A 72,089-nucleotide genomic window follows, 5' to 3' on the forward strand; every position below is an offset into this window, starting at 1 on the left:
AAGTGTTCCGGGTAAAATCGGCATTTTACCGGAGTACCGGGAGGTTACCGGAACCCCCCGGTAACCTAATGGGCCTAGTGGAGGAAGAGGAGAGGAGGCCTAGGGGCTGCCGCGCGCCCCTCCCCCCCCCCAAGTCCGAATTGGACAAGGAGGGGGGCGGCGCCCCCCCTTTCCTTTCTTCCTTCTCCTCCTTCCCCCAAGTCCTAATCCAACTAGGGAAAGGTGGGGAGTCCTACTCCCGGTAGGAGTAGGACTCCTCCGGCGCGCCTCCTCCTAGGGCCGGCCACACCCCCCCTTTTCTCCTTTATATACGGGGCAGGGGGCACCTCTAGACACACAAGTTGATCCTCGTGATCGTTTTCTTAGCCGTGTGCGGTGCCCCCTTCCACACATGTAACGCCCTCGATGCGGCTATAGCTCCCACGTGTCGAGGCACGACTTAGAGACATAACCGCATTGAAAGCAATATCGCAAGTTAGGCAATCATCACAACATCCCATGTAATATATAGAATAAAAGGGGAGATACATAGTTGGCTTACACTCGCCACGTCACATCAAAGTACATAAATAACATACATCATCCAAACACTCATGGCCCGACTACGGCGCCAAAATAGAAGAAAACCCAACATGCGACACGGTCCCGATCAAACCCCAACTGGGCACCACTATTGATCATTAGGAAAAGACACATAGTAACGCTGAGAGTCCTCATCGAACTCCCACTTGAGCTCGTACTCGTCACCTGGAGCGGAAACACCTGGACCTGCATTTGGAGTAATAGTATCTGTGAGCCACAGGGACTCAGCAATCTCGCACCCTCGCGATCAAGACTATTTAAGCTTATAGAAAGGGGTAAGGAAAATATATGTGGAGCTGCAGCAAGCGACTAGCATATATGGTGGCTAACTTATACGCAAAAGAGACCGAGAAGAGAAGGCAAAGCGCGAGCGAGAATCTAGAGGAACAACCTGCGCAAGCATTACTCCAACACCGTATCCACTTCCCGGACTCCGCCGGGAAGGGGCCATCACGGTAACACACACGGATGATTCATTTAATTAAGTTTATGTTTAAGTTATCTACAACCGGACATTAACAAATTCCCATCTGCCCATAACCGCGGGCACGGCTTTCGAAAGTTCAATCCCTGCAGGGGGGTCCCAACTTAGCCCATGACAAGCTCTCACGGTCAACAAAGGAATAGACCTCCACCCGAGACGTTCCGATCAGACTCGGTATCCCGGTACAACAAGACATTTCGACAGGTTAAAACAAGACCAGCAACACCGCCCGAATGTGCCGACAAATCCCGATAGGAGCTGCACATATCTCTTTCTCAGGGCACACTCAGATTGTCCTAGGTACGGGTACGCCAGCCCAGAGTTGCCCCTGGTGGCCACCGGCAGCTGACAGGTGGACCAACACTCAGAGGAGCACTGGCCCGGGGGGGTTTAGATAAGATGACCCTCGGGCTCCGGAAACCCAAGGGAAAAAGAGGCTAGGTGGCAAATGGTAAAACCAATGTTAGGCATTGCTGGAAAAGCTTTAATCAAGTCGAACTATCAAGGGGTTCCCATTATAGCCCAACCGTGTAAGGAACGCAAAAATCCGGGAACATAACACCGATATGACGAAAACTAGGGCGGCAAGAGTGGAACAAAACACTAGGCGAGAGGCCGAGCCTTCCACCCTTTACCAAGTATATAGATGCATTAAGATAACATAGCAATATAATGATATCCCAACAAGAAAAAAAATGGTTCCAACAAGGAACGGCTCCAATCTTCACCTGCAACTAGCAACGCTATAAGAGGGGCTGAGCAAAGCGGTAACATAGGCAATCAACAGTTTGCTAGGACATGGTGGGTTAGAGGTTTGACATGGCAATTGGGAGGCTGACAAGCAAAAGGTAGGCATCGTAGAATTGGCATAGCAAGAGCGAGCAAACTAGCATAGCAAAGATAGTAGTGATTTCAAGGGTATGATCATCTTGCCTGCACAGTTGTCAGAGTTGACTGGATCCTCAAAAGCAAACTCAACGGGCTCCTCGTTAGCGAACTCGTCTCCCGGCTCTACCCAAACAAGACAAACAAGCAACAAGGATACAATCAACCACGTGCAAGCTCAAACAATAAGATGCAATGACGATATGCTATGCGGGATGCGTTGCGGGATGCAAAATGCAAGATATGACAGGAAATGCATGAACCTGGCCTCAACTTGGAAAACCAAGTGTGCCACTGGAAAGATGGGATGAAATCGCTTGAAAACGATAGAAAGAACGCCGGAATCGGAGTTACGGTTTGGAAATGGCAAGCGATTCAAATATGACACCGGTCTGTGATTTACAGCAAGTAGGCATCTAAATGCAATGAGATGAACATGCTACAGCCACCAAACATGACAACAAAATACATGGCAGGGAAGCATTGAAGATGCTTATAAAAATACTAGCACTGAGCCACGGCCAATTCATCCATTAAGAGGTTCAAACAAGCATGGCAAAAACGTAAATGCAAAACAGATTTCAGACTTAGTGAAATTAACACTTGTCTGAAATTTCAGATCATGAAGCCCTCTTCTGAGCAGCAAAATAACATGCTACAGGACCTGATTAGGACAAAGAAGAACATGGCATGGAGCTACTCAACAATCTTAACACAAGACCCTAAGTGACCTGGGGCCAAAAGGGATCACAAAATATACTAACAAGCACACGAACATAGCTAAACCACAATCAGTTTTCAGACTTAGTGAAAACTGAGACATGCTGAAATATAACTCATGAAGGCATGTAAACGAGCTCAATGCACTCACTACGGTGCAAGTCATGGCAAGGCAAGCATACATCCATTAAGAAGGCACAAAATGCTAGCTAGACATGGCAAGAACAATGGCATAGCATGCACGGATCAACTACAATAGCATTGGCAAAATCGCAAACGAGTTGACGATCTGCCCAGATTCACAACGAAGCAAAAGTAGAGCTCGATTGAATCAAGCTAGGGTGCTCCATAATTGCAAACAAAGGCATGGATGGATAGAGCATAACAATATTAACAAAACTCCTTTACTGATCATCCTCAAAAGAGGCACGGATCACTAGGAAACAGCTTGGACATATGGTATCATGAACTAAATAATCCCAGACTTAGTGAAAACTACTAAGTCCCTGAAAACAGATTTACCGGGTGCCTCACTTTGCAAGCTTGCACAAGTCACCACACACATCACAAAAATGCATGGGTTGCACCTCTGGAAAGATAACAAAACCCTTAACAAAACATGTGAAGAACTCACGGGCATAGCATGCACACATTAATCATGGCAAAAAAGACAAAAGTCTAAGATGAACTAGCAGATCTGACAATTAACTCACGAAGCCTCCTTCTAACAGCATTTCGGGCATCAAGATGAACTCAAATGAAAATGATGCAATGGAATGAAATGATGTACTCATCGAGACGAACATTTTGATATACTATATGTCCAAAACGGAGCTACGGATGCGGAGATATCACCGGTCAAAGTTAGCACAAAAATTAGGGTTTCGGGGATAAAAGTCAACCGTCGAATTTTCCAGATCTGGATCTGCACGGTTATCGGAGTTCGCCGGAGGGAGCACTGTTCACCACCGGAGATGGCGTCGGCCGGAGTTTGATGGCGAGGCGGCCGGAGAGAGGGAGGCCGGCTCGGGCGACGAGGGTGCCGCGGTGGTCGGCGGGGCGGCGGCGTCCTCGGGCGGCGAGAGGAGGCGCGGGCGGCGGCGTGGTGGCCCGCGGCGGCGGCGGCGGTGGCCCGCGGCGGCGGCGCCCACCGGAGCCGAGGGAGGCGGCGTCGATCGAGGCGGGGAGGCGCGGGGGCGGCTCGGGCTCGCGGGGGCCCGATCTGGGCCTCCCGGGCCGCGGCGGCGGCGAGGTAGCGAGTGCCACATGGCGCGACGGGATAGGGCGAGGGGGCGGTGGCGGACGTGTCCGGCGCCGGGCGGACGTGTCCGGCGCACGGAGATGAAATTAGGGTTTCGGGGAGAGGAGGAGATCCGAAAACGGTGGGGGGGGGGTCTATTTATAGGCATAAGTGGAGCTAGGAGAGTCCAAATGAGGTGCGGTTTTCGGCCACGCGATCGTGATCGAACGCTCTAGGAGATGGAGCAGAGTTTGGTGGGTTTTGGGCCAAATTGGAGGGGTGTTGGGCTGCAACACACACGAGGCCTTTTCGGTCCCTTGGTTAACCGTTGGAGTATCAAACGAAGTCCAAATGGTACAAAACTTGACAGGCGGTCTACCGGTAGTAAACCAAGGCCGCTTGGCAAGTCTCGGTCCAATCCGGAAATGTTTAATCCCCACACATGAAAGAAAGCTAGAAATGACCACCGGAGGAGAACGAAGCGCCGGAATGCAAAACGGACAACGGGGAAAATGCTCGAATGCATGAGATGAACACGTATGAGAATGCAATGCACATGATGACATGATATGAGATGCATGACAACAAAAATAACACACGGAGACAAAGACCCGGACCCGAGAAATAAATATAACTTAATGCCGGAAATGGCAAGAGTTGGAGTACAAATTGGGAAAGTTATATCTGGGGTGTTACAACCATACTCCTCGATAATATTGTAGCGGTGCTTAGGCGAAGCCCTGCGACGGTAGAACATCAAGATCGTCACCACGCCGTCGTGCTGACGGAACTCTTCCCCGACACTTTGCTGGATCGGAGTCCGGGGATCGTCATCGAGCTAAATGTGTGCTAAAACTTGGAGGTGCCGTAGTTTCGGTGCTTGATCGGTCGGGGCGTGAAGACGTACGACTACATCAACCGCGTTGTCATAACGCTTCCTCTGTCGGTCTAGGAGGGTACGTAGACAACACTCTCCCCTCTCGTTGCTATGCATCACCATGATCTTGCGTGTGCGTAGGAATTTTTTTGAAATTACTACGTTCCCCAAAAGTGGCATCCGAGCCTAGGTTTTATGTGTTGATGTTATATGCACGAGTAGAACACAAGTGAGTTGTGGGCGATATAAGTCATACTGCTTAGCAGCATGTCATACTTTGGTTCGACGGTATTGTTGGATGAAGCGGCCCGGACCGACATTACGTGTACGCTTACGCGAGACTGGTTCTACTGACGTGCTTTGCACACAGGTGGCTGGCGGGTGTCAGTTCCTCCAACTTTAGTTGAACCGAGTGTGGCTACGCCCGGTCTTTGCGAAGGTTAAAACAGCACCAACTTGACAAACTATCGTTGTGGTTTTGATGCATAGGTAAGTTTGGTTCTTGCTTAAGCCCGTAGCAGCCACGTAAAACTTGCAACAAACAAAGTAGAGGACGTCTAACTTGTTTTTGCAGGGCATGTTGTGATGTGATATGGTCAAGACATGATGCTAAATTTTATTGTATGAGATGATCATGTTTTGTAACTGAGTTATCGGCAACTGGCAAGAGCCATATGGTTGTCACTTTATTGTATGCAATGCAATTGCGCTGTAATGCTTTACTTTATCACTAAGCGGTAGCGATAGTTGTGGAAGCATAAGATTGGCGAGACGACAACGATGCTACGATGGTGATCAAGGTGTCGCACCGGTGACGATAGTGATCATGACGGTGCTTCAAAGATGGAGATCGCAAGCACAAGATGATGATGGCCATATCATATCACTTATATTGATTGCATGTGATGTTTATCTTTTATGCATCTTATCTTGCTTTGATTGACGGTAGCATTTTAAGATGATCTCTCACTAATTATCAAGAAGTGTTCTCCCTGAGTATGCACCGTTGCAAAAGTTCTTCGTGCTGAGACACCACGTGATGATCGAGTGTGATAGGCTCTACGTTCAAATACAACGGGTGCAAAACAGTTGCACACGCGGAATACTCAGGTTATACTTGACGAGCCAAGCATATACAGATATGGCCTCGGAGCACGGAGACCGAAAGGTCGAGCGTGAATCATATAGTAGATATGATCAACATAGTGATGTTCACCAATGAAACTACTCCATCTCACGTGATGATCGGACATGGTTTAGTTGATTTGGATCACGTGATCACTTAGAGGATTAGAGGGATGTCTATCTAAGTGGGAGTTCTTTAGTAATATGATTAATTGAACTTAAATTTATCATGAACTTAGTACCTGATAGTATCTTGCTTGTTTATGTTTGATTGTAGATAGATGGCCCGTGCTGTTGTTCCGTTGAATTTTAATGCGTTCCTTGAGAAAGCAAAGTTGAAAGATGATGGTAGCAATTACACGGACTGGGTCCGTAACTTGAGGATTATCCTCATTGCTGCACAGAAGAATTACGTCCTGGAAGCACCGCTAGGTGCCAGGCCTGCTGCTGGAGCAACACCAGATGTTATGAATGTTTGGTAGAGCAAAGCTGATGACTACTCGATAGTTCAGTGTGCCATGCTTTACGGCTTAGAATCGGGACTTCAACGACGTTTTGAACGTCATGGAGCATATGAGATGTTCTAGGAGTTGAAGTTAATATTTCAAGCAAATGCCCGGATTGAGAGATATGAAGTCTCCAATAAGTTCTATAGCTGCAAGATGGAGGAGAACAGTTCTGTCAGTGAGCATATACTCAAAATGTCTGGGGTATAATAATCACTTGATTCAATTGGGAGTTAATCTTCCAGATGATTGCGTCATTGACAGAATTCTCCAATCACTTCCACCTAGCTACAAGAGCTTCGTGATGAACTATAATATGCAAGGGATGAATAAGACAATTCCCGAGCTCTTCGCAATGCTGAAAGCTGCAGAGGTAGAAATCAAAAAGGAGCATCAAGTGTTGATGGTCAACAAGACCACTAGTTTCAAGAAAAAGGGCAAAGGGAAGAAGAAGGGGAACTTCAAAAAGAACAACAAGCAAGTTGCTGCTCAGGAGAAGAAACCCAAATCTGGACCTAAGCCTGAAACTGAGTGCTTCTACTGCAAGCAGACTGGTCACTGGAAGCGGAACTGCCCCAAGTATTTGGCGGATAAGAAGGATGGCAAGGTGAACAAAGGTATATGTGATATACATGTTATTGATGTGTACCTTACTAATGCTCGCAGTAGCACCTGGGTATTTGATACTGGTTCTGTTGCTAATATTTGCAACTCGAAACAGGGACTACGGATTAAGCGAAGATTGGCTAAGGACGAGGTGACGATGCGCGTGGGAAATGGTTCCAAAGTCGATGTGATCGCGGTCGGCACGCTACCTCTACATCTACCTTCGGGATTAGTATTATACCTAAATAATTGTTATTTGGTGCCAGCGTTGAGCATGAACATTATATCTGGATCTTGTTTAATGCGAGACGGTTATTCATTTAAATCAGAGAATAATGGTTGTTCTATTTATATGAGTAATATCTTTTATGGTCATGCACCCTTGAAGAGTGGTCTATTCTTATTAAATCTCGATAGTAGTGACACACATATTCATAATGTTGAAACCAAAAGATGCAGAGTTGATAATGATAGTGCAACTTATTTGTGGCACTGCCGTTTAGGTCATATCGGTATAAAGCGCATGAAGAAACTCCATACTGATGGACTTTTGGAACCACTTGATTATGAATCACTTGGTACTTGCGAACCGTGCCTTATGGGCAAGATGACAAAAACACCGTTCTCCGGTACTATGGAGAGAGCAATAGATTTGTTGGAAATCATACATACAGATGTATGTGGTCCGATGAATGTTGAGGCTCGTGGCGGATATAGTTATTTTCTCACCTTCACAGATGACTTAAGCAGATATGGGTATATCTACTTAATGAAACATAAGTCTGAAACATTTGAAAAGTTCAAAGAATTTCAGAGTGAAGTTGAAAATCATCGTAACAAGAAAATAAAATTCCTACGATCTGATCGTGGAGGAGAATATTTGAGTTATGAATTTGGTGTACATTTGAAACAATGCAGAATAGTTTCGCAACTCACGCCACCCGGAACACCACAGCGTAATGGTGTGTCCGAACGTCATAATCGTACTTTACTAGATATGGTGCGATCTATGATGTCTCTTACTGATTTACCGCTATCGTTTTGGGGTTATGCTTTAGAGACGGCCGCATTCACATTAAATAGGGCACCATCAAAATTAGTTGAGACGACGCCTTATGAACTGTGGTTTGGCAAGAAACCAAAGTTGTCGTTTCTGAAAGTTTGGGGCTGCGATGCTTATGTGAAAAAGCTTCAACCTGATAAACTCGAACCCAAATCGGAGAAATGTGTCTTCATAGGATATCCAAAGGAAACTATTGGATACACCTTCTATCATAGATCCAAAGGCAAGACTTTTGTTGCTAAATTCGGAAACTTTCTGGAGAAGGAGTTTCTCTCGAAAGAAGTGAGTGGGAGGAAAGTAGAACTTGATGAGGTAACTGTACCTACTCCCTTATTGGAAAGTAGTACATCACAGAAACCGGTTTCTGTGACACCTACACCAATTAGTAAGGAAGCTAATGATGATGATCATGAAACTTCGGAACAAGATACTACTGAACCTCGTAGATCAACCAGAGTAAGATCCGCACCAGAGTGGTACGGTAATCCTGTTCTGGAAGTCATGCTACTAGATCATGATGAACCTACGAACTATGGAGAAGCGATGGTGAGCCCAGATTCCGCAAAATGGCTTGAAGCCATGAAATTTGAGATGGGATTCATGTATGAGAACAAAGTGTGGACTTTGGTTGACTTGCCCAATGATCGGCAAGCAATTGAGAATAAATGGATCTTCAAGAAGAAGACTGACGCTGACGGTAATGTTACTGTCTACAAAGCTTGACTTGTCGCAAAAGGTTTTCGACAAGTTCAAGGGATTGACTACGATGAGACCTTCTCACCCGTAGCGATTCTTAAGTCTGTCCGAATCATGTTAGCAATTGCCGCATTTTATGATTATGAAATTTGGCAGATGGATGTCAAAACTGCATTCCTGAATGGATTTCTGGAAGAAGAGTTGTATATGATGCAACCAGAAGGTTTTGTCGATCCAAAGGGAGCTAACAAAGTGTGCAAGCTCCAGCGATCCATTTATGGACTGGTGCAAGCCTCTCGGAGTTGGAATAAACGCTTTGATAGTGTGATCAAAGCATTTGGTTTTGTACAGACTTTTGGAGAAGCCTGTATTTACAAGAAAGTGAGTGGGAGCTCTGTAGCATTTCTGATATTATATGTAGATGACATATTACTAATCGGAAATGATATAGAATTTCTGGATAGCATAAAGGGATACTTGAATAAGAGTTTTTCAATGAAAGACCTCGGTGAAGCTGCTTACATATTGGGCATTAAGATCTATAGAGATAGACCAAGACGCTTAATTGGACTTTCACAAAGCACATACCTTGACAAAGTTTTGAAGAAGTTCAAAATGGATCAAGCAAAGAAAGGATTCTTGCCTGTGTTACAAGGTGTGAAATTGAGTAAGACTCAATGCCCGACCACTGCAGAAGATAAAGAGAAAATGAAAGATGTTCCCTATGCTTCAGCCATAGGCTCTATCATGTATGCAATGCTGTGTACCAGACCTGATGTGTGTCTTTCTATAAGTCTAGCAGGGAGGTACCAAAGTAATCCAGGAGTGGATCACTGGACAACGGTCAAGAACATCCTAAAATACCTGAAAAGGACTAAGGATATGTTTCTCATATATGGAGGTGACAAAGAGCTCATCGTAAATGGTTACGTTGATGCAAGCTTTGACACTGATCCGGACGATTCTAAATCGCAAACCGGATACGTGTTTACATTAAACGGTGGAGCTGTCAGTTGGTGCAGTTCTAAACAAAGCGTTGTGGCGGGATCTACATGTGAAGCGGAGTACATAGCTGCTTCAGAAGCAGCAAACGAAGGAGTCTGGATGAAGGAGTTCATATCCGATCTAGGTGTCATACCTAGTGCATCGGGTCCAATGAAAATCTTTTGTGACAATACTGGTGCAATTGCCTTGGCAAAGCAATCCAGATTTCACAAGAGAACCAAGCACATCAAGAGACGCTTCAATTCCATCCGGGATCTAGTCCAGGTGGGAGACATAGAGATTTGCAAGATACATACGGATCTGAATGTAGCAGACCCGTTGACTAAGCCTCTTCCACGAGCAAAACATGATCAACACCAAAGCTCCATGGGTGTTAGAATCATTACTGTGTAATCTAGATTATTGACTCTAGTGCAAGTGGGAGACTGAAGGAAATATGCCCTAGAGGCAATAATAAAGTTATTATTTTATTTCCTTATATCATGATAAATGTTTATTATTCATGCTAGAATTGTATTATCCGGAAACATAATACTTGTGTGAATACATAGACAAACTAAACGTCACTAGTGTGCCTCTACTTGACTAGCTCGTTAATCAAAGATGGTTATGTTTCCTAACCATAGACATGTGTTGTCATTTGATTAACGGGATCACATCATTAGGAGAATGATGTGGTTGACATGACCCATTCCATTAGCTTAGCACCCGATCGTTTAGTATGTTGCTATTGCTTTCTGCATGACTTATACATGTTCCTATGACTATGAGATTATGCAACTCCCGTTTGCCGGAGGAACACTTTGTGTGCTACCAAACGTCACAACGTAACTGGGTGATTATAAAGGAGCTCTACAGGTGTCTCCAAAGGTACATGTTGGGTTGGCGTATTTCGAGATTAGGATTTGTCACTCCGATTGTCGGAGAGGTATCTCTGGGCCCTCTCGGTAATACACATCACATAAGCCTTGCTTAGTTGCGAGATGATGTATTACGAAACGAGTAAAGAGACTTGCCGGTAACGAGATTGAACTAGGTATTGAGATACCGACGATCGAATCTCGGGCAAGTAACATACCGATGACAAAGGGAACAAAGTATGTTGTTATGCGGTCTGACCGATAAAGATCTTCGTAGAATATGTGGGAGCCAATATGAGCATCCAGGTTCCGCTATTGGTTATTGACCGGAGACATGTCTCGGTCATGTCTACATTGTTCTCGAACCCGTAGGGTCCACACGCTTAACGTTACGGTGACAGTTTCATTATGAGTTTATATATTTTGATGTACCGAAGTTTGTTAGGAGTCCCGGATGTGATCACAGACATGACGAGGAGTCTCGAAATGGTCGAGACATAAAGATTGATATATTGGAAGCCTATGTTTGGACATCAGAAGTGTTCCGGGTAAAATCGGCATTTTACCGGAGTACCGGGAGGTTACCGGAACCCCCCGGTAACCTAATGGGCCTAGTGGAGGAAGAGGAGAGGAGGCCTAGGGGCTGCCGCGCGCCCCTCCCCCCCAAGTCCGAATTGGACAAGGAGGGGGGGGCGGCGCCCCCCTTTCCTTTCTTCCCTCTCCTCCTTCCCCCAAGTCCTAATCCAACTAGGAAAAGGTGGGGAGTCCTACTCCCGGTAGGAGTAGGACTCCTCCGGCGCGCCTCCTCCTAGGGCCGGCCACACCCCCCCTTTGCTCCTTTATATACGGGGGCAGGGGGCACCTCTAGACACTAAGTTGATCCTCGTGATCGTTTTCTTAGCCGTGTGCGGTGCCCCCTTCCACCATACTCCTCGATAATATTGTAGCGGTGCTTAGGCGAAGCCCTGCGACGGTAGAACATCAAGATCGTCACCACGCCGTCGTGCTGACGGAACTCTTCCCCGACACTTTGCTGGATCGGAGTCCGGGGATCGTCATCGAGCTGAACGTGTGCTAAAACTCGGAGGTGCCGTAGTTTCGGTGCTTGATCGGTCGGGCCGTGAAGATGTACGACTACATTAACCGCGTTGTCATAACGCTTCCGCTGTCGGTCTATGAGGGTACGTAGACAACACTCTCCCCTCTCGTTGCTATGCATCACCATGATCTTGCGTGTGCGTAGGAATTTTTTTGAAATTACTACGTTCCCCAAGAGATCTCTGCTTTGAGAAGACGTGTCGAAAAACTGCCTCGCGTTATGTGCGGGGCTGGTTAAAAGAAACGGTTCGAATAATCACTGGGCCATGACGCAACGTCATGCTGTCAAAACAAGCCAGCAAATTAGATCTGCGAAAATATTATTCTCTCTACGGTGGAATGTGGAACTTATTTTGCAGGGTCGGACACTATCCTCGTATTCAAATTCTTCTGCGGTGTATTTGGAGAAGGAACCCGCCTTTGCAATGCCGAAGACAATACTGCGCGCCGGACTCATCGTCATTGAAGCTTGGTTCAGGGGCTACTGAGGGAGTCCTGGATTAGGGGGTCTCCGAACAGCCGGACTATCTCCGTTGGCCGGACTATTAGACTATGAAGATACAAGATTGAAGACTTCGTCTCGTGTCCGGATGGGACTCTACTTGGCGTGGAAGGCAAGCTAGCTAGGTAGTACGGATATGGATATCTCCTCCTTTGTAACCGCCTTGTGTAACCCTAACCCTCTCCGGTGTCTATATAAACCGAAGGGTTTTAGTCCGTAGGACAACAACCATAACATACAATCATACCATAGGCTAGCTTCTAGGGTTTAGCCTCTCTGATCTCGTGGTAGATCTACTCTTGTACTACCCATATCATCAATATTAATCAAGCAGGACGTAGGGTTTTACCTCCATCAAGAGGGCCCGAACCTGGGTAAAACATCGTGTCCCCTGCCTCCTGTTACCATCCGGCCTAGACGCACAGTTCGGGACCCCCTACCCGAGATCCGCCGGTTTTGACACCGACAATGGCACTTGGTGTCTCTGTATTGACTACAGATATCTCAATGCTCTCACCATCGTGGGGAAGTACCCGGTTCCGGTCATTGAAGAATTGCTGGACGAACTTTATGGACTCCGTGGTTCTCTAAGCTTGATCTCCGAGCGGGATATCATCAGATACGATTGGCAGAAGGCGAAGAATTTAAAACAGCATTCTAGACTCACTTTGGGCATTTCGAGTTCAAGGTGATGGGCGCTGGACTGGCTGGTGGACCAGGAACATTTAATGGCGCAATGAACACTACCTTGCATCCCCTGCTCAGAAAATGTGTCTTGGTGTTCTTTGACTACATTCTGGTTTTCAGCAAGACCTTGGAAGATCACAAGCAACATCTGAAAGAGGTTCTTCAGCTGCTGAGGCGTGATCACTGGAAAGTTAAGCGATCCAAGTGTGCGTTTGGTCAAGAACAGCTCACATATTTGGGGCATGTGGTCAGTGCTCAAGGGGTGGCTACAGAACCAACCAAGATCCAAGCAGTTCAACGCTGGACAACACCTGCCAATGTCAAGGAAGTGCGTAGCTTCTTGGGGCTTGCAGGGTACTACCACCGATTCGTGCGCAACTTTGGCATCATCGCGAGGCCCCTGTTCCAATTACTGAAGAAAGGGGTCCCATTTGTTTGGACACACGACACCGACACAGCCTTCCAACTTCTCAAGCAGCAGTTGATATCGGCCCCCGTGCTCGCCCTGCCTGATTTCTCTATGCCGTTCTCTATTGAGACCGATGCAAGTGATAAAGGAGTGGGAGCAGTCCTCCATCAGAATGGGCACCCTATCGCATTCATGAGTAAAGCTCTATCCCCTCGTTACCAAGGCCTATCGACATATGAGAAAGAATATCTCGCGATCATCGTAGCGGCTGACCAATGGAGGCCATAGTTGCAGCACTCGGAGTTCACAATTCATACAGATCAACGCAGCCTTATTCACTTGGAAACACAACGGCTCACGACTCCCTGGCAGCAACGAGCTTTTACTAAGCTCTTGGGACTGAACTACACTATCCGTTACAAGAAGGGGAAAGAAAACTCACCCGCAGACGCCCTGTCACGAGCCAACTTCTCTGAATCACTAGCAACCATATCCTATTGTAGACCAGCGTGGCTCGAGGATATTGCAAGCAGTTACAACAGTAATCCCCAAGCCCAATGGCTACTTGAACAATTGGCGGTCCGCGACGATCCCAAAGGAAGATTCTCATTGCACCAGGGGCTCCTTCGATTCCGCGGCCGCATTTGGCTCGGAGGAAGCACTGTCATACAACAGCGTATATTGGCGGCGTTTCACGACAGCCCTATGGGGGGTCATTCAGGGTTTTCGGCCACATATCGTCGGATACGCCAACTGTTTGCATGGCCCAAGATGAAGCTGCAAGTGCAACACTATGTCAAATGCAGTCAGACATGTCAACAAGCAAAACCAGACCGTGCAGCATCACCTGGACTACTCATACCTTTACCTATTCCGCGGCAACCTTGGAAGATGATCACAATGGACTTTGTGACTGGACTTCCCCAATCAGGCAAGTACAATTGCTTGTGGGTCCTCGTGGACAAACGGACAAGGTTTGCATACTTCCTGCCTCTGTCACACCCATACACGGCTGCGAAGGTGGCGCAGCTCTATATGCAGCAAATCTACAGAGTTCATGGATTTCTAGGAGCTATTGTATCAGATCTCAGATCGCGATCCGGTTTTCACCAATCATTTTTGGCAAGAGCTATTCTAGTATGCAGGAACCGAGTTGAGATTGAGCACGGCGAATCACCCACAGACCGATGGCCAAACGGAGCGCGTCAACCAATGCATCGAGACCTTCTTGCGCTGCTTCACGCATGCTTGCCCGAAAAGATGGAGTTTCTGGATACCATTGGCTCAATTCTGGTATAACTCCTCCCACCACTCTGCCATTGGAATGACTCCTTTCAAAGCTTTATTTGGCCACGAACCTCGCCATTGGGGCCTCTCCTCTGCAAATGCCTGCTCCGTCCCGGCCCTGCACACTTGGTTGGAGGAGAGGGCAGTGATTCAAAATCTGCTGCAACAACATCTAAATCGAGCGAGGCAATACATGAAGTACCAGGCAGACAAGAAGCGCTCACCGCGAACCTTTGAAGTAGGTGATCAAGTGTTCTTGAAGCTCCAGCCGTTCATTCAAACGTCGGTGGCCCCAAGGGCAAACCACAAGTTTTCGTTCAAGTTCTATGGCCCCTTTCCAATCATCGCCAAGGTGAACGACGCGGCCTACCGACTTCAGCTCCCGGCGCACGCGACAGTGCACCCCGTCTTCCATGTATCCCAGCTACGTCAGGCGATCCTCCCTGGTATGCAAGTGCACTCCGATCTCCCTATCTGTGCTGATGAACTTGCTGTTCCCATGGCAATTCTGGAGACGAGGTGGCGCAACAGAAGCAACGGCACTATGCTGGAGCAAGTGAAGGTGCGCTGGTCTGATCCATCATCCATGGGGGACACCTGGGAAGACAAATTGGCGCTTCAAGCTCGCTTCCCAAAAGCGGAGGCTTGGGGTCAAGCCTCATCACAAGGAGAAGGGGATGTTAGCGCCCCTGCCAGGAAAGGCACCCACCACAGCGCCAACGACACGCGCGGTACACGGGCCAAGCGTGTACCGCGGACCAACCCCCGCTTCACTGGGCCGGACTGGGCCAACCAGCTACACCCGAAGGGCCACGCTATTTAAGCAAGGCGAGTACCAGAGGCGAGTCATCCAGAGGATCACGGTGAACAGTACCTACTTTCCCTTCCACTTGTTCTTGTGTTCATCCTGCACCGAAGAACTCCTACCAATTCTTGTAATCTTCTGTACCTAAGCTACTACTTCAAAGAGCTAAACCAAGAGAGGATCAGTGTAATCATAACATGAATACTGTCGGCCAGAGTCTTCCTTCACATCTCCTGTAGAAAAAAACAGCGCGAGCTGTAGACATGAACCAAAAGCTGTTATGTATCCAAGCTCCACACAATTGTGCGGCAGCAGATCAGATCAGATCAGATCAGAGTGGAACGGTGAACTGGTAATACAGACACAAAGAAGAAAAAGCAATAGTTTTGCAGGTTATTCTTTTATTTTTTGCGGTGAGTTTAGCAGGTTATTCTCTGCCGTAGTAGTTCAAACTTCAAACAACACATCACCCAACAGACTGCCAGGCATCAAACTGGACTAGTGCTTTGCTCAGATAATTATTATTCAGCTGGAAGTATATCTTGACGCCGAGATGTATATGCGCGGGCAGCAGCAGCTTCATGAGGCCGTGGATCTTGTTCGCTCTGAGATGTCGACTGACAGATCACAAATTCACATAGTTAATTTTTTTTTTTAAACGAGGCAAAAGACTTGCCGTTTCATTGATAAGAGTAAGAATTGCCAGGTTAATTTGCGGAAAACCGGGCTAAAACCGGTACAACTCAGCCCAGAAAATGGACACCACCAGCCAACCTGGCCACATGCCAACAGATGGCCACACGCGCCAGCGAACGACAGCTTCGACTTTGACGACAATCTTTGCAAGGGAAATATGCAGGGCTTGCGCCGGCCAAGACCTCCGCGAACGACCGCCGAGTGCCGTCACCACCTAGACACAATCCACCGCAGCTTCGACTCCACAACAACCAAGCAACCATGGAAGAGCGCATCGGACACGCCAGATAGACCGACTACCAGAGCCCGAGCCATGACCCCAACTCATCTTGGCGCCATCATCATTGCCAAACAGACATTGACACCCCCTGGCCTCGACGAACCAGCCACCAACAACCATCGGTCTCCTAGTTGCAGTCCGCTTCAAGACGATGCCCCCAAGGAGGAGAAAGGCGCTAGGACGCCTCCATCACCCGATCCAGATGATCAGAGGTTTCCCTCCGGAGCCAAGGCCGCGGGGAGAGGGGTGACCACACCTCCACAATGATGATTTCAGGAAAGATCGCGACACCCACGGGCGCTACCGTCGCCGGTTCCGAAGAAGAGGAACAGCGACAAATGGAACACCACAATGTATGAACTACAAAAAGCTTCCAAAAATAAGCAAATGCAGAATAGAAAAACATCAATTTTCAAAAACGGCTTCGCGGTACTGGCCTGGGAAGTTGATGGAGCAGCGCCGGCATTTCCTTGTCCACTCGAAAGCTCTGTCATCTGCAGCCTCTCGGGCAAGGTTTCCATCCCCATGAGCGACAGGAGCCAAATAGGAGTATATGTGAGCAGCTCCCCTCCATGGTGCCCAAACTCTTGCCGTGTAGGTACCCTCGACACCTACTGCTACTGGCCGAGGAGAAGCAGAACATATCCACCCACAGGCCTCAATCACCTTCCATGGATTGTCTTATCATCCTTAAGGATCTACTGTGGTGAGGAGATCTTCCGCACCAGACAGCACACCCACGGCCTTCACCAGAGGCATCGTGAACACACCGAACAGTGGTACATCGGCGATCTGCTGATGTGCCCATGTAATGTAGTAGAAGCAGAAATCCATGGTGGTGTGCCAGAGAAGAACACTCATCGAATGGCCTCCTTAAGCTGCAACCCAGATCTTGGTCGCACTTGTTCGTATGAAGCATCCACTGCCCCCCTGCGATCGTTGAACTTCCAGTAACTGCCCGGGTCCTTGATTTGATCTTCCCACCCTTTCTTCACATACCTAAGAATCAGCTCTGTAATGGCAAAATATGAGTTGCAGGGCTTCATGGACCAAATTTGATCAACAAAGTTTTTGCAATTGAAGAAAATCAAGACGCATGTCTTCCGGTTGTGCCAATTATCGCGGGCAAAGAATCCCACCAGGTAAACAGACCAAATACGCTCTCAGTAGGCTTCCAGCATGGCCAGTCAATTCCAGCCAGAAGCTAGCGCACCCAACAGACCGGCAGTTGGCGAGGGAAGCTGGTATGGCCAAAAAAACTACAGTACTAAAGACACTAAAGACAAGGCGCGGGCAATTGACCGATATAGCCAAAAAAAATTAAAAACTCCTTACATATGCCACCAAAACATCCTTGTGCAATTCTTAATTGAATTTGGTGCTTGAGATTTGCAAATAGATTGATGATATAGATGGTAAAAGTATTTTCAGAGTAACAAATATATAATTAAAAGAAAAACTATAGTACTAAAAAATACATGGAGAGAGGCATACGCTGAAAAATATATGTCTGTGTGCCTGGCAAGAAAAACAAACAGTTCAGCTTGCTACAACAAATATTTTTTTTCTCAATAAGGAGGCATCGTCTCGGCCTCTGCATCATACGATGCACACACCCATTCACTACCAAAAATATATGTACTGAATTCCTTAAATTTTCGGTCATTTACTTGGATAATCTTACATTATTATCATGATGTTCCGGTATTTTTTTTTTCTACATGATTTCCAAGAACATTTGCACCATCCAAGCCATAGCTGATTTCTCAGGCAATTATTCATAAAAAAAATCCACCCGTTGCCGTGAATAAAGTTGTCCGACATGAAAGCGAAAATATGTATATGGACACACACGTACACCACACACGCATTCTAAGACAATTGTGGCACACATGCTGGGAAATCCCAAACCCTGGTCAACAAAAGAAAGTTTGTGTTACGCTTCTCGTTTCTTCAGCTTCATCATGAGCCCATTTTTCATCTGCAGTAAACAAGATAGCTTTGGTTGGATGCTCTGGCTCTCCACCAGCTCCAGGTCAAAGTTCCACACGACTGCGGCAATGATGGTCTTCATCTGCACAACTGCGATTTCCTTGCCTGGGCACATCCTTGGGCCCGAGTTGAAGGCCAGGAACTTGTTAGATGGCACGTACTTGATCTTGTTGCTATCCTCCAAGAGCCATCTGTTTGGGTTGAAGTCAAGGCAGTCTTTACCCCACAAGCTCTCCATTCTTCCCATGGAGTAGAGAGAGATGTAGATGGCATCACCGGCGTACACCTCATGTCCACTTGGCATGGTATCATCGGCAACCACCGTCTTGCGCTCCATATGCGCTGGTGGGTATAGCCTGAGAGTCTCATACAAGGTGGCTCTCAGATAGACCAGAGATTTGGTCTCCTCCGGCTCAAAGATGACCGTGGCACCCATGCCATGGGCTACTTTGTGCGCTGCAATAGGTGAGAGTTCATTACGGATGATTGACACGACATTAGGGTTCTGGGCGAGGCTGTAGAATATCCATGGCAGAGTTGTGCCGATTGTGTCCCTCCCAGCGAGCATGAAGCTAATGAGTGTCCCACAGAGCAAGTCATCGTCAGCATAGTCTGGGTCATTGATGTAGAGAGATAAAATATCCCCCACAACCTCTTCATCCTCATATTGGCCTCCGTTGGTCTTCCCCCTCTCCATCGTATCCACGACAAACCTGCGGAGCACTCTGTTCGCTTCGTGGAGCCTTCTCTCGGGACCAATATTTAGCCACCTCAATGTCTTCCACAAAGAGGCCGGCATGGTGTGTCGGAGAAATCCCACCTCCATGACTGTGTCCATGGCAAGGGAGGCGTCAATCGGAGGCATGTCCAAGGACAGGAAGCCAGGGTCAACGCCAAAGACTGTCATGGCGGTGATGTCAAACATTAACCTCGCCATTACTTCTTGCATGTCGAATGAAGTGCTGGTGCTCGCCATGCGGGCAAGCAACGGGAGGAGGTGGTTCTTCACCTTGTCATGGCAATGAGCTGCCACACGGTCAGCAAACCGTGGGCTGCTGATCACGCCCACGAACTTCATGCGGCGCAAGCGCCACAGCTCGCCATCGATGGTGAAGAAGCCACCAGCCATGATGTCGAATATGGCGGCGAATTTGGCGCCCTTGGGGAAGTTGGAGTAGTTGGTTGTGAAGATGTGCTGGATGTTGGCAGGGTCGCAGGTGATGAAGAACCGCATCCCGGCCCCAGGCGGGCCGTCCCCATTGAAGTTGAGGCCTGATCCGGCGAGGAGCGCATAGCTGTACTCATGGAAGTTGTAGATGTTGGCCACGAGACCAGGGAGCATGCCTACTATTGGCCATTTTGTGGGGAGCACTGATGCTGGGTCATTTGATCTACTACGAGTACTAGACCACATGTACAAGTAAAGACCTAGGGGAACAAGTAGCACAAGTGCTGTGGAGATGAGTGACATTATTATCGCTAGTGCGGTTTGGGGAGGACTACTTGGATGTAAGGTGCAAATGCAAGGACATGGCGATGGCTTCATTTATATATAGACAAGTTGTTCCCTCTGAGTCCATTGGTACCATACTAGCAGCAGCCACTACACATAAGTTTTTTTTGCGGGTCAGTACACATACGTTTTGGTGCACGATATAGCATGCGTTCTGTGCACGAATATCATGCGTTCTGTATCGTCATGAAATAGTATAAAACTTGTAAGTATATACCTCAATTAATCGATGCAATATGAACAAGGTATTTAAAATCGTCATGCGTATGGTACCTCCATTATTTTCGGGCTGCTGCTGCACTGGAGTAGTGGACAACAACGTATGAACGTTGCTGCTGGAACAGACGACAGACCACGGAATGCTCATTGTGTTCAGGAGACTCGTGCACTGCACGGGCATCCAGCTCAACTCTGAAGCGGAAAAACCATGGCCATCCCTGGCCTGTGATTGAGGGCCGACCTGACATATATGTATGAAACCTGATAGCATTATTTGTATTTCATTTTCACCAGATAATACTAGGTTGAATGAATGAATAAAGCCGACGGTTCCACTAAAATGCAGACAAAAACAAAGCTAGCATCGTTTCCTTTGCAAAAAACTCAAAACTAAAAATAGATGTTGGTCCAATCGACTAACCAGATGCAGAATCCCAACTTCAACCCCAGGTTCCAGCAGAGGAAGCAAAGTAATGATTTGAATCAAGTAGGTAGCTACGTCCATCCTGCTAGATCGAGGAGCAGATCCAGCCATCTGTAAACTGAAAATATACAAGCAAAATTTGTGTTCAGGCTATCTTTTAAGATCCAACAGATGCACAAAATGCATGTACACACCTGAGAACTTACCATAGGCCAGGATATACGCTAGCCTGCCACCACCAATTATGCATCTATTACAGTTTACAGAAGAAGAAGAAAAAAATCATGGTCAGTAGGTGACTGTCAACAGTTCTGCGCAAAAGCTCAGCACAACTATCTGATGCAGAGAATCCCCAAACTTGGCATCACTGAACACTCTGTTTTCAGTTAGAGCGACATTGCAATAGTAGTTACAGACATTCTTATATTTGGGTAGTAATATATTAACAGGGCAATCAAATGCCCCACACCATCCTTACACACATTGTAACAAGAAATGTATCCCCACAAAAGAGGAACAAAATAGAAAAGTACAAACATTGCGTGGCTCTCATGTCTCAAGCTTATTCAGACTTACAGACACTAGGAAACATACATACATCACAGTGAAACATAATGGCAAATCTTCCACAGATAAAGCAAATAAGCACCGATTAAGATGGAATACGGGGGAGAAATCGACTCCATATGTAAGCATCGTTTGTCAAACAATGTCTTCTCCCGTGGTGGTGCTGACCTGGGAAGTCAATGGAGCAGAGCAGGCATTTCCTTATCCGCTTGGAAGCTCCGTCCTCAGCAGTCTCTCTGGCAAGGTCTCCATCCCCATGTTGGACAGAAGGAGCCAGACATAGGTCAGTAACTCCCCACAGGTCTTAACTTGATTTGCATCGAATGACCTAGTTGCATCGAATATGGTTCATGTACCTAGGCAGCAACGCTCTAGCCGTATTTACAGAAGCACGTCTTAATTTGATTTGCATCGAATGACCTAGTTGTCTATGTTGTTTACATGTGCATATATACCGATTGAAAGTAGGCCCGCTGGGCAGGACTTGGTCAGATTTTACATGCTTTGGACAAAAACACAGCTGGACTGTTGCTTAAACTCTTATGTGAATCCCATTCCCATAGTATGTTGAAGGTAAGCAAGGGTGGATGCAGCTCTTACTAGTTACCACCCTACCTCTTCTCTTCTTCTTCTTCTTCTTCTTCTTCTTCTTCTTCTTCTTGGATCACAATCCATACCCCAAAACACAACTTGGTCAGCTTTAATTCAACAGAAAATGCCAAGGAAAAGGATCACAATCCAATCTACTCCAGCCATCCCTACCATGGGAATGCACCGTCATCCAGCGTCCACTACGCCTACCAGTCGGGATCAGCATGGCAATGCTGACGCGCTAAACTCGGCATGACTCGCTTACACATGCATACGGTGAGCTCACACACACTAACTTGATTTTGTGTGTAAAAAGTAACACTAAAACAAAGGGCAGGTTTGGGTAACAATGTTTGCATTGAGGGAGCACGCAGGGGAGCCGAGCAAGCGTGAGGGGGCGTCCACGCTCGGTCATTCAATGGTCACTAGGTTGCTACTCCAGCTAGAAACGGATGGGAATAAACACAAGCACCTGGCGTGCAAGCAGGCGGGCAGAAGCTGACCTGGTGGCACTTCCAGTGGACGGAGGAGAGGTCGCCAGCCATGCCGTGGGCGTAGTTTACCCGGTCATATGTTAATGAGGCCAGCTCCACGGTACCACAAGCCGCCGCCGCCGTCGCCGCCGCCTTGAGTTTCGCGCCATCCGGCTGGCGCGCCGGGGCGTCCGGTTCTGCTGTTCGGGTGTTTGACTCGTCAGGAACAGCAGGGGGGAAGAGAGAGGGTTGTTGGGCTGATTGACTCATCAGTTCATTGGGCTACTCCGGTAATGTGGCTGGTGTAGATGGATGGGCCTGCAGGCCGCCTTTGACGGCCCACTGAGCTGCTCGTCAAAGGTGTGAGAAACATGCAGGGGCGTTTTGGAGCTCGGCCTCCATGAATGGCCGGATTTTTTGAAAAATTCAAAATTCGCACTTTTCAGTTTTTAAAAAATCTGAAAAAAAATCATACAAGTAAACAAGCATGTTATGTGTATGTATGTAAAATTTTAGGATGAAATACCGTAAAATGCGATCTGTGCAAAAAAGAAAAATTCATGGACTTTGAGAATGAATAGTGCATCTACTAAAAAGCCTCAGATTTGTTCTTTTTGTGTAGCACTCATTTTAAGGTGTTTCGTCCTGAAAATTTACACACATATGCTTTATGTCTCTAAGTATGTGTGTATTTTTTTTCAAAAAATTTTGAAACATGAAAATTTGAATTTTGATCAAGTCAAACTCGGACTCCATGGAGCCCGAGCTCTAAAGAGCATTTTCGCATTGCAGTCCTTTTTATTAAGGCGAAGAACAAAAACGCTAGAGAACCACATCGACAAACACCACGTGCAAACATGACATATCTTCCAAATATAAGCAAAAGCAAACAACAACTAACGTTGAAACAGAAAACACGGGAAACACAAACGTCAAACATGACAGATCCACCATTGAAGCACCATCACCATTGGTACTTACAGGACCACCATTGCTGTTGCGAGCCCCCCCAACCCCGCCGCTATGTTGCAAGCTAGCACGACCAGAGCCATCGCTATGAAACCATGGCGATGCTGCAAGGGGGTGCCACCGCGAGAGGTCGCTAGTGTGCTGCCAACCGCGTGGCACTACAGCGAGTGGCGATGAGGATGTCGCCGGTGGAGGGCTCGCGGTAGAGTCATTGTTGTGAAAGCGGAGGCGATGCTGGGACTTGCGGTGATACAGATCGTGGAGCCATACCAATCTCCGAGTTAGGGGTGCGTGCTGAATAATTGTTGGTGTTGCAGGCTGTGCGTTGACTGGTTCACGCAGGAGACGGGTGCAACAACGGTTCCACCGATGTTGTAGGACGGTTCGCCAATGCTACAAGGACTGGCCAGTGCAGGGGAGCCCGACCGCCGGTGCTCAGTGTTGCATGTCTATGATGTTGCAACCGGTGCTGCTGCGAGTGGTGTGTGGTGGTCGACATCCGTTGCAAGTGGTGCTACAAGACATGCCGTGGGGACGACGAAAAAGTGTTGCTAGCTAGCGTTGTTGTGAATCGTCGCCGGGGACTCACGGAGGTGCTGAGGGGTGCTTTGCAACATGGATCATGTTGCAATGAGGTTTGCAACATGGGTCGTGTTGAAATAGGATTTCCAATACAAGTTGTGTTGCAACGAGAGATGGACAGAGGTAGGGACGATCGCACAGTGGGCATCACACGCATCAAACGGCTCGCGACCCGGTCGATGTTTTCCAAAGATCAGCCGACCGACGCATACCGTGGGGCCTTAAAGAAAATCGCTCGCGATAAAGGTGTGCCATGCATGTTGAACAATCTGTATTAGTCCCATCTACTGCATCAATCACCACTAAATCTAGCCTCTGTCGCTCTAGGGACTGGTGTTAGCTGACACCAGTCACATTTTGCAAATCCTTCACCAAATAAGTGCTAACTACTATTACAGTATACATAGGCTGACCCCACTACAACAAAAGCTAACACCATAGACATTTGTATCTAGCTTCGTCCTGTCCGTTCCGTTCCCGTGTACCCGGTCCGGTAGATCAAATACTCACATAGTATATCATCTCCAACATTGGCAACATCGAATGCTCCGTTCTGCATGAGATAGAAGAGCAGGGGTAGGACCAAGATTAAAGAAGAAAAGCATAGTGTTAATCGACAAGATAATCGCTTGAGATTGGTCGTTGGGTACTAGTAACGCGTTACATCACCATGCTAATCAAACATTCACATGACTGTCTCACAACCCCACTCTTAAAAACATACATGGTGGTCTACTGGTAGTAACTATAATAGTAAGAAGCATGCAGACATTGCATGCCTTTTTATTCAGACAAGAACAACGAACAACAACACTAGAGAACCACATCGACAAACAACACATACAAACAAGACATAACTTCCACAGATAAGCAAGCAAACAACAACTGAGGTTGAAACTGAAAACACGGGAGAAATGGCATGCATACATCAGCATCATCCGTCAAACACAATGGAAGAGATCCCCAACCTAGAGAGTGCAAGACAATCCTTCTACTGGTAGTGAGTGTCGGTGTCAAAACCGGCGGATCTCGGGTAGGGGGTCCCGAACTGTGTGTCTAGAATCGATGGTAATAGGAGGCAGGGGACACGATGTTTACCCAGGTTCGGGCCCTCTTGATGGAGGTAATACCCTACGTCCTGCTTGATTGATATTGATGATATGAGTATTACAAGAGTTGATCTACCACGAGATCATAGAGGCTAAAACCCTAGAAGCTGGCCTATGGTATGATTGTTGTATATCTTCTATCGACTAGCCTGGCCTCGGTTTATATAATGCACCAGAGGCCTAGGATAACAAGAGTCCTAGCCGAATACGCCGGTGGGGGAGGAGTCCTTGTCTTGACCACCAAGTCTTGTGGAATCTTCCTTGTATGCGGCAGCTGTCCGAACTGGCCCATGAGTATACGGCCATGGGGGTCCTCGGCCCAATCTAACTGACCGGGAGACGACGTGGTGAGTACCCCCTAGTCCAGGACACCGTCAGTAGCCCCCTTGAACCGGTCTTCAAGTTGGGGACACTCCTCGATTCTTCCGAATTGTTCTTCATCTTCGGTTGTCGGTCTTGAAAACTGGTTCAACAAATCTTCTCATCTTCGATCTTGAGGATCGCCGAAATGCATTCGACGAGTTTACACGTCGGGTATCCGAGGAGCCCCTTTAAGTTTCCGGCCTTTATCAATGCCTTGTTATTTTTATGCCACACCTCGGGTTCGAAGTTGTTCCCAGGAGGCAGTGTCCTCTTGCGTCCAAGCTCTAACGCCGGACTGCATTCGAGGTATCTTTTGCAGCCGAGCACCAATGCCGGACCGCTTCCGAGCTCCAACGCCGGAATGTATCCGAGCTCCAACGCCGGACTATGTCCAGCTCCAACGCCGGACTGTATCCGAGCTCCAACGCCGGACTATGTCCAAGCTCCAACGCCAGACTGTATCCGAGCTCCAATGCCGGACTATATCCGAGGTGTCATAAATCACCTTGGTTCAAAAAAGTTGAAGGAGCTCCAATGCCAGAAATGCCCTCTATGGAGCCAGCCACTAGCGCCCGAGCTTTATGCCGGACTGCTTCCGAGGTGGTGCACCACCCCGACTGTGGGCCGATTTTTGTCAATATTTTTTATTGGTGCAATTTATTCTCTGCCGAGATATATAGCTAGTAGCCCTCAAGGTGTGTATCGGTCTAAAACCCAAGATGCACCTGAAGGATGACATAAGACCGCTGATCCCAGTAGCCGCTGAGACTCAGGTTGATTTGCAAAATCGGTCTGAGGATCAACTCCTAGCTCGGCAGAATACTTCGGGACACAAAAAGCGGTGTGCAGAGTCCTTGAGACTTAGGTTGGGTGCGGCTGTAACGCCCCGGACACACCCGCCGGTGGTCGTTACTCCTGGCGGGATCTAGACTGACCCCACAGATCAATACTAGTCTTTTCTGCGCACTTTGTCCTCACTCGTGCGCACCCAAGAGCAACTTCCCGGTCGGTCACCCATCCTGACACTACTCCAAGCTGAGCACGCTTAACTCCAAGCTGAGCACGCTTAACTTTGGAGTTCTGTCCGAATGGGCTCCCGGAAAAGAAGGAATTCCTTATTGATATGAGTAGTCTATCATCCCTAATAAGCCAGGCTATCACATACACCCCCACTCAGAGGAACCGACGTCCTCGTCGGGCCACAGGAACGTTCCCTCTTGGCACAAACGTCTGTGCTTCCAGTCCGGTACGTGTGCCATGCCGGGTGCCATAACGGGTCACAAACGTCATGAACAACATGACCACGCACCTGTCCGCAACCATCCGTGTAACCGCGAGGGTCGGCTCTGATACCAACTTGGAACGCCCTGGACACACCCGCCGGTGGTCGGTACTCCTGGCGAGATCTAGACTGGCCCCATAGATCAATACTAGTCTTTTCTGCGCACTTTGTCCTCACTCGTGCGCACCCGGGAGCAACTTCCCGGTCGGTCACCCATCCTGACACTACTCCAAGCTGAGCACGCTTAACTTTGGAGTTCTGTCTGAATGGGCTCCCGGAAAAGAAGGAATTCCTTATTGATATGAGTAGTCTATCATCCCTAATAAGCCAGGCTATCACAGCGGCCGACCAACCTGAGGATCATAATCTCCTCGAAAACTATATTGCACTTAAATTTTCTGCACCGGATTGCCAACGCAGTAGCCCCCGAGACACTGGTCGGGTGGCAACACCAGATCATAGGATCGATGTGCCCTTTAATATTTATAAATAATGAGCGGGAAGCCCAGTAGCCCCCGAGCCTTAATGCGGGCACGGGTGGCCGAATTAAGGATCGATATCCATAGTAAAATCACAAATTATGTGTAATGACTCTATGTATCTAAGTACTTTACGTCATTAATGCTCGGATCCGCATTGTACAAAACTTTGCTGATCGACCATCGGCTTCCACCTCCTCGGCCACTAGCCGAGGAGTGTTTGTACTACTTTATAAAGCCTTTATGAGGGCAAAGATTTACGACAAACAAGGCAATCTGGCCATACGGTTTTATAAACAAAGGTTCGCAGAGATATATGTTATATTACTGTTTAACATAAGAAATGTCTTCCAAAGAAAATAGTCCCGCTATCGGTTCCTTTCTTTGGGTTTTCATGCTAAGCATGATCATGAAACCTCGACTCTAATGTAAGAGCAAAATATTGAGGATTTAGTTTGGGAGGCCAGTTACTAGCCTCCGGTAGTGTTCGGCGACAGTCGAGGTCAAGCCGTAAACACTTCGGCCAATGTTATGAATGGCCCATCATTTAACATAGTCATCGGATCGCTGACCAGTTTACGCTTATTGTGACAGTCAGTTTTCGGCTTTCTCCACTGAGGTGCTTAACCCTGTGAGCTGGAAGCAAAATCGCAGTGGTTCTCCCTTTGCACACCTAGCCGAACAAAGCGGAACGTAGGAGGCAAACGCAGGAGCCGGGCAACCCAACTATTGACTGAAGACACAATTCGAAACCGATGCATATTTAGCAATATCCGAGAATGTTTTTGCTGAATCTCTAAAGGTGTTCGGCGTTGCACTGCGAGACTTGTGCTGAAAACACACAAATAGTTTAAAAGTGCCAGAAGCTTGGAAAACCAAAAAACGTCAGTAAAAACTTGACATCCGAACAAGATCAAGTGTTCGGTGCCAATCCGAAAATTGGTCTTACTTTTTGCTTATGTCGTGCATTAATATGACACATCCGATCTCAAGACTTCAAGCGGGCCAGCCTACGGCTGCAGCCTCCTATCCCGTAGGCGGAGTGTTGCTCGTTAGACCAGCTTAGCAAACTAAACTCTAGCGGCTTTGAGAGAGAAATTAGGCTCCCGGCTAGTGACCACACACTCGTGTCGAAAAAAGGAGTGATAAATAATAATAATAATAATAATAATAATAATAATAAAAACTTTGCAACGACTAAGAAGAAGAACACTTATTATAAAACGGCTCATATAAATTTAAGAGCCCCCAAGTGACTTGGGTAAAAGAATTTTATGTATAATGAATGTATGTACCAAAGTACTTATATCATATATGTGTTCACCCTAACTTTATACACGTCTTAACCGACCGTCGGCTTCTTCCTCTTCGGTCAAGGGCCAAAGAGTGTTATGTACTCCACCTGTCGAGAATATCGACGGTGTTTCCGATAACCAGGCAATCAGGCCATAAGGCTGTAACAGACAAAGCACGCTCAGGGAACTTATGATATATTACTGACGAAGTGTAAGAAGCATCTTCGAAGAAAATAGTACCCCCACCGATACCTTTCTTCGGTGCTCATTATTACTATGAGACTTGTGCAATAGATTTTTTGTACTCATTAGTTCCGTTGTGTGCCGATCATAATTGAAAACAATAAGAGCGCTAGCTTTTGGCTTCACCCGGTCTAAGGTCCGGCTCAGATGACCCGATCGTGACAATCGCAGAGGTGCTCCCTTTACTCCCTAGCCGAACAATCGGGAATGTAGGGGTAAACATAGGAGCGAGGCAACCCAGCTTGCAAATCGCTTAAGTCAATATGGTGCATATTGTGGCGTAATACACGAACAAGGAACGAAGCCGTACAAGTATAATCATATGCAAGAGGGAAAGCTCCATGAAGGAAGCCCCCAAGTAAACGAGGTATTTGAATATGCGAGTCACAAACAAAGTTATGACAAGGAACTTTGTCCCAAACAACTTTGTGCCGAAAAGTATAATGCTTGGTCGAACCGAACAAAATTTAAAACTGAAAGTTTTTGAGCATGAAAGCGACTTAGCTGGTTAATGTGCTCGATGTTGATGACGCATGCCGAGATTGTGGCGGGACGAGATCCCAGCCCCCAAGCCAGTCCCGAGATGTCCGAGTAGAGAACTCGGCTTGATGAAGTGGTGACACAGCATAGTCGATGGGCGAGGTGAAAACCCAGCCCGACCATGGCGACGGAGCAGGCCGATAGTGTGATGCCGAAGCCCCCAGCGTGTGTTAATGAAGTGATGACGAAGCCCCCGGTCAGCCGAGGTGACGTGGTACATCGGTACGCCGCGGTGACAGCGCTGCCCGGATTATCTACCTGTGCACAGAAAATAGTGCAAGCCGGAGATAATAGGAATAATAAAAAAAATTGTTGCATAATCAATAATTTATGCAAAGTGAGTAATAAAAGAAATATGGCCTGTGCGCCGAACACTCGATGAGGTAGAGCTCTCTCGGCGATGCCGAAGTCCCCGAGGCAACCGAACACGTCGGTATGGCAACACGACCAACAAGGTGATCGCGCGAGCCGATTTACGCCAATTAGGACGACGGCATCGGCTTGCCGAAGAGACCACGTGACACAGTCAAAGTCGATCACCTACACACATAAAATAGTGCGGTCCAAAAAGGATAATTGCTTTTTGCAAAAATAATTTACTGAAAGAGATGTGGCCTGGCGCCGAAGTCATGTCGATGCAGGGCATCAGCATGACGCGGTGAAGGTGTGGCCAAGCCCGAATTCGCAGGCCGGTCTGAGTTCCAGATGCGGCATGCGTCGAACTGTATATGGAAACTGACCAAACCGTTATGCCACCGTTGTTAATGCGGCCACCATTTGATAGACCTGTGTATAGATGATGAAACAAACCGGAGTAATAATTCCTTGGGAAAAATAAACCTAGGCAAGAAAAAAACTAGGATTAATAACACCTGATTTGTCTGTTGTAGCAATCTGAAGAAAAGTTACTCCCAGACATGGGACTCGATCCGAACACCCATTGCCTGATGGGTGATGAAGCGGTGGCATGGCGATGCTGGCAAAGGTTGGCTCGCCGAGGAAAAGCCCGTGGTCCAGCTAATGTGATGAAGCTGGTCGGCTGGTGACGCCGAAGTCTCCGAAGTAAGTTGTTGAAGAGATGGTGAAGCCCTCGGTCTAGCCGAGGAGACGGAGCAGGTCGGTAAGGAGACGTTGCAGCTGCCATGTTAGTCGAGGTGTTGAAGCAGTTCGGCGTGATGGACATCGGCTTGAAGAAGCAACAGTGCAGCCATGCCGACGCAGGTCGTAACTTGTGACGCGGTCAATGCCAGTTTGATGAAGTGACCATACGGCGATGCCTGTGTTCCCACTCCATGTATTCCATGGGGCGGCGATGTTGGTGATGATTTATCCTTGGTGATGCTGAACTCCTGTTCGGCTCACCGAGATGATGATCTGAAGAAGTTGAGCTCGGCTCAACAAAGTGACGACGTGTCTAGTGCAGGTCGGTAGCCATGGAGTAATATTGCCGGACTGGTTTGATACCAGCATGATGGTGGAGATCATGTTTAAAAGATTTTAAAGTTAGTGGGATGTGTTCGGGAACAAAACACAATATCCCATACAAAATTTCCTTCAAAAAGGATGTCCGAAATCTCGTTCATAAAAAAGACGAACTCGGGTCGGATTCGTTTTCGCGTAGAAAACAGATCTGAAAAGTGATGCACTAATCGGAAGGTTCCCGAAGTTTGGACGGTCGGATTGAGCTGAAATTTGGAGGGGTGGTAGATATGGGAATTCCGCAGTAGATGAATGGTTGGATCTTCCAAAGGACCTCCGAGCTGGGCTCTAGAGACTACGCCCTAAACTCGTCCAGATTCCTGTCCAGATTTGACAGGGCTCCGATATATCGTAGATTGTCGGTGATTCCTCCATCGGAACTCGATGAAATTTTGCATGGCTGTTGTAGACGTAATTCCGTACTATTCCATTGAAGCAATCGTCAAACCGACGCTCGAGGAGGTGGTGACGGCGAATACAAGTTCGCTGTCCATAAAAACAGCACGGCCGCGCGAGGGCAATGTTGACATTGAGCCCTCGAGCTCCATGGTCTATGATCATGATAGAGATCGGAGTTGATGTTGAAGAAGGCCCCGTCCGAACATGACGATCGGAGATGGAGCACGGTCCTCGGTCGAGCCAAGGTGACCAGTCGAGCCGGTGACGGAGATGCCGACGTCGCATTTGACCTGCGGGCGAGCCATTGATCCTTTTGCCGATCACACAGCGGAAATCTCAATGAAAGCACCAATGTCGGTGTCAAAACCGGCGGATCTCGGGTAGGGGGTCCCGAACTGTGCGTATAGGATCGATGGTAACAGGAGGCAGGGGACACGATGTTTACCCAGGTTCGGGCCCTCTTGATGGAGGTAATACCCTACGTCCTGCTTGATTGATATTGATGATATGAGTATTACAAGAGTTGATCTACCACGAGATCATAGAGGCTAAAACCCTAAAAGCTAGCCTATGGTATGATTGTTGTATATCTTCTATCGACTAGCCTGACCTCGATTTATATAATGCACCAGAGGCCTAGGATAACAAGAGTCCTAGCCGAATACGCCGGTGGGGGAGGAGTCCTTATCTTGACCACCAAGTCTTGTGGAATCTTCCTTGTATGTGGCAGCTGTCTGAACTGGCCCATGAGTATACGGTCATGGGGGTCCTTGGCCCAATCTAACTGACCGGGAGACAACGTGGTGAGTACCCCCTAGTCCAGGACACCGCCAGTGAGCATCAAGTATTAGTGGATGCATGCGTCACACTAATTAGACTTGAGTCACGTGACACATGTTACTAGGATGCCTTGGGTGACAGCCCCGATGCTTGTTGGTGTGAAAAACAGGCAAAACAGACAAAGGAAAACAAAGAAACTAGCCTAAAACCGAGCCTCAAAAGGGAAGAATTGGTGAAACCTGCTTAAATCCTGCCTTGTAACAGCCGGATCGAGGATTTCTGAGATGGTAGTAGCTTGTTTAACTAGCAAAGGCAGGATGGTTGGCACCCTTGTTAGTGTTTTTTGGGGCACAAGTGAAGTTTTATTTGTATTTAATACCTTGGTTTTTCACTAAGGGGAAAGCTTACTGCTTGCCGCAACTCCTGCACTTTTGCGAGCCAAACTAGTTGCTAGGCTATAACCTAGTAATTATCAAGCAACAACTGATACGTCTCTAACATATCTATAATTTTTGATTGTTCCATGCTATTATATTATCTGTTTTGGATGTTTTATATGCATTTATATGCTATTTTATATTATTTTTGGGACTAACTTATTAACCTCGTGCCTGGTGCCAGTTTATGTTTTTCCTTGTTTTTGACTTTTATAGAAAAGGAATACCAAACGGAGTCCAAATGGAATAAAAATTTACGGTGATTTTTCTTGGACCAGAAGAAACCCACAAGACTCGGAGAGGAGGCCAGAAGACCTACGAGGCGGCCACAAGCCGTGGGGGCGTGCCCCTAGGGCTTGTGGGCCCCTCGTAGCCCTTCCAACCCTAATCTTCGCACTATAAATCCTCAAATATTCCCCCTATGCCAGAGGGCACACAAAAAATACTTTTCCGCCGCCGCAAGCTTCTATTCCCGTGAGATCCCATCTTGGGGCCTTTTCCGGCACTCCGCCGGAGGGGGATTCGATCACGGAGGGCCTCTACACCAACCTTGCTGCCCTTCCGATGAAGCGTGAGTAGTTTACCATAGACCTACGGGTCCATAGCTAGTAGCTAGATGTCTTCTTCTCTCTCTTTGATCTTCAATACAATGTTCTCCTCGATGTTCTTGGAGATCTATTCGATGTAATCTTCTTTGCGGTGCGTTTGTTGAGATCCGATGAATTATGGATTTATGATCAGATTATCTATGCATATTATTTGAGTCTTCTCTGAACTCTTTTATGCATGATTAGATAGCTTTTTATTTCTTTCCGATCTATTGATTTGGTTTGGCCAACTAGATTGGTTTTCTTGCAATGGGAGAGGTGCTTTGTGATGGGATCAATCTTGCAGTGTCCTCACCCAGTGACAGAAGGGGCAGCGAGGCACGTATTGTATTGTTGCCATTAAGGATAAAAAGATGGGGTTTATATAATATTTCTTGAGTTTATCCCTCTACATCATGCCATCTTGCTTAAGGCGTTACTCTGTTCTTATGAACTTAATACTCTAGATGCAGGCAGGAGTCGGTCGATGTGTGGAGTAATAGTAGTAGATGCAGATAGGAGTCGGTCTACTTGTCACGGACGTGATGCCTATATTCATGATCATTGCCTTAGATATCTTCATAATTATGCGTTTCCTATCAATTGCTCAACAGTCATTTGTTTACCCACCGTATGCTTTATTCAAGAGAGAAGCCTCTAGTGAAACATATGGCCCCAAGTCTATTTTCCATCATATATTTTCATATCTATAAACCAAAAAAACCAAAAATACCTTGCTGCAATTTATTTATATTTACTTTATTTTGTATTTTATTTATCTTTTATACCTATCTCTATTAGATCTCACTCTTGTTCGTGACCGTGAAGGGATTGACAACCCCTTTTTCGCATTGTGTGCAAGTGTTTGTTAGTTTGTGCAGGTGCATATACTGGAGACTTGCTTGTATTTCCTACTGGATTGATACCTTGGTTCTTAACCGAGGGAAATACTTATCTCTACTTTGCTGCATCACCCTTTCCTCTTCAAGAGAAAAATTAACGCAAGCTCAAGAAGTAGCAACAACATGCACGACAAAGACTGTATCAAAGATATAGCCCTTATATAGTTTAATATAATGCAGATGGTTTTGGAGTATTTAGTCTGCCCTTGCCGCTCCTATTTTCATCAACTTGACAATAGTTCTAAGGTATGTGATCAGATTACATTCAGTTTGCCGTTATCTTCTTATATGGGCATCCTAGATGTTGTTGTTTATCATTGTTTATAACGAATAGGTATGCCCATGGTTTGAAAGGGCTTTATTGTTTCAATATGCGCCAAGTTATTTGTGGGTTACCGAAGCTTATCTTGTTCCCCAATGGATCTAGATATTAAATATTCTAAACTTCCTTTTTGTCAGCAGAGAAGTGAACAAAGAAAAGAAGACTTGTTCCTAAATAGTAGTGGCATTTACTATGTAGATGATTCTGACAACTTCCCAAACAAGTCACCATTATCAATCACTGGGTAGGTTATTGAAGATATGGCTAGAGACCGCGCGGAGCACAAATGACACGCTCAAGAAGATGCAACAAAGCAACATGATGAATGCCCCTGTGTTTTGTCATTGGAATCTTTGCTCGAATTTCTCGACCATTCAATCTAGTTTGTTGTTATAGTACAATGATTTTGTATTTTTGTTGCGGTGCAATCATCGTTGATTTTATAAAGACGGGAGCTTTCTGTTAAGCTAATTCAATTTGCCATGAACCACGAGAAGTTTTTGCTTTCTTGTCTCTTTTTTCGCGGATTCCTTTCCAGATTGGATTGGGTCCTTATGTCTCGCTAGCCTGGAAAGGGATTCTAACATGGCCGGCACATGTGTCTTGCGGGAGGAGGAGGAGGAAGAGGAAGATCGGAGATAGAAGCTGCACGTGTGTGCCATTGACCGACTATCGTTGGATCTGAACGAGCTAGTAGAAGCGGAAGTCGACAACTCTAAGAAAATGTGAATTGTCATGGCACAGTGGTGCCACTGAGGGCACCATCATTAGCAACTTTAAAGTAATAGTGAGTTGCACGTGCTTTGCATGTAAGTTGTGGTATATCATTACAACACAATGTTGACAAACTGTTAACACTTACATATTACATAGAGAAAAGTATACTTTTCGTCCCTCAACTCTTCGTTGAGTCTTTTTTTCGTCCCCCAACTCTAATACTGGACAAAGTGCATCCCAAACTTACGAAATGAGACAAAATCTGTCCCTTCTCTCGGCGGACCCGGTCTGGGTGCAGACTAGGCGCGGTTTTGACCAGTCCACGACAACGTGGCAATATGACCCCACAAAATAGGCGGCCCACTCCCTCTCTCTCTCTCACGCGCATTCTCCCCACTCCCCCTCTCTCATGCGGCGACGACGGGCAAGGATAGCAGGCGGCAGATGCACCAGAGGCTCGTCGGTGGTAGCTGAGGTTAGGGATCCGATGCAGCTGCGTACCTAGTGCGTACTTCTCACAAATCCCCCTCATTTTGTCTCTACCGTGCAGCTATCCGATGCGGCGGCGCACCATGGACGCGATGCACACGCAACCCATGCGTTCTGATGATGAGGCAGCATGTCCCCCACCCCTCCCGTGCGCCGAGGACGACCAATGATTCTGAATTTTGACAGCCTAGTTGACATCTAATCTACATCAAGTACCACCAGTGGAGTTGGGGAAATTGTGAACTTTCCAGGTCAATGCGCCTGCCTCCGAGCACCTCTATCTTGCTGAAGGAAATATGCCCTAGAGGCAATAATAAAGTTGTTATTTTATATTTCCTTATATCATGATAAATGTTTATTATTCATGCTAGAATTTATTAACTGGAAACTTGATACATGTGTGGATACATAGACAAAAAACTATGTCCCTAGTAAGCCTCTACTAGACTAGCTCGTTGATCAAAGATGGTTAAGTTTCCTAACCATAGACATGTGTTGTCATTTGATTAACGGGATCACATCATTAGAGAATGATGTGATGGACAAGACCCATCCGTTAGTTTACCATAATGATCGTTAAGTTTTGTTGCTATTGCTTTCTTCATGACTTATACATATTCCTTTGACTATGAGATTATGCAACTCCCGGATACCGGAGGAATACCTTGTGTGCTATCAAATGTCACAACGTAACTAGGTGATTATAAAGATGCTCTATAGGTATCTCCGAAGGTGTTTGTTGGGTTAGCATATATCGAGATTAGGATTTGTCACTCCGAGTATCGGAGAGGTATCTTTGGGCCCTCTCGGTAATGCACATCATAATAAGCCTTGCAAGCAATGCGACTAATGAGTTAGTTGCGGGATGATGCATTATGGAACGAGTAAAGAGACTTGCTGATAGCAAGATTGAACTAGGTATGGAGATACCAACGATCGAATCTCGGGAAAGTAACATACCGATGACAAAGGGAATGACGTATGATGTCATTACTGTTTGACCGATAAAGATCTTCGCAGAATATGTGGGAACCAATATGAACATCTAGGTTCCGCTATTGGTTATTGACCGGAGAGGTGTCTCGGTCATGTCTACATAGTTCTTGAACCCGTAGGGTCCGCACGCTTAACGTTCGATGACGATTTGTATTATATGAGTTATGTGATTTGGTGTCTGAATGTTGTTCGGAGTCCCAGATGAGATCACTGACATGACGAGGAGTCTCGAAATGGTCGGGATGTAAAGATTGATATATTGGATGATAGTATTCGGACACCGGAAGTGTTCCAGAATGTATCGGGTACATATCGGAGTACCGGGAGGGGGGGGTTATCGAAACCCCCCGGGGGAAGATATGGGCCATAGGAGGGAGGCACACCAGCCCACAAAGGGGTGGCGCGCCGCCCACAGGGAAGGAGGCCGAATAGGACTAGGAGAGGGGGAGGTGCCCCCCTTTCCTTCTCCCCCCCTCTCTCCCCTTCCCCCCCTCCGGTAAAAGGAAAGGGCGGGGACCGAATCCAACTAGGAGCCCAAGTAGGATTCCTCCTACTTGGGTGCGCCTAGGGCTGGCATCCTCCCCCTCCCTCCTTTATATACATGGGGGAGGGGCGCCTACGACACACATCAATTGTTCCAAGCCGTGTGCGGCGCCCCCTCCATAATTTACGCCTCCGTTCATATTCATGTAGTTCTTAGGCGAAGCCTTGCACGGATCACTTCACCATCACCGTCACCATGCTGTTGTGTTGACGGAGCTCTCCCTCGACACTTTGCTGGATCAAGAGTTCGAGGGACGTCATCGAGCTGAACGTGTGCAGAACTCGGAGGTGTCGTACATTCGGTGCTTGATCGGTCGGAATGTGAAGAAGTTCAACTATATCAACCGCGTTAACAAATGCTTCCGCTTTCGGTCTACAAGGGTACGTGGACACACTCTTCCCCTCTCGTTGATATGCATCTCCTAGATAGATCTTGCGTGAGCGTAGGAATTTTTTTGAAATTGCATGCTACGTTCCCCAACAGTGGCATCCGAGCCAGGTCTATGCGTAAATGATATGCACGAGTAGAACACAAAGGGTTGTGGGCGGTGATAGTCATACTGCTGACCACCAATGTCTTATTTTGATTCGACGGTATTGTTGGATGAAGCGGCCTAGAGCAACCTTACATGACCACGTTCATGAGACCGGTTCCACCGATAGATGATAACCCACAAGTATAGGGGATCGCAACAGTTTTCGAGGGTAGAGTATTCAACCCAAATTTATTGATTCGACACAAGGGGAGCCAAAGAATATTCTCAAGTATTAAAAGTTGAGTTGTCAATTCAATCGCACCTGAAAGACTTAATATCTGCAGCAAAGTATTTAGTAGCAAAGTAATATGGAAGTAACGGTAGCAGTGGCAAAAGTAATAGTATTGGTTTCGTAGTGATTGTAACAGTAGCAATGGTAAAGTAACTAAGCAAAGATCAATATGTGAAAAGCTCGTAGGCATTTGATCAGTGATGGATAATTATGTCGGATGCGATTCCTCATGCAATAGTTATAACATAGGGTGACACAGAACTAGCTCGAGTTCATCAATGTAATGTAGGCATGTATTCTGAATATAGTCATACGTGCTTATGGAAAAGAACTTGCATGACATCTTTTGTCCTACCCTCCCGTGGCATCGGGGTCCTATTGGAAACTAAGGGATATTAAGGCCTCCTTTTAATAGAGTACCGGAACAAAGCATTAACACTTAGTGAATACATGAACTCCTCGAACTATAGTCATCACCGGCAGGGACGGAGCCAGAAAATTGAGATGGGGGGGGGCAAGAACCAAAAGCTTCAAAATCATAGGATATATTTGCCGTAAAAGAATCATAGGATATATGAAAAGATAACATAGTCAGTAATAGGATTTAGGACATCTAGATAGTAAATATATCTCTGTTGTTCAATAGTAAGAATAAATTACATTTCTATCAATTTGAATTCTGCTTTACGAGCACCCGTATCGAAGATATCAATTATTTCTTCAGAGCTAAACTTGGCTACAAGTTCCTTCTCAATGTAAACTAGCTGCAATGACAAATAAGATCATCTCCCATTTTGCTTGGAAGCCGCGTCTTGACTAGTTTCATTGCAGAAAAGGCTCGCCCTGCTATTGCAGTTGACACCGGAAGAGTTATCACCAATCGTAACAACCTCTCAACCATTGGATAGTCAGAAGACTTGCCAGTCTTAACTATCCCTTTTGTTAGATCAGCAAGTGATTTGCAGTTCTTGATCTCTAGATGGTTGAATGTATCAAGCTGGAAATGTGGTAGCTCACACTCCAACCGATCTCTCTCTTGACTAGAAAAATCTGCATGATAGAATTTCTCCACTAGTCTGCATATCTTTGACTTGCTGAAGGCATCATGCCTCGGGTTCAATGGTGAACAAATATCTAGAAGCTCAGTAACTTGAGAACTAAATTGATCATTCAACTCTATCACTTGTTGATCTATTGCAACATTAAACACATCTACTTTGTAATGATGGATAAATGTGGTGTTGTCATGTTTATTTCGAGATTTTGTCACATCAACATACCTAAAATTAATATATATTAAAAAATAAGAATTGGTTGCATGATCTAAACATTGATGAGAAGTATGTAAGTGGCTAAATCTCTACATTGTAATTTATATAATCATAAAGAGATAGGAAAAGATACATACTTTTGATCCATGTCCGGGATGTCAATCTCATGTTTCACAGAAAAGGATTTCACATCTTCAAAAAGGTTGTCCCATCCATCTTCTCTTAGTTCACCAAGCAACACCTTTGTGTTATAAACACAATCTAATGCATTTGCAATGTCCAAAGATTTATGTTGAAGTTTGAGATAGAAGACATCCGTGATTTTCATGATTCTTTCCATTAAGTGTAGAATGAACACAAAATCAAATGTTAGTAGGATTTTCAACGCACCTCCGGCATCACCTCTTGAGTTCCTTGTAGCTCAACGATCAGCTGCTACACTTCTTAGCACTGTAACAGTTGTGGCAAACATCTTTAACAAACTTTTGATAGATTTGTAGTGGGAACTCCATCTCGTGTCTCCGGCCCTTTGTAAAGAACCTATTTGATTGGCCCCTCTTCCTGTGTCAAGCTCTCCCAATTCAATCTCACTAGCAATTTCAGCAGCCTGATTTTCTAACAGCTCATCATTGCGTTTGGGAGATGCACTAACTGTATTTACAATGAAATTTGCATGCTGAAAAAAATTATGGACCTCATGTACCTCCCTTGAGGCAGCAACAAGAGCCAATTGGAGTTGATGTGCAAGACAATGGATATAGTATGCATAAGGCACTCTTTGAGAATTAGAGCTTTCAGCCCATTCCACTGCCCCCTCATGTTGCTTGCCCCGTCATATCCCTGGCCTCTAATATCTTGCACATTCAACCCATTATCAACTAGGACGACAATAATTGTGTTCTTGAGAGTCAAAGCACTAGTGTCTCTAACATGAATAAGATCAAGAAAATGTTCTCTTATCACCCCTTCTATGTTTGCAAATTGAAGAATTACTGCCATCTGCTCTTTTTTAGACTCATATCTACATTCATCAACCAAGATAGAAAATTTTCTATTACCAAGTTCTTCTTTAATTGAGGTTTTCACTTTTCCAGCAAATATGCTAGCAATTTCCTTTTGAATAGTTGCTGAGGTGTACTTTGCATTTTTTTGGAGCATTATGTACAACTTCATGTACATCCTTGTTGTAATAAGCTAAAAGCTTAATCATTTCCTTGAAATTACCTTGGTTCTTGGAATCCTCAGACTCATCATTTCCTCTGAAGGGACATGCTTGAAACATTAGCCACCTGATGCAATCAACATAGAATAATTATTAGATGTCCAGTATAAGGAAATTCTTAATGTTCGAAATTAAATACTTCTTGCTTACCTCGTGGCATCAATGGAAGTCTTTAGCCTTAGTCTTGCATTAAGAACCCGCTTCTTAGTTTGCTTTTTCATCACCTCATCAACATGATTAATTCTGTTTCTCAAGTTTTCATAACACCGAGCTGCAAAATTGTGAGCCGAGCTGGGAGTAGTGCCCATATGCTTGAGAAAAGCACATTATTTCCATTGTTAACTTTCTTCCACTTATCAAATCCGCTCACTGTGAACGTATCTGAACCACACTTCCCAATTGGCTTCTTTGAGAAGAGAAAACAAGGCAAACAATAGGCACAATTTTTTAGAGGTGAATACTCCAACCACCAATGATTCGTGAACCAATCACTTTGAAATCGCCTACGGCCAGCCCCTGTCCCAGTAAATTCATACTCATGTGGCTTTAAGATTGGTTGATAAGCCCCTTTAGATATATAAAAACGCCTAGCAGCATCATGCTCATCGGGAGGAAGTTGCCAAATTTGAAGATGTCGCCCGGGCTCTGGTACGTCTCCAACATATCTATAATTTTTGATTGTTCCATGCTATATTATATTCTGTTTTGGACACTATTGGGCTTTATTATACACTTTTATATTATTTTTGGGACTAACCTATTAACCGGGGGCCCAGCCCAGAATTGCTGTTTTTTTTGCCTATTTTAGGGTTTCGCAGAAAAAGAATATCAAATGGAGTCCAAACGAAATGAAACCTTCGGGAACGTGATTTTCAGAACGAACATGATCCAGAGGACGTGGACCCTACGTCAAGCAATCAACGATGAGGGCACGAGGTAGAGGGGCGCGCCTACCCCCCCCAGGCGTGCCCTCCACCCTCGTGGGCCCCCTGTTGCTCCACCGACGTACTCCTTCCTCCTATATATACCTACGTACCCCATACTACCAGATACGGAGCCAAAACCCTAATTCCACCGCCGTAACTTTCTGTATCCATGAGATCTCATCTTGGGGCCTTTTTTGGAGCTCCGCCGGAGGGGGCATCGATCACGGAGGGCTTCTACATCAACACCATAGCCCCTCCGATGAAGTGTGAGTAGTTTACCTCAGACCTACGGGTCCATAGTTATTAGCTAGATGGCTTCTTCTCTCTTTTTGGATCTCAATACAAAGTTCTCCCCCTCTCTTGTGGAGATCTATTCGATGTAATCTTCTTTTGCGGTGTGTTCGTTGAGACCGATGAATTGTGGGTTTATGATCAAGTTTATCTATGAACAATATTTGAATCTTCTCTGAATTCTTTTATGTATGATTGGTTATCTTTGCAAGTCTCTTTGAATTATCAGTTTGGTTTGGCCTACTAGATTGATCTTTCTTGCAATGGGAGAAGTGCTTAGCTTTGGGTTCAATCTTGCGGTGTCCTTTCCCAATGACAGTAGGGGCAGCAAGGCACATATTGTATTGTTGCCATCGAGGATAACAAGATGGGGTTTATATCATATTTCATGAGTTTATCCCTCTACATCATGTCATCTTGCTTAAAGCATTACTCTGTTCTCTTGAACTTAATACTGTAGATGCATGCTGGATAGCGATCGATGTGTGGAGTAATAGTAGTAGATGCAGGCAGGAGTCGGTCTACTTGTCTTGGACGTGATGCATATATACATGATCATACCTAGATATTCTCATAACTATGCTCAATTCTGTCAATTGCTCAACAGTAATTTGTTTACCCACCGTGAATACTTATGCTCTTGAGAGAAGCCACTAGTGAAACCTATGGCCCCCGGGTCTATTTTCCATCATATTAATCTTCCAATACTTAGTTATATTTATTGCCTTTTATTTTACTTTGCATCTTTAACATATACCAAAAATATTATCTTATCATATCTATCAGATCTCACTCTCGTAAGTGACCGTGTAGGGATTGACAACCCCTTATCGCGTTGGTTGCGAGGATTTATTTGTTTGTGTAGGTGCGAGGGACTCGTGCGTGGCCTCCTACTGGATTGATACCTTGGTTCTCAAAAACTGAGGGAAATACTTACGCTACTTTGCTGCATCACCCTTTCCTCTTCAAGGGAAAACCAACACAAGTGCTCAAGAGGTAGCAAGAAGGATTTCTGGCGCCGTTGCCGGGGAGGTCTACGCAAAAGTCAACACACCAAGTACCCATCACAAACCCTTATCTCCCGCATTACATTATTTGCCATTTGCCTCTCGTTTTCCTCTCCCCCACTTCACCCTTGCCGTTTTATTCGCCCTCTCTTTTCCGTTTGCCTCTTTTTGCCCGTTTCTTGTTTGCTTGTGTGTTGGATTGCTTGATTGTCATGATGGCTCAAGATAATACTAAATTATGTGACTTTACCAATACCAACAACAATGATTTCCTTAGCACTCCGATTGCTCCTCTTACCGATACTGAATCTTGTGAAATCAATATTGCTTTATTGAATCTTGTCATGAAAGATCAATTCGCCGTCCTTCCTAGTGAAGATGTCGCTACCCATCTAAATAGCTTCATTGATTTATGTGATATGCAAAAGAAGAAAGATGTGGATAATGATATTGTTAAATTGAAGCTATTCCCCTTTTCGCTTAGAGATCGTGCTAAAGCTTGGTTTTCGTCTTTGCCTAAAAATAGTATTGATTCGTGGAATAAGTGCAAAGATGCTTTTATCTCTAAGTATTTTCCTCCCGCTAAGATCATCTCTCTTAGAAATGATATTATGAATTTTAAGCAACTTGATCATGAACATGTTGCACAAGCTTGGGAGAGGATGTAATTAATGATACGTAATTGCCCTGCACATGGTTTGAATTTGTGGATCATTATACAAATTTTTTATGCCAGATTGAATTTTGCTTCTAGAAATCTTTTAGATTCGGCCGCGGGAGGCACTTTTATGGAAATTACTTTAGGAGAAGCTACTAAACTCCTAGATAATATTATGGTTAATTATTCTCAATGGCACACTGAAAGATCTACTAATAAAAAAGTGCATGCGATAGAAGAAATTAATGTTTTGAGTGGAAAGATGGATGAACTTATGAAATTATTTGCTAATAAAAGTGTTTCTTCTGATCCCAATGATATGCCTTTGTCTACCTTGATTGAGAATAATAATGAATCTATGGATGTGAATTTTGTTGGTAGGAATAATTTTGGTAACAACGCGTATAGAGGAAACTTCAATCCTAGGCCGTATCCTAGTAATTCCTCTAATAATTATGGTAATTCCTACAACAATTCTTATGGAAATTATAATAAGATGCCCCCTGATTTTGAAACTAATATTAAAGAATTTATTACTTCGCAAAAGAATTCCAATGCTTTGATTAAAGAAAAATTGCTTAAGATTGATGAGTTGGCTAGGAACGTTGATAGAATTTCTCTTGATGTTGATTCTTTGAAACTTAGATCTATTCCACCTAAGCATGATATCAACGAGTCTCTCAAAGCCATGAGAATTTCCATTGATGAGTGCAAAGAAAGAACCGGTAGGATGCGTGCTAAGAAAGATTGCTTTTATAAAAGCGTGTTCTTCTAGTTTCCATGAAAATAAAGATGAAGATCTAAAAGTTATTGATGTGTCCCCTATTAAATCTTTGTTTTGCAATATGAATCTCGATAATGATGGGACTGAATATGATCCACCTTTACCTAGACGGCGTTCCAAAAATTCGGAGTCTTTAGATCTTGATGCTAAAATTGTTAAAAGTGGGATTGAAGAAGTCAAAACTTTAAATATTAATGAACCCACTATTTTGGATTTCAAGGAATTTAATTATGATAATTGCTCTTTGGTAGATTGTATTTCCTTGTTGAAATCCGTGCTAAATTCTCCTCATGCTTATAGTCAGAATAAAGCTTTTACTAAACATATCGTTGATGCTTTGATGCAATCTTATGAAGAAAAACTTGAGTTGGAAGTTTCTATCCCTAGAAAACTTTATGATGAGTGGGAACCTACTATTAAAATTAAAATTAAAGATCATGAATGCTATGCTTTGTGTGATTTGGGTGCTAGTGTTTCCACGATTCCAAAGACTTTGTGTGATTTGCTAGGTTTCCGTGATTTTGATGATTGCTCTTTAAACTTGCACCTTGTGTCGGGTGGTAGGTGCGACATATGCCAACGGGTGGCTTATCATTGTGGGAGCCAGTAAGACGTCGCCGGTGCCTGGAAACGGGATGAGGCGAAGACATGCACGCCGGCGAATCTTACCCAGCTTCGGGGCTCTCCGTGGAGATAACACTCCTACTGCTGCTCTGCGGGGTCTCCGCAAGATCACTAGATGGACAAGTAGCTACACAATGCTCCTTGAGCTGTTCGGTGGGAGGAGGAAGAAGGGCACGACTAGCTTGCTTCTTCTCCTTGTGTGGTGTCTAAAACTAGCTGGGGGTCCAACCCTTTGCATGGGTGCCCCGGGGGGTTTATATAGGCCTACCCCCAGGGGTACAATGGTAATCCGACTGGGCGCGGGGCCCAGCCATCTGTGACTGCGCTCGCCGGCTTCTGCGCCGGCTGCTGGGGCCCGCCGACTGGTGGGTCCCGCCTGCTGCCGGCCCCTTGGTCGACAGGCAGGCCCCACTGTCCAGGACCTGGTCGGTGGCTGGTTACTGTTGCCCCATCTTGGTGACGTGGGCTTCGTCGAGGTAGGCGTGGCTACAGTGCCGCCGCCCAGCGGGCGATCGCTGTAGCCTCACCGCGTCTTGTCTCCTTAATGGGGCGTCTCCTTCGAGGGAGGCGGCAAGCCGGCTGCGGGGAACCGGCTCTGTCTTGGGCCGACTGGGGGAGGCGTGGCCGCCTTCGGGTGTCTCTCTGCCCGAAGGGGCCCACCGCCCGTGGGCCGTACTGGCAGCCCATCGTGGATGGCATCAGGGTCAGCATGGCAACAGTGTTGCGCCGGACAGGTCATGGTCACCCGTACGGCGCACTGTACTGGTCGTGCTCCGGGATTTGGGGGTGGCAGGCTTTACTTTAGCCGCGCCCTGTCACATCGCCGTTAGGTGGATGCAAACTTTGAGGGTACGGTCTCGACCGCTTTGTGGGAGCCGGCTTCTTGGAGTCGGCCTTCTCGCGGCCGGCTTCTCGAAGCCGGCCCTCCCGTGGCTTCTTTTGCAAGGGCTAAAGTCGGGCCGCCTTCCGATAGCCGGCCTGGGTGACAGCCAGCAAGGGGAAGGCGGCCCCATGTCTTGGATTCTTGAGAGCCGGACGGGCTCGTAATTTTTTCAGAAGGGCCAGGGGAAGCCGGCTAGGCTACCCATGGCTATTTACTCCGACAGTAGTCCCCGAAGCTGATCGAGCTTCGAGGCGGACAAAGGGACGAGAAGCTTGGTCAGCTTCCTACCCTGAAGAGCCGGCTTTGCTGGTGTATGCCGATTTCGGGGAGCCCCGTGTCTCGCAGGCGGGAAAGTGGTCGACCCGCATGCTGACCGCGGGCCCTCCCGCGGGCCACGTGGTAGTGAGACCCTGCCAGCGCACGCGCGCGACGGGATGCCGCCGCAGGCCCGGGCCCGCCACTCCTAGGCCTCGGCCCGAACGCTGATCTTCTGCGGCCCAGGTAGACCGTTCGCCTTCCCCTGGCGATTTTATTTCGCCGTTAGGGCGCAATAAACGCGGGACGTGGGGGAGTGGGCACGATCGATCCCCACGTTTCCCCACGCCGCGCCTCCTCGGCTCCGCCACGCGAGCCTATAAGTAGGGGGAGGAGGGGGAGAGACAGAGGTTCGCACGCTCTCTCTCGCTCCGCCCCTTCTCGTCCTCCTTTCTTCCTCTCGTTGCCGCCGCAGCCTCCCGTCTCAGCGCCGCCGCGCCACCACATCGTCTTGCTCCCATGGCGCTGTCGAGCTCGTGGGACGGCTCCAACGTCCATGAGGACCATGTTGAGTTCCTCCGCCAGACTCGGCGCCTGCCCGACGCCAACCTCGTGCGGGTCCGCCTGGCGCCAGAGACGGAGATCTCGCCGGCACCGGAGGAGGGCGAGCGGGTCGTCTTCCGCTCGCACTTCCTGCGCGGCTTCGGCCTTCCGGCGAGTGGATTCCTGTGCTCCTTCCTCGAGTTCTACAATCTTCAGCAGCATCACCTCACGCCCAACACGGTGATGCTGCCGTCGGCCTTCGTCTCTCTCTGCGAAGGTTTCTTGGGGCTGCTCCCCACGCTGGAGCTCTGGGGGGAATTCTTCCAGAGCAAACTCGGCACGTCGTCGCAGGCGTGCCCGCCCCCTGCGGGGCCTTCATCACCATGAGAAGGTCGGGCGAGAACAACCCGTTTCCGTCCATCCCCCTGATCCAGTCGGTGAAGATCTGGCAGAAGTCGTACTTCTACGTGAAGAACGTCGCCCAGCAAGGAGACCACGTCAACCTGCCGGCTTACGTAGCCGGCCCGCCAGCTGGGAGGCAGCCCTCATGGAGTTTCCGGTCCAGGTCACTATCTCAGGCCGGGAACGCTGCCGTCTCCCGGCTTCGGGTGATAATCCAGTCAGAAGGACTGAGCGGGGCCGACTTGGTGGCCGCCTTCGTGGAGCGCCGGATACTTCCTCTCCAAAGCCGGCCCCACATGATGTGTCAGATGAGCGGCCGCTTCAACCCAAGCCGGCTGAGCACCAGGGAGATGCCTCATGCGGAGGTGTCGTACATGGTAAATCATATCTCCAATTGCAAGCTCGCCGAGGACTGGCGATACGGCAAGGTGCCGTATTCTCGCGCCAACCCTCCGCCCGTGGTAAGCTTTCCTCTCTTTCTTCTTTTGGTTGGTAGCCGGCTTTATGATGGCCGGCTTTTGATCGGTCGGTTCTTCTTAGCAGAACTCCCTTCTTCCGCCGACGACCAGGGCAGCAGGGATAGAACGCCAGTACGTCCCCGACCGCACGGTGGACGACGTCGACGACCCGGATTTGGGGGCGGCCGCCATGGAAGACGCCGTCGTGGGGGACGACGCCGAGACCGGAGGCACAGGGCTTACCGCCAGCTTCGATGACTGGCCGGATGATGCCGAAGCCGAAGTCGCCCCGCGTCGCCAGCCGGCGGCCGACCATCAGGGCGCGGGCTTGTCCACCGCGCCGGCTGCCAGCGGCGGCACACAGAAGCGCCGGGCCGCGTCAACCCTCTTCGGCAGTCGGCCGAAGAAGTCCAAAGGCGCCACCGCGGCGACCAAACGAGATGAGGCGGCCGCGAAAGCGGCCCGCTTCCGCAAGGCGGTGAAGCAGCCTCAGGCGGTCTCAGTGTAAGTCGTCGATTGCCTGGTCGCATGCTTTTCATCGTTCTCTCTTGTTCGAACATTCTTCCTAACCTTTTCCCGCTCGCTGGACAGGGCGCCGCTTTCCCTTGAGCGGGGTCCGGGCGGCTCCGTAGTTGGGCCGACTGGAGGGTCTTCGGGCTCCCGCCGCGTGGACCCCCGCACCGACCTCAGGGAGGCCACGGAGCGGAACGCCCGTGAGGCGCGGGAGGGGCATGAGGCGGCGGAAAAAGCGGCCGCCCAGGCGGCGAGGGAGCAGGCCGACGCGGCAGCCAAGGCCCAGGCGGAGGCGGCGACCGCGGAAACGGAAGCGGAGGGTTCACGTAACCAGCCTCCGCTGCTCCCCATTCCCCTACAAGCCGTGGCCCCTGACACCCCATTGCCCCTGGCGGAGGAAATCGTCCAAGACCCGCCGCTGATGGAGAGGAGGGAGGACCTCGTGGTCTTCGTGGGGAGAGCGCCGCCGGCAGCGCCAACCGGAGCGGGCCAAGGCGGCCAATCGTCAGTGGCGCCAGAGGAGCTGACCGGGGGTGAGCCGGAGGAAGGAGCCGGCTTCGAGGTGCAGCCGGTGACGCATTGGCGCGCAGGGGGAGGCGCCGCTCCGCCGGAGTCGCGCCGAGTTGCGGGCGCCGGCCAGTCGGCGGAGGCTCTGGAGGCGGCCAGCACCGCCACGTCCGACTGGACTCCCAGCGGGGGGACTGGCAAGCTGAATGTGGCGGCTCAAGAGGTCCGGAGCCGGCTTCAAGCTCAGGCCACCCTGCTGCAGCAGTACACCCAGGAGTTCCTGTCGACGCGGGCCGCCATCCGGGTAAGTCTTTCATTCTTGGCCGCTTTGGTCTCTTGATTTCTTCCGTGGGGGCGCGTCAGTGCACCCACTGGGTGTAGTCCCCAAGATTCGGGCCGACTGCTGAGCAGTCGGATCGGATCTTTCTTGATGACTACCTTATTTTTGCTTCCTGTCTGAACTTCCAGGAATATCATAACTCCCGTGCTGCCGCCTTTGACTCCCAGGCTCAGGAGTTGGGTCGGAAGACCGACGACCTGACCAACAGCCGAAGTAAGTGCTTGATCTTGTCTGTCTCCTGTGGGGGCGTGTCATCGCACCCACTGGGTGTAGTCCCCGAGATTCGGGCCGACTGCTGCGCAGTCGGGTCGGATCTTCCTTGATGACTTTTTCCTTATTGGTTTTTTTTTCTTTCGTGCCTTCAGGGGCCAACGCTGACTTGAGGAGGGAGCTCGGCGAAGCGCAGGCCGCCCTTCGTACCAAGGATGCTGAGTACGCTGACTTGGTCCAGGAGCATGACTGCCTGGCCAAGAAGTTGGCTGACCAAGAGGAGAGCCACAAGGCGGCCCTGCAGAAAGCGCGGGATAGCGAGGCTGCCCTGAAGGCAGAGTTTGAGACCGAGGCAGCGAGCTGGGCTGAGACCCGGCGAGCGCTGGATGAAGGCTTCGGCCGCATCGAGGACTTGATCGACGGTAAGCCGCCTTCCTCGCTCCTCTCCTGCCCCTTGCCGCCTGGTTTTTGGCCTGACTTGTGCTGCTGCCTTTTTTCTTGTGCAGACTACTTTCCCGGCTACTCCGCCTTCGCCGCCCGAACCATCGAGGCCCATCGCGAGGCGCGCCGTCAGGCGGGGGTCAACATCGCGCCGGACGTGAATCAGACGCTTGAGGAGCAGCTCTTGGCTGTCCAAGCGCGGCTGTAGCCGGCTCACCGGATGCTTCGCCGGCTCCAACGTGCCGGGGCGCAGGTGTTGGCCGCCCTCTGGCCCGGCGAGACGATCCCCCGCACGCGAAGCCGGACTGCCGACTGGCTGGAGGTCGCAGTCGGTCGCTTTGAAGCTTGGAAGGCGTCGTCGGCCCGTCTTGGAGCCGGGCGGGCGTTGGAGTTTGTTCGAGCTTGGTACCCAGGGCTGAACCTGGACCAGCTGCGCACTTGGCGGCTGGAGGCCGATGCGGAGCTGGAGGAGGTGCGGCCGGCTATCGCCCGGCGTGCTTCGACGATCGCCGAGTGCACCGACATCAGCGTTTTTGCACCTGAAATCAATGATGACGGCGTTGCGCAGCCGGAGGAGTGGTTCGGGCTGAACCCGGCGGTGGGCGAGGACTCGGTAGAGGAGATCGCCTCCAGCGACGAGGGCGAGGATGACGAAGAAGAGGACGGTGAAGACATCGAGCCGGCTAGTGGAACAACCGGCCGGCCTCAGGCTGACCGTGCCTCCAGCAACGAGGCGCGTGGAAGCGCGCCCTCTGCAGGAGGCGGTGATCAAGCCGAGGTTCGCCAGCCGGCCACTTCTTCAGCCGGCACAACCGTCTCCGCCGACCAGCCCGGCTCGTCGGTCGCTCCGCCAGCTTGACCTGCCGTCCTTATTTTTCCTGCTTGTTGCCTTTTGAACAATCTTTATTAAGCTTTCGCAGTTCCACCCACTAGGGGTGTATCCAAACTATGTTGAATGCTGGCCTCTTGGAGGTCTTTTATGTAAATATTATTATGTGCATGTTTGGTTTCCATTCGCGTATGCTTTTTATCCTTAGGCTTTTTCCTTTGTCGCCTTCCCTCTTTGGGGAGGCAAGTACTCGAGCTTTCTTGGATTGAAGTGAAGTGAATGGAAACTGGCCGGCTGGCTACTCTGGTAGTCGGTCGGTGGTAGGCGGCAAACCGGCTTTCGTTATATTAGTCCGTTGGTCCCTGGCCATTTTTCGTGTGGGCATCCTTTCCTGCTTTTGACTCTTGCCAGCCGGACAGCCAGTTCTTCGAACTGCGACTTTGGCAAGAGCTAAGCCTGGGTGTCGGCACCCTACTTGTCTGACTGCGGGTAGGACTTCTAATATAACTCCAGTCGGCCAGTCCCCGGGCCGACTAGTCGAACCCGGTGCCGGACGGAACAAGTAAATGAAATGACAAGGTCATAAGCATGATACTTTTCATTCATAGATAAAAGATGGCAGTCCCCGAGCCCTCCTCGGGGGGCCTATTATCTCGTATTTAGTACAAAAGTTAGCGTGATACATACTGCATTTCAGCTGTAAAATCTTCGAAGGAGGTTGGCGTTCCATGGTCATTCCGACTCCTTGCCGGAGTCGTCTCTCTTTCGTGCCTTTGGTTTCTGCACGTCGATTAGGTAGTAGGAGTCGTTTCCTAGAGCTCTGCTGATGACGAAGGGGCCCTCCCAAGGGGCCGAGAGCTTGTGCTGGCCGGCTGTTCGCTGGATCAGCCGGAGCACAAGATCGCCCTCTTGGAAAGATTTTGGCCTGACCTTCCGACTGTGGTAGCGGCGCAAACCCTGCTGGTAGATGGCAGACCGGCTGAGGGCTAACAGCCGGCCTTCTTCCAGCAGGTCGACGCCGTCTTCTCGTGCTTCCTTGGCCTCCGCCTCCGTGTACATGGTTACCCGGGGCGAGTCGAACTCGATGTCGGTTGGGATGATCGCCTCGGCACCGTACACGAGGAAGAAAGGAGTGAAGCCGGTTGACTTGTTTGGGGTAGTGCGCAGACTCTAGAGGACAGCTGGCAGCTCATCGAGCCAACAGCCGGCTGAACGCTCCAGTGGTACGACCAGTCGGGGCTTGATGCCGGAGAGGATGAGGCCGTTGGCTCGCTCGACCTGGCCGTTTGACTGCGGGTGGGCGACGAACGCTAAGTCCAGCCGGATACCTTGGGCTGCGCAGAAACGTGCCAAGGCTCCTTTGGCAAAATTCGTGCCATTGTCGGTGATGATGCTGTGTGGCACGCCGTACCGAGTTGTTATGTCTGCGATGAATGTCACAACAGTCGGCCCATTCAGCTTCTTGATCGGCTTTACCTCAATCCACTTGGTGAATTTGTCCACGGCGACGAGCAAATGCGTCATGCCGCCGTGCGCCGTCTTGAATGGGCCCACCATGTCCAGTCCCCAAACGGCGAAGGGCCAGGTGAGGGGAATGGTCTTGAGTGCCGAAGCCGGCATGTGTTGCTTGGAGCTAAAGAGTTGGCACCCTTTGCAATATTTAACTAATTTATTTGGCGTCATCCAAAGCAGTCGGCCAGAAGAAACCATGGCGGAAGGCTTTGGCGACGAGTGATCTTGAAGCCGCATGGTGGCCGCATTCTCCTTGGTGAATGTCTCTGAGGATTGCAATGCCCTTCTCTTGCTCGACGCACCGTTGGAGGACTCCAGTGACACTGCGCTTGACGAGTTCTCTGTTGACGATTGTGTATGCTCCGGCTCGACGTTGGACTTGTCTTGCCTCTGTTTCGTCAGCCGGGCAGATCTTGGTTTACTAGGAAGTTGAGGATGGACTGAGCCCATGACGGAGCCGCGACTTCTCCTACTGCCAATGTGGCTACTGCCACCAGGGTGGGCGGGCTGGGTGGTGAAATGCTGGAGTCGGCCGCCGGCTGTTGTGTTGGTGCAGTCCCCGGGCTGGCTACTGCAGTCCCCGAGCCGGGTGTGGCAGTCCCCGAGCCGGTTGCCGAAGTCCCCAGGCCGACTACTGAAGTCCCGGGGTCGCCTGCTTGGTTCTTTGAGCCGGACCCGGCCGCGTCGGGGTCAGGCGGTATGAAGATGGAATCAGACTCTGGAGACGGCTTGATGGATGGCTTGAGGAGGCGTTGTAGAGCGACGCTGGTTGGTATTGCTTGCTGAGTGGAGCCTATTCGAGCCAGGGCATCGGCTGGCTCGTTGTCGGCTCGCGGTACATGGAGGAACTCGCATCCTTCAAAGTATCCGCTGAGTTGTTGAACCAGGAAGCGGTAGCTTGCCATATTTGCGTCCTTGGCGTCCCAGTCACCGGATGATTGCTGAACCACCAAGTCTGAGTCGCCATAACATAGAATCCGGTGGATGCCGAGTTCCTTGGCAAGCCGGAGCCCGTGTATGAGTGCCTCGTACTCGGCTACATTGTTGGAGGTGGCAAAGTGAATCCGCAGCGTGTATCTGAGCTTGTCGCCTTTGGGAGAGGTAAGGACGACGCCGGCTCCCAAGCTGGTGCGCATCTTGGACCCGTCAAAGTGCATGCGCCAATGGGTGGAGTCGGGAGCCGGCGGCAGGTACTGGGTCTCGGCCCAGTCGACGAGGAAGTCGGCCAGTGCTTGGGACTTGATGGCGGCGCGGGGCTGGTAGAAGATTGTGTAAGGGGCCAGCTCAATGGCCCATTTCGCCACCCGGCCGGATGCGTCCCGGCTGCCTATGATCTCGGCCAGCGGGGCGGTGCATACGACCGTGACGGGATGCTCTTGAAAGTAGGGCTTCAGCTTCTTGGCGGTGAAGTACACGCCGTAACACATCTTCTGGTAGTGCGGGTAGTTCTGCTTTGAAGCGGACAACACCTCGCTTAAATAATACACCGGCCTCTGGACCGGCTGGGCTCTTCCTTCTTCTGGGCGTTGGACTATGATGACGGTGCTGACCACCCGGCTGGTTGCGGCAATGTAAAGGAGCATGGGCTCTTTCTCAGTCGGCGCCGCTAGGACGGGCGGCGTGGCCAGCATCTTCTTCAGCTCGTGAAAAGCTTGGTCGGCCTGGTCGTTCCACTCGAAGTGAGTGCTCTTCTTCATGAGGCGGTAGAGGGGGAGAGCTTTCTCTCCGAGCCGGCTGATGAAGCGGTTCAAGGAGGCCAAGCATCCGGTGAACTTTTGGATGTCTCGAAGCTTGGTGGGGATCGCCATTCTCTCGATGGCCTTGATCTTCACCGGGTTGCATTCGATGCCGCGTTCGGAGACCAGGAAGCCTAGGAGCTGGCCGGCTGGCACTCTGAACACGCATTTCTCGGGGTTGAGCTTGATTTGGAACCGGCGTAGGTTCTCAAACGTTTCTTTGAGGTCTTCCAGCAAGGTGCCGCGCTTCTCCGTCTTCACCACAATGTCGTCCACGTAGACGTGAGCGTTTCTACCGAGTTGCTTGAGGAGGCACTTCTGCATGCAACGCTGAAAAGTGGCACCGGCATTTCTTAAGCCGAATGTCATAGTCAGGTAGCAGAAGGCTCCAAATGGCGTGATGAAGGCGGTCTTCAGGCGGTCGTCCGGATCTAGTTTTATCTGGTGATATCCTGAGTAAGCATCCAAGAAACTCAACAGCTCGCATCCGGCCGTGGAGTCTATCACTTGGTCAATCCTCGGCAGGGCAAAGGGATCTTTAGGGCAGGCCTTGTTGAGGCTTGTGTAGTCTATACACATGCGCCACTTGTTGTTCTTCTTTAACACGAGGACCGGGTTGGCAAGCCACTCTGGAAAGAAGACTTCCATAATGAAGCCGGCTGCCAGAAGCCGGGCTATCTCCTCCCCTACAATCCTTCTCTTTTCCTCTGATAGTCGGCGGAGGGGCTGCTTGACTGGTTTCGCGTCTTTTCGGACGTGTAGTTTGTGCTCGGCGAATTCCTTCGGAACACCCGGCATGTCCTTGGGGGACCATGCAAAGATGTCTCGATTCTCAAGGAGGAAATCGGCGAGCTCGCCTTCCTATTTGCTGTTCAGGCTTGCCCCGATGACGGCAAACCTCTCGGGGTGCTCGGGGTCAAGGGGTATCTTCTTGGTTTCTTTGGCCGGCTGGAAAGATCCTTGGGCATCATACTCCTTGGGGTCGGAGGACTGGTTCGGCTGCTTGCTGGCCATGGCCACGACCTGGTCCAACATCTTCTTCTCTTCGGCAATCACAAGGGACTCGGCCAGCCGGCTGCTGGCAGCAGCGCACTCGGAAGACTTCTTGTAATCGCCGGCTACGGTGATGACGCCCTTGGAACTTGGTATCTTCATCTTGAGGTATGCATAGTGGGGAACTGCCATGAACCTGGCCAAGGCGGGTCGGCCAAGCAACGCGTGGTAGGGGCTCTCCAGGTCCACCACTTCAAACCAGATTGCTTCCCGGCGGAAATGCTCCTTGTCCCCAAAGAGTACATCAATCTTGATCTTGCCAATCGGGGCGCAGGACAAGCCGGGTATGATGCCATGAAACACTGTCTGAGTAGGCATGAGCTGCTTCGTCTTGACATTTAGCTTCTCTAGGGTGTCACGGTACAGGATGTTGATGCTGCTCCCGCCGTCTATCAGCACGCGGGAGAAGCGGGCAGCGCGTCTGTCCGTCGCGAGGGTGGCTTCCAGGACCAACGCATAAGAGCCGGGAGACGGCATCACCTCTGGATGGTCGGCCCGGCTCCAGCTAATGGGTTTTTCTGACCAATGCATGTGTCCGGCGGGGTTGGCAGCGACCACGCTGACTTCCTGGTGCTCTCGGCGTTTGCCGCGCCGGTCTTCGAGCTGGCTTGTAAAGACGATGTAGGTTGCTTGCTCGTCGGGGAATTCGTCGTGCACGGCTCCGACTGCGGGCCGAGCGGCCGGAGGCGGCGGGCCGGCAGGCGGAGGCGGCGCAAGCCCCTCGCCTTTAGAGATTCAGGTGAGCCAATGGCACTTCCGGGTTGTGTGGTTGGACGGCTTCGCGCCGCTATGGAATTTGCACGGGGCGTCGAGAGTTTGCTCGTAGGAGAAAGCCGGCTGCCAAGCCGGCCGGCCGCCCTTGGGCTTCTTGGGCGCGGATCGCCCTTCAGGCAGCGCATCTTCAACCGTGGCCACCTGCCGACTGGCGGGAGGCAGCGCAGGGCCCTTGCGCTTGTGGTCGTTCGGGTGTGGGCGTCGGCCGGAATCCCCTGCCGACATCTTGGGCGCCAGGTTGAGTACTTTCCCGGACGCATCTACCCGGAGCTTGGTCTTCATCGAAGAGTCGGCGGTGGCGTATTTGTCTGCTATGTCCAGAAGCTCGTCGAGGGTAGTCGACTCGTCGCAGAGGAGCTTGTGCTTGAGGAGGGTACCTTCTCGGCACCCGGCAGTGAAGTATTCGATGGCTTGCACCTCGTGCACCCCCTCGCAAGAATTGCGGAGCTCGGCCCAATGCGTGAGGTAGTCGCGAGTGGACTCGGCTGGGCCCTGTACGCACAGGGAGAGCTGCCTGGGCTTGGGGGCCCACTTGTAGGTGCTGGTGAAGTTGCGGATGAAGGCTTCGATGAAATCTAGCCAGCTGTTGATGCTGAGAGGCTTGAGGCTGTTGAGCCAGGTCCGCGCCGTGCCTTGCAGCATGAGGGGCACGTACTTCACGGCAACGCGCCGGTTGCCGTTGGCTATGCTGACCGCCGTGGAGTAGTCGATCAACCAATCTTCCGGCTTCACGGAGCCGTTGTACTTGGGCATGTCTCTTGGGAGCGAGAACCCTTTGGGGAAAGGCTCGTCGCGGATGCGGGGGCCGAATCAAGGCGGGCCGACATCATCTTCTTCTTCCAGCGCCAGGGATCGCGCCAGGCGGTCGATCCGATGGCGGGCGTCGTTCCCGCCGACTCCTTCGCGGCGATCTAGTCGGCCGCTGAGAGTCGGGTGCGCCACTGGCGGCGGGGTGGGATATCTCTCTCCACGGGGTCGAGGCGGAGGTGGATTGCCCCGCCATTCCATGGCTCGGGGATGGCCGTCCGCGTCTCGCTCGATGGAGATTCGGGTCCGGCTTCGGCTGGCCGCCGGCTCTTTCTCGCACCGCGCGCGGGTGTTGCTTGTAGTCGGTGTCCGGGACGTCGCGCCGTGATCTCGGCGCGGGGGAGGGCTTCCCGCGCGGGCGTCGGCTTTGTGCCGCCGTGCGGCCGCGTCAATCAGTTGCTGGATGCGCCGGGTCATGTGGGGGAGTTCTTCGGCCTCCAAGCCGTCCAACTTGTCCACGGCCGCCTGGGCGGCACGCAAGTTCTCGAGTGGAGTGGCATAGACCGGGCGGTCGATCCCAGCATGTCGGCGATGACGGCGCCGCGTTGTTTGACAAGGCCGGCCCGGCTTGGCCCGCCCGGGGCCGGCGTGCCGAAGGCTGCACGGTCAGCTTCGCGCTGGTAGGCCTCAGTGAGGCGTCTCATGGAAGCCAGCCTCCGGCCCTCTGCGAGGAGGGCGAGGCAGCGCGCCTTCAGTGCTTCGTCGTCGGCATCAGCCGGGAGGGGGCTGGACAAATCGTGGGCCGCCGCGTGCGGGGCATCGTGGGCGCTCTCATCGGCCGGGCCGCCGTGGCCGATAACCATCACTTCGGTGGTGACAGTATCGCGGCCGTCGGTCCGAGGAAGCGGGTCGTTGTAGATCGCGACGTTGGTGGGGAAGGTGTCGAAGGAGGCCATGTCAGAGTCGACAGGCATCGGGTCGGTGGAGCCAACCGACTCCAGATCCACAGCGGGCTCGCTGGAGACATGGAGCTGGCCGAGGAGGTTGTCGAGGTGGTCGGTGCCCGCATCGGAGGCGAGCTCGTCAGAGATGAGGGTTTCGTCGAGGAGATTGGCGAGGTTGCTCGCCGCGCAGATGCTGGTGACGCCTTGCAGCGTGTCGGGGCAAGCGCCATCAGGCGTGCCGGGCTGGCTGCGCTCGCTGGGGAGGAAGAGGGTTCCCGTCCAGAACGGGTCACCAGACGATGGTGCACCTGGCCCCACGGTGGGCGCCAAATGTCGGGTGGTAGGTGCGACATATGCCAACGGGTGGCTTATCATTGTGGGAGCTAGTAAGACGTCGTCGGTGCCTGGAAACGGGATGAGGCGAAGACATGCACGCCGGCGAATCTTACCCAGCTTCGGGGCTCTCCGTGGAGATAACACCCCTACTGCTGCTCTGCGGGGTCTCCACATGATCACTAGATGGACAAGTAGCTACACAATGCTCCTTGAGCTGTTCGGTGGGAGGAGGAAGAAGGGCACGGCTAGCTTGCTTCTTCTCCTTGTGTGGTGTCTAAAACTAGCTGGGGGTCCAACCCTTTGCATGGGTGCCCCGGGGGGTTTATATAGGCCTACCCCCCGGGGGTACAATGGTAATCCGACTGGGCGTGGGGCCCAGCCGTCTGTGACTGCGCTCGCCGGCTTCTGCGCCGGCTGCTGGGGCCCACCGACTGGTGGGTCCCGCCTGCTGCCGGCCCCTTGGTCGACAGGCAGGCCCCGCTGTCCAGGACCTGGTCGGCGGCTGGTTACTGTTGCCCCATCTTGGTGACGTGGGCTTCATCGAGGTAGGCGTGGCTACAGTGCCGCCGCCCGGCGGGCGATCGCTGTAGCCTCACCGCGTCTTGTCTCCTTAATGGGGCGTCTCCTTCGAGGGAGGCGGCAAGCCGGCTGCGGGGAGCCGACTCTGTCTTGGGCCGACTGGGGGAGGCGTGGCCGCCTTCGGGTGTCTCTCTGCCTGAAGGGGCCCACCGCCCGTGGGCCGTACTAGCAGCCCATCGTGGATGGCATCAGGGTCAGCATGGCAACAGTGTTGCGCCGGACGGGTCATGGTCACCCGTACGGCGCACTGTACTGGTCGTGGTCCGGGATTTGGGGGTGGCAGGCTTTACTGTAGCCGCGCCCTGTCACATCGCCGTTAGGTGGATGCAAACTTTGAGGGTACGGTCTCGACCGCTTTGTGGGAGCCGGCTTCTTGGAGTCGGCCTTCTCGTGGCCGGCTTCTCGAAGCCGGCCCTCCCGTGGCTTCTTTTGCAAGGGCTAAAGTCGGGTCGCCTTCCGGCAGCCGGCCTGGGTGACAGCCAGCAAGGGGAAGGCGGCCCCATGTCTTGGATTCTTGAGAGCCGGACGGGCTCGTAATTTTTTCAGAAGGGCCAGGGGAAGCCGGCTAGGCTACCCATGGCTATTTACTCCGACACCTTGCGGATTCCACCATTAAGAAACCTATGGGAAAAATTAATGATGTTATTATTGTTGAAAATAGGAACTATGTGCCCGTAGATTTTATTGTTCTTGATATCGATTGCAATCCTTCATGTCCTATTATTCTTGGTAGACCTTTCCTTAGAACGATTGGTGCAATTATTGATATGAAGGAAGGGAATATTGTATTCCAATTTCAGTTAAGGAAAGGCATGGAACAATTTCCTAGAAAGAAAATAAAATTACCTTATGAATCTATATTGAGAGCCACTTATGGATTGTCTACCAAAGATGGCAATACCTAGATCTATCCTTGCCTTTTATGCCTAGCTAGAGGCGTTAAACGATAGCGCTTGTTGGGAGGCAACCCAATTTTATTTTTATTCCTTCCTTTTTGCTCCTATTTAGTAATAAATAATTTTTCTAGCCTCTGTTTTGGTTGTGTGTTTTTTTGTGTTTAATTAGTGTTTGTGCCAAGTAGAACCGTTGAGAAGAGTTGGGGAAAGTCTTTTTAATCTTCCTGTAAAAAACAGAAACTTTAGCGCTCACGAGAATTGCTGCCATTTTTATTTGGAAAGTGATATTTAGTTAATTCTTTTTGAATATGATTAATAGATAAATTCTTCACTTCCAGCAATTTATTGTAGAATTTTTGGGGTTCTAGATCTTGCGTTAGCTACAGATTACTATAGACTGTTCTGTTTTTGACAGATTCTGTTTTTCGTGTGTTGTTTGCTTATTTTGATGAATCTATGGCTAGTAAAATAGTTTATAAACCGTAGAGAAGTTGTAATACAGTAGGTTTAACACCAATATAAATAAAGAATGAGTTCATTACAGTAACTTGAAGTGGTGTTTTGTTTTCTTTCACTAACGGAGCTCACGAGATTTTCTACTTTAAGTTTTGTGTTGTGAAGTTTTCAAGTTTTGGGTGAAAGATTTGATGGATTATGGAACAAGGAGTGGAAAGAGCCTAAGCTTGGGGATACCCATGGCACCCCAAGATAATCTAAGGACACCTAAAAGCCAAAGCTTGGGGATGCCCCGGAAGGCATCCCCTCTTTCGTCTACTTCCATCGGTAACTTTACTTGGAGCTATATTTTTATTCACCACATGATATGTGTTTTGCTTGGAGAGTCTTGTATGATTTGAGTCTTTGCCTTTTAGTTTACCACAATCATCCTTGATGTACACACCTTTCGAGAGAGACACACATGATTTGGAAATTATTAGAATACTCTATGTGCTTCACTTATATCTTTTGAGTTATATAGTTTTTGCTCTAGTACTTCACTTATATCTTTTAGAGCACGGTGGTGGTTTTGTTTTATAGAAACTATTATTCTCTCATGATTCACTTAGATTATTTTGAGAGTCTTAGATAGCATGGTAATTTACTTAAATAATTCTAATATGCTAGGTATTCAAGACTAGTAAAAACTTTCTTATGAGTGTGTTGAATACTAAGAGAAGTTTGATGCTTGATGATTGTTTTGAGACATGGAGGTAGTGATATCAAAGTTGTGCTAGTTGAGTAGTTGTGAATTTGAAAAATACTTGTGTTGAAGTTTGCAAGTCCCGTAGCATGCACTTATGGTAAACGTTATGCAACAAATTTGAAACATGAGGTGTTCTTTGATTGTCCTCCTTATGAGTGGCACTCGGGGACGAGCGATGGTCTTTTCCTACCAATCTATCCCCCTAGGAGCATGCGTGTAGTGCTAGGTTTTTGATGACTTGTAGATTTTTGCAATAGGTATGTGAGTTCTTTATGACTAATGTTGAGTCCATGGATTATACGCACTCTCACCTTTCCCTCATTGCTAGCCTCTTCGGTACCGAGCATTGCCCTTTCTCACATTGAGAGTTGGTGCAAACTTCGCCGGTGCATCCAAACCCCGTGATATGATACACTCTTTCACACATAAACCTCCTTATATCTTCCTCAAAACAACCACCATACCTACCTATTATGGCATTCCCATAGCCATTCCGAGATATATTGCCATGCAACTTTCCACCGTTCCATTTATCATGACACGTTCATCAGTCATATTGCTTTGCATGATCATGTAGTTGACGTAGTATTTGTGGCAAAGCCACCATTCATAATCCTTTCATACATGTCACTCTTGGTTCATTGCATATCCCGGTACACCGCCGGAGGCATTCATATAGAGTCATACTTTGTTCTAGTATCAAGTTGTAATCATTGAGTTGTAAATAAATAGAAGTGCGATGATCATCATTTTCTAGAGAATTGTCCCAACTGAGGATAAAAGGGAGAAAGGCCATAAAAAAGAGAAGGCACAAAAAAATGAGAGAAAAATAGAGAAGGGACAATGTTACTATCCTTTTTACCACACTTGTGCTTCAAAGTAGCACCATAATCTTCATGATAGAGAGTCTTTTGTTTTTTCACTTTCATATACTAGTGGGAACTTTTCATTGTAGAACCTGGCTTGTATATTCCAACAATGGGCTTCCTCAAATGCCCTAGGTCTTCGTGAGCAAGCAAGTTGGATGCACACCCACTAAGTTTCTTTTGTTGAGCTTTCATATATTTATAGCTCTAGTGCATCCGTTGCATGGCAATCCCTACTCCTTGCATTAACATCAATTGATGGGCATCTCCATAGCTCATTGATTAGCCTCGTTGATGTGAGACTTTCTCCCTTTTTTGTCTTCTCCACATAACCCCCATCATTATATTTTATTCCACCCATAGTGCTATATCCATGGCTCACGCTCATGTATTGTGTGAAGGTTGAAAAAGTTTGAGATTACTAAAGTATGAAACAATTGCTTGGCTTGTCATCGGGGTTGTGCATGATGAGAGCATTCTTGTGTGATGAAAATGGAGCACGACTAAATATATGATTTTGTAGGGATGCACTTTCTTTGGCCATGTTATTTTGAGAGGACATAATTGCTTAGTTAGTATGCCTGAAGTATTATTATTTTTATGTCAATATTGAACTTTTATCTTGAATCTTTCGGATATGAATATTCATACCACAATTAAGAAGAATTACATTGAAAACATGCCAAGTAGCATTCCACATCAAAAATTCTGTTTTTATCATTTACCTACTCGAGGACGAGCAGGAATTAAGCTTGGGGATGCTTGATACGTCTCCAACGTATCTATAATTTTTTATTGTTCCATGCTATATTATATTCTGTTTTGGACATTATTGGGCTTTATTATACACTTTTATATTATTTTTGGGACTAACCTATTAACCGGAGGCCCAACCCAGAATTGTTGTTTTTTTGCCTATTTTAGGGTTTCGCAAAAAAAATATCAAACGGAGTCCAAACGGAATGAAACCTTCGGGAATGTGATTTTCGGAACAAACATGATCCAGAGGACTTGGACCCTACGTCAAGCAATCAACGAGGAGGGCACGAGGTAGGGAGGCCCGCCTACCCCCCAGGTGCGCCCTCCACCCTCATGGGCCCCCTGTTGCTCCACCGACGTACTCCTTCCTCCTATACATACCTAAGTACCCCCAAACTACCAGATACGGAGCCAAAACCCTAATTCCACCGCCGTAACTTTCTGTATCCACAAGATCCCATCTTGGGGCCTTTTCCGGAGCTCCGCCGGAGGGGGAATCGATCACGGAGGGCTTCTACATCAACACCATAGCCCCTCCGATTAAGTGTGAGTAGTTTACCTCAGACCTACAGGTCCATAGTTATTAGCTAGATGGCTTCTTCTCTCTTTTTGGATCTCAATACAAAGTTCTCCCCCTCTCTTGTGGAGATCTATTCGATGTAATCTTCTTTCGCGGTGTGTTTGTTGAGACCGATGAATTGTGGGTTTATGATCAAGTTTATCTATGAACAATATTTGAATCTTCTCTGAATTCTTTTATGTATGATTGGTTATCTTTGCAAGTCTCTTCGAATTATCAGTTTGGTTTGGCCTACTAGATTGATCTTTCTTGCAATGGGAGAAGTGCTTAGCTTTGGGTTCAATCTTGCAGTGTCCTTTCCCAGTGACAGTAGGGGCATCAAGGCACGTATTGTATTGTTTCCATCGAGGATAACAAGATGGGGTTTATATCATATTGCATGAGTTTATCCCTCTACATCATGTAATCTTGCTTAAAGCATTACTTTGTTCTCTTGAACTTAATACTCTAGATGCATGCTGGATAGCTGTTGATGTGTGGAGTAATAGTAGTAGATGCAGGCAGGAGTCGGTCTACTTGTCTTGGACAGGATGCCTATATACATGATCATACCTAGATATTCTCGTAACTATGCTCAATTCTATCAATTGCTCAACAGTAATTTGTTTACCCACCGTGAATACTTATGCTCTTGAGAGAAGCCACTAGTGAAACCTATGGCCCTGGGTCTATTTTCCATCATATTAATCTTCCAATACTTAGTTATTTTTATTGCCTTTTATTTTACTTTGCATCTTTATCATAAAAATACCAAAAATATTATCTTATCATATCTATCAAATCTCACTCTCGTAAGTGACCGTGTAGGGATTGACAACCCCTTATCGCGTTGGTTGCGAGGATTTATTTATTTGTGTAGGTGCGAGGGACTCATGCGTGGCCTCCTACTAGATTGATACCTTGGTTCTCAAAAACTGAGGGAAATACTTACGCTACTTTGCCGCATCACCCTTTCCTCTTCAAGGGAAAACCAACGCAAGTGCTCAAGAGGTAGCAGGCTCTCGGTCATAACTTGTGGTTATAATTGTATCTTCTTTCATAGCTTCTTGCACAGAAACAACATGATCAATTTGAGCATCACCATCAGTACAATTTGGGTGATTCTGTTCGCTAGGTTGAACATTGTCTGCAGTAGCATCTTGTTCTGATGGCCGAGAGCTTGAACCAATGGGTTTGAAAAAATTATGAATTGATTCTCTCTTTCTCTTCATGTCTACACAAGCACAGAACAATTGAAAATTTTATATTGATGATTAAGGGCTGTAGTTTGGATGATTATACTTCTACAATTGTTAAAGGCATGAACTACTAATCCATGTGAAAATAAATTACCTTTTCACCTTGTGTTGCTGCCGCTTATCCTGCCCGGCTGCCCGTCGTCCGCCGTCGTTGTGTCCAGGATTCCGGCCTCCGGGCTGCCGGCAACGTATCCATGGATCGGTGCCTCTCTGGGCGTTGCGGCGTCCCCTTCCTATCCTGGCTTCTCGATGGGCGTTGGTGGCGCGCCGGTGACCTGGCGTCGAGCGCTGGAGGCAGTCGCAAGTCAGAGATTCGATCTTTTTTGGAGACGAAGAGTCGAACGAACTGACAACGTGCGTGCATAGCGTGCTAGCATTGTCATCTAATACTTTGGGGGCCTGTAAATCGTAGCATGCCGTGGTGTGCAGGGCCTGCTCGGCCCAGTTCTTTGCTTTTAGCCTGTAAATGTCCAATGGGCTGCACTGGTTACATGGGCTATACGCCTATACAAAGGCCAATGGGGAATAGGGGGGCGAAGCAGGCTGCAGGCAAGCACACAGGTAAAAAAAGTAGCGATCATCTCTTATGTTTCAAGGGACTGCGCGATCGTTGGGGGGGGGGTCTCGCCCCCCCTCTCCCCCCCTTAATCAATGTAATGTAGGCATGTATTCCGAATATAGTCATGCGTGCTTATGGAAAAGAAATTGCATGACATCTTTTGTCCTACCCTCCCATGGCAGCGGGGTCCTATTGGAAACTAAGGGATATTAAGACCTCCTTTTAATAGAGTACCGGAACAAAGCAATAACACTTAGTGAACACATGAACTCCACAAACTATAGTCATCACCGGTAATTGTTCCGATTATTGTCACTTTGGGGTTAACGGATCATAACACATAGTAGGTGACTATTGACTTACAAAATAGGATCAAGAACTCACATATATTTATGGAAACATAATAGGTTCAGATCTGAAATCATGGCACTTGGGCCCTAGTGACAAGCATTAAGCATAACAAAGTCATAGCAACATCAATCTCAGAACATAATGGATACTAGGGATCAAACCCTAACAAAACTAACTCGATTACATGATAAATCTCATCCAACCCATCACCGTCCAGCAAGCCTATGATGGAATTACTCATGCACGGCAGTGAGCATGATGAAATTGGTAATGGAGGAAGGTTGATGATGACGATGGCGGCGGATTCCCCTCTCCGGAGCCCCGAGCTGACTCCAGATCAGCCCTCCCGAGAGAGATTAGGGCTTCGTGGCGGCTTCGTATCGTAAAACACAATGTATCCTTCTCCCTGATTTTTTTCTCCCCGAACATGAATATATAGAGTTGGAGTTGAGGTCGGTGGAGCATTGATAACCCACAAGTATAGGGTATCGCAACAGTTTTCGAGGGTAGAGTATTCAACCCAAATTTATTGATTCGACACAAGGGGAGCCAAAGAATACTCTCAAGTATTAGCAGCTGAGTTGTCAATTCAACCACACCTGGAAACTTAATATCTGCAATAAAGTATTTAGTAGCAATGTAATATGATAGTAGTGATAACGGTAACAAAAGGTAATAGTAGTAAAAGTAATGTTTTTGGTATTTTGTAGTAATGATAGCAATAGCAACGGGAAAGTAAATAAGAGAAGAACAATATATGGAAAGCTCGTAGGCAATGGATCGGTGATGGAGAATTATGCCGGATGCGGTTCATCATGTAACAGTCATAACCTAGGGTGACACAGAACTAGCTCCATTTCATTGATATAATGTAGGCATGTATTCCGAATATAGTCATACGTGCTTATGGAAAATAACTTGCATGACATCTTTTGTCCTACCCTCCCGTGGCAGCAGGGTCCTTACGGAAACTAAGGGATATTAAGGCCTCCTTTTAATAGAGTACCGGAACAAAGCATTAACACATAGTGAATACATGAACTCCTCAAACTACGGTCATCACCGGTAAGTATCCCAATTATTGTCACTTCGGGGTTAACGGATCATAACACATAATAGGTGACTATAGACTTGCAAGATAGGATCGAGAACACTCATATATTGATGAAAACATAATAGGTTCAGATCTGAAATCATGGCACTCGGGCCCTAGTGACAAGCATTAAGCATAGCAAAGTCATAGCAACATCAATCTCAAAACATAGTGGACACTAGGGATCAAACCCTAACAAAACTAACTCGATTACATGATAGATCCCATCCAACCCATCACCGTCCAGCAAGCCTACGATGGAATTACTCATGCACGGCGGTGAGCATCATGAAATTGGTGATGGAGGATGGTGATGGATTCCCCTCTTCGGAGCCCCGAACGGACTCCAGATCAGCCCTCCCGAGAGGTTTTAGGGCTTGGCGGCGGCTCCGTATCGTAAAGTGCGATAATTTATTCTCCCTCATTTTTTCTCCTCAAAACTCAATATATGGAGGTGGAGTTGGAGTCGGAGAGGCAACAGGGGGCCCACAAGGTAGGGGGGCGCGCCCTAGGGGGGCAGGCGAGCCCCCCACCCTCGTGGCAAGGTGGTGGGCCCCCTGGCCTTCATCTTTTGCAGGTATTTTTCTTATTTTCTGAAAAGTGGCTCCGTGAAGTTTCAGGTCATTCCGAGAATGTTTGCTCCTGCACATAAATAACACCATGGTAATTCTGTTGAAAACAGCGTCAGTCCAGGTTAGTTCCATTCAGATCATGCAAGTTAGAGTCCAAAACAAGGGAAAAAGTGTTTGGAAAAGTAGATACGTTGGAGACGTATCAACTCCCCCAAGCTTAAACCTTTGCTTGTCCTCAAGCAATTCAGTTGATAAACTGAAAGTGATAAAGAAAAACTTTGACAAACTCTGTTTGCTCTTGTTGTTGTAAATATGTAAAGCCAGCATTCAAGTTTTCAGCAAAGATTATAACTAACCACATTCGCAATAACGCATAGATCTCAAGTTTACTCATATCAATAGCACAATCAACTAGCGAGGCATAATAATAAATCTCGGATGACAACACTTTCTCAAAACAATCATAATATGATATAACAAGGTGGTATCTCTCTAGCCCTTTCTGAGACCGCAAAACATAAATGCAGAGCACCTTTAAAGACCAAGGACTGACTAGACATTGTAATTCATGGTAAAAGAGATCCAGTCAAGTCATACTCAATGTAAACTAATAGTAATGAATGCAAATGACAGCAGCGCTCTCTAACTGGTGCTTTTTTTAATAAGAGGATGATGACTCAGCATAAAAGTAAATATATAGGCCCTTTGCAGAGGGAAGCAGGGATTTGTGGAGGTGCCAGAGCTCGGTTTTGAAACAGAGATGAATAATATTTTGAGCGGTATACTTTCATTGTCAACATAACAACCAAGAGATGGCGATATCTTCCATGCTACACACATTATAGGCGGTTCCCAAACAGAATGGTAAAGTTTATACTCCCCCTTCCACCACAAGCATCAATCCATGGCTTGCTCGAAATAACGAGTGCCTCCAACTAACAAGAGTCCCAGGGGGAGTTTTGTTTGCAATTATTTTGATTTAGTTTGCATAAAGCATGGGACTGGGCATCCCGGTGACCAACCATTTATCTCGTGAGTGAGGAGCGGAGTCCACTCCTCTTGAGAATAACCTTACTAACATGGAAGATACAGACAACCCTAGTTGATACATGAGCTATTCGAGCATACAAAACAGGATATTTATTTGAAGGTTTAGAGTTTGGCACATACAAATTTACTTGGAACGGCAGGTAGATACCGTATATAGGTAGGTATAGTGGACTCATGTGGAATAACTTTGGGGTTTAAGGGATTTGGATGCACAAGCAGTATTCCCGCTTAGTACATGTGAAGGCTAGCAGAAGACTGGGAAGCAACCAGCTAGAGAGCGACAACGGTCATGAACATGCATTAAAATTAATCAACACCGAATGCAAGCATGAGTAGGATATAATCCACCATGAACATAAATATCGTGAAGGCTATGTTGATTTTGTTTCAACTACATGCATGAACATGTGCCAAGTCAAGTCACTTAAATCATTCAAAGGAGGATACCACCCTATCATACCACATCATAACCATTTTAATAGCATGTTGGCACGCAAGGTAAACCATTATAACTCATAGCTAATCAAGCATGGCACAAGAAACTATGATCTCTAATTGTCATTGCAAACATGTTTATTCATAATAGGCTGAATCAGGAACGATGAACTAATCATATTTACAAAAACAAAAGAGGTCGAGTTCATACCAGCTTTTCTCATCTCAGCCAATCCATCATATAACATCATAATTGCCTTTCACTTGCACGACCGAACGATGTGAATAATAATAATAGTGCACGTGCATTGGACTAAGCTGGAATCTGCAAGCATTCAATAAACAGGAGAAGACAAGGCAATACGGGCTTTTTTATCAGATCAACAATAATGCATATAAGAGCCACTTCAACAATTTAATTATGGTCTTCTCCTATCGACCCCCAAAGAAAAGAAATAAAACTATTTACATGGGAAAGCTCCCAACAAGCAAAAGAAGAACATGAAATGTTTTGGGGTTTTCTTTTTAATTACTACTACAAGCATGGAAAGTAAATTAATTAAACGCTACAACTAATTTTTTGTTTTTTCTTAAGGTTTATTAAACACAGAAGAAGAAAGCATAAAAAGGAAAATAAACTAGCATGGATGATACAATGAAAAAGTATGAGCACCGACATCTAGCAATGAGTGTGTGAACATAAATGTAATGTCGGTGGGAAATACGTACTCCCCCAAGCTTAGGCTTTTGGCCTAAGTTGGTCTATGGCCACGGCTGGCCTGGTGGATATCCATAATAGTAGTTGGGGTCGTACTGTGAGGAAGAAGAGGAAGACTCAGCTTGCCACTGGCTGACAATCATCTCTGGATCCCACTGGCAATTAGACTGTCGTGAAGGATCAATTTGTGGTTCCGGCTCTGGCTCCTCGCCTGGTGCAGGGTTTCGGTAGGCGTGAATAGCCTTCAATGGAACAAGGTACGTGCCTACAGACAAATCAAACAAAGAAGGAGCAGGCAGGGTAATAGTCTCAGGATGATGTTTGTTAAAGAACAATTGATATTTAAGCTCTCCTTCCCTATTATTAACAATAAAATCATGTGCCACCATACTTTTATAATCTAAATAAACACAAGGCAACACCTTTTCTTCCTTCTCAGAATGCCTAATAGGTATGTTAAAGTGTGCAGCTAGGCGTGAGGCATAGATGCCTCCAAAGATGGGGCCCTTGGTACGGTTCAGACTTAACCGTTTAGCAATAATGCCGCCCATACTAAAAGTGTTATCACCGTATAAACCTTGGAGAAAAATAATAATATCAGGGATACTAAGGTTTCCACAGTTTCCGCGACCAATTAAGTAACGACTAGCAAATAATGCAAAGTAACGTAAAACAGGAAAATGTATGCTAGTGATTCATGCATCAGAAACCTTCCTTGTTTCCCCTACAGTGACAGTATCAATAAAACCCTCCACATCATCACGATGTGGTTCCTCTGTCTTGCCCTCTAAAGGGACTAGACAAATCCGACAAAAATCATAAAGTGACATCTCCTTATGCTCATCATATAAATGAAACTCCGCCGTAGGTGTTGAGTTCCTAGAATGAAAATGAAAGTTTTGCACAAAGGTATTTGTGAGTAAGAGATACTGATCGCATTGGTCGTGGAGGAAAGCGGTGAGGCCTGCATTATGGGCCAATTCATGACAATCTTCATAAATCCCGTCTGCTCTCAAGAAATCCTCGGAAGGCCATTCACACGCCCGAACCTCCGCAATGCGAGGCAGATTATACTTAGGCTTTGGTGTCTTTTCCTTCGAGCTTTGGCTCGATGAGCCCCTCAAAAGTCCCCTCATCATTTTCTGAAAAATTCTGAAATTTTTAGTAACTTCAAAATAAAAGTAAACCAAACTCAATAATATTGATAGCAACTACTCCTACAAGTGCCTAGGGCCTATATCATGCATCAAAACTACTTTTGACCATATAAATTTGACATGCAAGCTCAAGAACAGGGTCACCTAAGCAACACAAATTTGCAATGAATAAAGCACTATAACAAAAACTAATTGGACCAATGGAGGAGTCACATACCAAGGAACAATCTCCCCAAGCAGTTTTGTGAGAGGTGCTTTGAGCAAGGAGATCGAAAATGGCAGCAAAACGAGCTTGGACTCGGGTTTGAGCTGGATATTCGTGTTTGTGGGAGGAAGATGAAGTGTGTGGGTGCAGGAATAAGTGGAGGAGGGCCACCGTGGGCCCACGAGGCAGGGGGGCGCACCCTAGAGAGGTGGGCACGCCCTCCACCCTCGTGGCAAGGTGGTTGACCCCCCTGGTGTGTTCTCAGTTCCATAAATCCTCAAATATTCTAGAAAAAATCTTATTTAAATTTCAGGGCATTTGGAGAAATTTTATTTTCAAGGTATTTTTATATTGCATGGATAATCATATAACAGACAGAAAAATATTTATTTTTATTCTATTTAATATAAATAATGGAAAGTAAAAGTGGGGTACAGAAGGTTGTGCCTTCTAGTTTCATCCATCTCATGATCATCAAAAGGAATCCACTAACAAGGTTGATCAAGTCTTGTTAACGAACTCATTCCGAATAACATGAAACCGGAGAAATTTCGAATAACACTATGTTACCTCAACGGGGATATGCACATCCCCAATAATAAGAATATCATATTTCTTCTTGACAGTAGGAAGAGGAAATTCAAAACCTCCAAATATAATCGATGGAATTTTTCCAATAGAGTTGATACTATGAACTTGAGGTTGTTTCGTCGAAAAGTGTACCGTATGCTCATTACCATTAACATGAAAAGTGACATTGCCTTTAGTGCAATCAATAACAGCCCCTGCATTATTCAAAAAGGGTCTTCCAAGAATAATAGACATACTATCGTCCTCGGGAATATCAAGAATAACACAATCCGTTAAAATAGTAACGTTTGCAACTACAACAGGCACATCCTCACAAATACCGACAGGTATAGCAGTTGATTTATCAGCCATTTGTAAAGATATTTCAGTAGGTGTCAACTTATTCAAATCAAGTCTACGATATAAAGAGAGAGGCATAACACTAACACCGGCTCCAAGATCACATAAAGCAGTTTTAACATAGTTTCTTTTAATGGAGCATGGTATAGTGGGTACTCCTAGATCTCCAAGTTTCTTTGATATTCCACCCTTAAAAGTATAATTAGCAAGTATGGTGGGAATTTCAGCTTCCGGTATCTTTCTTTTATTTGTAATAATATCTTTCATGTACTTAGCATAAGGATTGGTTTTAAGCATATCAGTTAATCGCATACGCAAAAAGATAGGTCTAATCATTTCAGCAAAGCGCTCAAAATCCTCATCATCCTCTTTTTGGATGGTTTGGGAGGAAAAGGCATGGGTTTCTGGACCCAAGGCTCTCTTTCTTTACCATGTTTCCTAGCAACAAAATCTTTCTTATCATAACGTTGATTCTTTGATTGTGGGTTATCAAGATCAACAACAGGTTCAATTTCTATGTCATTATCATTACTAGGTTGAGCATCATCATGACCATTATTATTAACATTATCATTAGTTTCAGGTTCATTACCAGATTGTGTTTCAGCATCAGAAATAGAAATATCATTTGGATTCTCAGGTGTTTCAACAATAGGATCACTAGAAGCATGCAAAGTCCTATCATTTTTCTTTTTCTTCTTTTTAGAAGAACGAGGTGCATCTATATTATTTCTCTGAGAATCTTGCTCAATTCTCTTAGGATGGCCTTCAGGATACAAAGGTTCCTGAGTCATTCTACCAGTTCTAGTAGCCACTCTAACAGCATTATCATTATCTTTACTAGTCAATTCATTGAGCAAGTAATTTTTGAGCTTTAAGTACTTGTTCTACTTGAGTGGTAACCATAGAAGCATGTTTACTAATAAGTTTAAGTTCACCTTTAACATTAGCCATATAATCTCCTAAGTGTTCAAGCATATTTGAATTGTATTTCAATTGTCTACCAAAATAAGAATTAAAGTCTTCTTGCTTAGCCATAAATTTATCAAACTCATCTAAGCATGGGCTAGCAAACTTAGTAAATGGGATTACAGCTTTATCATATCTATAGAGAGAATTTACCTTTACAACCTATGTCGGGTTATCAAGACAATGAGTTTCTTCAATAGGTAATGGATTAAGATTATATGTTTCTTCAACAGGCGGTAAATTAAGACCATGTATTTCTTCAATAGGAGGTAAATTCTTAACATCTTCAGCTTTAATACCTTTTTCTTTCATAGATTTCTTTGCCTCTTGCATATCTTCAAGACTGAGAAATAGAATACCCCTTTTCTTTGGAGTTGGTTTAGGAATAGGCTCGGGAATTGGCTCCGGAGGTGTCCAATTATTTTCATTTGTCAACATATTATTCAATAGAATTTCAGCTTCATCCGGTGTTCTTTCCCTGAAAATAGAACTAGCACAACTATCCAGGTAATCTCTGGAGGCATCGATTAGTCCATTATAAAAGATATCAAGTATCTCATTTTTCTTAAGAGGATGATCAGGCAAAGCATTAAGTAATTGGAGAAGCCTCCCCCAAGCTTGTGCGAGACTCTCTTCTTCAATTTGCACAAAATTATATATATCCCTTAAAGCAGCTTGTTTCTTATGAGCAGGGAAATATTTAGCAGAGAAGTAATAAATCATATCCTAGGGAGTACGCACACAACCAAGATCAAGAGAATTAAACCATATCTTAGCATCACCCTTTAATGAGAATGGAAATATTTTAAGGATATAAAAGTAACGAGTTCTCTCATCTTTAGTGAACATGGTGGCTATATCATTCAACCTAGTAAGATGTGCCACAACAGTTTCAGATTCATAACCATGAAAAGGATCAGATTCAACCAAAGTAATTATATCAGGATCAACACAGAATTCATAATCCTCGTCAGTAACAAATATAGGTGAAGTAGCAAAAGCAGGGTCAGGTTTCATTCTAGCATTTAAAGATTGCTTACTCCATTTAGCTAATAATATTTTGAGTTCAGTTCTATTTTGGCACGCTAAAATAGCTAATGAAGCTTCTTGATCAAAGAGATAACCCTTAGGAGTAACAAGTAATTCTTCATCATCACTGTCGGTGTCAAAACCGGCGGATCTCGAGTAG

General features: G+C 47.6%; 2 protein-coding genes across 2 annotated transcripts; both read right to left on the reverse strand.

Annotated features, from left to right (window-relative positions):
* Positions 1-15,886: 15,886 nt before the first annotated feature.
* On the reverse strand, positions 15,887-22,462 carry LOC125507319. The gene is made up of 5 exons (XM_048671936.1): positions 22,223-22,462; positions 20,768-20,811; positions 20,559-20,679; positions 20,192-20,378; positions 15,887-17,425 (listed from the first exon to the last, which is right to left on the reverse strand). Exons 1-5 carry the CDS (start codon positions 22,460-22,462, stop codon positions 17,271-17,273), a joined length of 747 nt encoding a protein of 248 aa, XP_048527893.1. The 3' UTR covers positions 15,887-17,270.
* On the reverse strand, positions 17,647-20,181 carry LOC125510415 (noroxomaritidine synthase 1-like). The gene has a single exon (XM_048675586.1). It carries the CDS (start codon positions 19,949-19,951, stop codon positions 18,350-18,352), a length of 1,602 nt encoding a protein of 533 aa, XP_048531543.1. The 5' UTR covers positions 19,952-20,181; the 3' UTR covers positions 17,647-18,349.
* Positions 22,463-72,089: the final 49,627 nt, after the last annotated feature.

This window comes from Triticum urartu, chromosome 5 (genome assembly GCF_003073215.2).
Source record: "Triticum urartu cultivar G1812 chromosome 5, Tu2.1, whole genome shotgun sequence".
Lineage (NCBI taxonomy): Eukaryota > Viridiplantae > Streptophyta > Magnoliopsida > Poales > Poaceae > Triticum > Triticum urartu.

Bases quoted from the DNA above. Each gene is read 5' to 3' on its own strand.
- LOC125510415 (XM_048675586.1), bottom strand. From the start codon at position 19,951: ATGAAGCCATCGCCATGTCCTTGCATTTGCACCTTACATCCAAGTAGT.
- LOC125507319 (XM_048671936.1), bottom strand. From the start codon at position 22,462: ATGAGTCAATCAGCCCAACAACCCTCTCTCTTCCCCCCTGCTGTTCCT. The intron at 20,680-20,767 runs GTAAGTTCTCAG...GTATATTTTCAG, and splicing joins AGCGTATATCCTGGCCTATG to TTTACAGATGGCTGGATCTG. The intron at 20,379-20,558 runs GTTAGTCGATTG...CATATATGTCAG, and splicing joins AAGTTGGGATTCTGCATCTG to GTCGGCCCTCAATCACAGGC.